Below are 72,089 nucleotides of genomic sequence, written 5' to 3'. Positions count from 1 at the left end.
TCTTTTTCTGTTTTTTTCCCAAGCCTACATATATTTGTAAACAAACTGAAAACTGCTCAGAGAATTTTTCCATCTGAATCTGTCTTTACTGTATATCTCTCTTTTTCTGACAACATGTATCTTTAATCTACTAAGCAATATGGCTAGAATTAAAGCTGTGGATTTGGTATCTGGCTGCTACCTGTTCCTTAGCTTTATGAGAGTAATGGCAGGCGCCCAATTTATTGTAACAACTATACAACTGTGTAGAATTTCTAGGTCCATGCCACCACCAAAAAGCCTGCTGCTAGTGCTCATAAATGCTACTTAAGTATTTGGTAGCAGAACTGCTTAAAAGTGCTGGGAGGCTTTTGGTGCTGAGTCAAGAAGCCTCTTCTAAAGGAGCTGTGCCACTGCTTGCCTCTGGAAAACAGAGCCCACCCAAAACAATACTGCTACCAAAAAGCCATGCTTGACTGTGTTTTTCTGTCTAGAATCATTTTGTTAAAAGTTTTCTCAAGCTTTATGTGGAATTCTTGCCAAACATTTTGGCACAATTTGTAAGCAGATGCTGCTGTCCCACCTGGTCCCACAACCTTTCAGTTTCAAATAAACATGCAGAGGCTTATATTAATTATAAACTGCTCAGCCTATTGTTCAGGCTTATTCCTAACTAGCACTTATAACTTAAATTAACCCTTAATTTTTATCTATGGCATCATGGCTTAGTACCTTTTCTCAGTAAGACATTCTCATTTTTGCTTCCTCTGTGTCTTGGTGACTGCTTCTCTGCTTTTACACTTCCCAGAATTCTCCTTGTCTGGTTGCCCTGCCTCTACTTCCTGCCTGGATACTGGCCAATTAGTGTTTTATTAAAGTAGTATGATTGACAAATCTTTACATTGTGCAAGAGCATTATTCCACAGCATCCTTCCATGCAAGAACCTTCTCTGTCCTTGTTTATTAGATACCTAACCTTCATGGCTACATATATTGTAGCACATTTAAAGAAAGCATAAAATCTTACATTGAAACATAAAAGAAAATATACTCTATTTGTCTTTAGGGGTATGTGCTACCTAACTCAGGTTGTTTTTTTTTTTCTTCTGGCTTAATCAATTTTGCTCCAAATTTCATAGGTTCTTTTTTCTTAAAAGCTGAATATTATTCCATTCTGTGAATGTACCACATTTTTGTTGTATACTCACCAGTTGATAGACAACAAGCTGTTTCTAATTTCTAGATTTTATGAGTAGAGCAACAATAAACATGGATGAGAAAGTGTCTCTGGAGTAAGTTAAAGAGTTCCTTGGGTACATTCCCAAGAGATGTAGAGTTGAATCTTGAGCTAAATCAATTCTTAGCTTTCTAAGGCATCTCAACACTGTTTTCCATAGTAGCTAGAACAGTTTGTACTCCCAAAAGTACTGACTACATATTTTCCTTTTCCCGTATCAAAAATAAAGTTTCATGAGATGTTGAGAAGAAATATTATTCTGTTCAATTTGGATGACAACACCACATCAGTCACAGGGGCAGCTAGAGTGATGGGAAAGCCTGAAAACCCCCTCTTCAAAAGCAAGTGGCTAGGTGGGGGCCTGGAGTATTGAAGGGACAGCCTTAGATCACCTCTGCTTAGTTGGCATGGTTAGAGAAGAGAGATTCACTTACTGTGGCTCCAGACTGACCACTTGGGGTGTACTTTCCTTGACAAGCAAGGCTGTTGGCCAGGGCTCGCTTGATGTATTCCTCCTGGGCAGCCTTCAGGTTTTCCTTCTTCCAGCCCCAGACCTTCAGAGCAGAGGCCTGCAGGGCTTGGCCATAAGATAAAGTCAAGGCCCATGGCTTCAGCAGTGGGCACTTGTTGATAGCATTGAGATTGATGGACACCTCTTTCTCACTCTGCCCTCCAGAGAGAAAAGTGACTCCAGTGACAGCAGGGGGCACTGTGCAATGCAGTGCTGTGACAGTTGCCATGGCAATCTCCTCATTGGAATATTTCTGGGTACAAGTATGGCCTGGGGTGACCATGTTGGGCTTCAGCAGTATGCCTTCCAGATGGACATGGTGGTCACTCAGGGTCTTGTATACAGCAGCCAGTACCTTCTCAGTTACATACTGGCAGTGCTTTAAGTCATGGTCCCCATCAGGGAGGATTTCAGGCTCCACAATAGGTACAATGCCATTCTGCTAGCAGATGCTGGCATAATGGGCCATAAAATTGGCTACTTCAGTGATGGCCAGGGCTGAAGGAGTATGCTCCCCAATCTTTAGCACACAGCATCATTTGGCAAAGTCAGCTCCATCCTTCTTATACTGAGCACAGCGTTCTGACAGTCCATCCAGCCCTTGGGTGGTAGTCTCACCATTGGTTCCTGACAGGGGTAACACGCTTTTATCTACCTTAATGCCCACAACAACACCCTTGGACTTTATAAATTAGGGGAAGGGACGTCTATCATCCGCCTTCTGGTAGAGTATTTAGTGGAAGAGGATCACCACCCCGAATGCAGGGATTCACACAGTCATCAGCAGTCAGCAGAGGCTGACTAGAAGCACCTGTTCTTTTTGGTGTTCTCAGTGCTAATGGACTGCAGCCACTTAGCAATGCTTCTAGTGGTCTCATCTGCAGCCAAGATGCCCTTGCTGGGAGCCACAATTCGGTGAGCGATGTCAGACAGCTTCTTCTTCTGCTCCGGGGTTAGTGCTGGGTATGGGCAGGGCATGGTGTCAGTGGCAGCACGTTCCTGGCACAGGTGGGTCTGCCAGGTACGGCAGTGGGTGAGCGAAAGGACCAAGGAGCGAATACAGATAGAATCACCAGAACCCAGATCTGCGTGCATTCCAAAAGAACGCAGCCTATTGAGCTGAAGGGGAAGATTTTTAAGAAATGCAATGCCTGCTTACTTAGTTTTCTGTTTACCTGACTAAAATCAACACCTGTTGATATTAAAAAATATTTAAAACATTTTAGAGAATCTCTGCCCATGCAAATGAAAGGCTTTTTTGACAAAAACTTCAAGTCTTAGAAGAGAGAAATTGAAGAATATATCAGAAGATGGAATTGTCTCCCATGTTCATGATTCAGAAGGATTAGCACAGTAAAAAATGACTATCCTACCAAGAATCTACATATTCAATGCAAGGTCCATCAAAATTCTAACATAATTCTTCACAGATCTTGAAAGGACAATTTTAGCTTCATATGGACACACACACACACACACACACACACACACACACACACACACACACCAACATAGCTAAAACAATCATGAATACTAAAAGAACTGCTTGAGTCCTCACCATTCATGATTTCAACTTATACTACAAAGCTGAAGTATTAAAAATGGTAAAAAGCAGACATATTGATTATTGGAAATCAATTGACGACACATACATAAATGTACACTTCTATTGGTATCTGATTTTTGAAAAATAGCCCAGAAATATAACACTAGAATAGTGACAGCATTTTTGAAAAATGGTGGTGGTCAACCTGGATGGTTGTATTAAGATGAATCCAAACATATCCACACTTAGCAACCCTCATAAAACTCAAGTCCAAAGGTACCAATTGCCTCACTATAAATCCAGATACAATAAATCTCACAGAAGAAAATGCGGGGGGTAGCTTTGAACTATTTGACACAGGAAATGACTTAAATGACTCTCTGAATGGTACACCATTAGCACAGGCACTAAGATTAACAATTAATAAATGGAGACTCATGAACCTGATAAGCTTCTGCATGGCAAAGAAAATTGTCACTTGGATAAAGTCGAAGCCTACAGAACGGGAAAAGATTTTTACCAACTCCACATCTAATAGTGGGATAAGATCCAAATTATATAAAGAAATCAAGAAACTAGATACAAAAGGAGCAATCCAAATAAAATCTGGGTACAGATCTAAGTAGAAAATATTCAATAGTGAAGACTCAAATACTTGAGAAACACTTAAAGAAATGTTCAACATCCTGAGTCATCAGGTGTTGTAAGGAGTTGGTTCCCAGTCACTTAGCCCTAAAACAATCACACTGATACTATATTAATTAAAGCACTGCTTGGCTTATTAGTTCTAGCTTCTTATTGGTTAACTCTTAAATATTAATTTAACACATTTCTATTAATCTGTGTATTGCCACGTGGCTGTGGCTTATCTGGTAAAGTTCCCAGTGGCATCTGTCTCTGGTAGGGCTACTTGGCTTCTCTCTGACTCTGCCTTCCTTCTCCCAGCATTCAGTTTAGTTTTTCCCACCTAGCTCTGTTCCCCTATGACTCTGCTATAGGTACAAAGCAGTTTATTTATTAACTAATGATATTCACAACATACAGAGGGGAATCCACATCAATCAGGTAAATGAAAATCAAAACTACTTTGAGATTTCAGCTTACACCTACCACAATGGGTAAGATCACCAAAACAACTGACAACTCATGTTGGTAAGAGAAGAAGTTATATATTCCTGATGGGAGTGTAAACACATACAGCTACTGTGAAAATCAGTGTGTTGGTTCCTCTGGGTGAAGGAAATTGATCTACCTCGAGATGTAGCTATATTACTCTTGGGCATATACCAAAGGATGTTGCATCCTACCACAGAGACACTCATTCAATAATGTTTCTTTCTGCTCTACTGATAATAGTCAGATACTGGAAACAACCTTGATGTCCCTTAACATAAAAGTGAATTATGAATTCATAATAGTGGCAATATTAATAATAGCCAGAACCTGGAAACAAGCTAAATGCCCCTTAACTGAAGAAGGGATGAAGAAAATGTGGCACATTTATACAATAAAGTAGTAGTCTGCCATTAAGAACAATAACATTATGAAATTTGCAGGCAAATGGATGAAACTAGAAAAAGAATCATTCTGAGTGAGGTAACCCAGATTCAGAAAGACAAACATGGTATATTGCCACTCCTAAGTGGATACTAGATGCAAAACAAAGGATAGGACCACAACACACAGCTCCAGAGAAACTAGGAAATAATGAGGATCCTTAGATGGAAACACCATAGGAAGAGAAAAGAGATAAGATCTCCTGGGTAAAGGAGAGGGCATCTGGGATAAGACCATGAGGGAATGGAATGGTAGAGTTGAGAAAGGAATGGGTTGGAGAACAAAGAAAGATTTGTCTTGATACAAAGAGCAATTATGGGGCTAAGGAGAAAACTGTTGTTAGGAAAATTCCATGGAATCCACAAGAATGACCCCAGTTAAGACCACTATCAATAGTGTAGATGGTGCCTAAATTGGCCTTGCCTTGTAATCAGATTGGTGACTATCCTGTCATCGTGGAACCTTAATCCCATAATTAATGGAAGCAGATGCAGAGTTCAACATACAAGCACAAAGCTGTGTCATAGAAGTCCAGTTGAAGAGAGAGAGGGGGTAATTATATGACCAAGGGGTGTCAAGATTGTGATGTGCAAACCCACAGAGACAGGTGATCTGTACTTACTGGAACTCACAGACTCTAGACTTACAGCTGGGTATCCAGCATGGGACAGAAAAATGCCAGCTGTACATGGGTGATAGTTTTGTAGCCTTGTCTGTTTGTGGGACCCTTGGTAGTGGGATCAAGATCTATTCTTAGTATATCAGCTGAATTTTTAAAGCCCATTACATAGGGTGGAGTGCCTTGCTCAGTCTTGATATGGGGAGGGCTTTGTCCTGTCTCAATTGAATATACTAGGCTTTGTTGAATTCTCATAAGAGGCCTTACCCTTTCTGAAGAGAGAATGGGGTGAGTTTGAGGGAAGCTGGAAGGAGGTAGAGGAGGAAAGGAAGGGGGAACCAAGTTTAGTATTTAAAATGAATTTAAAAATGAAATGAAATATGTTTAAAAAGAATGGATTAATAAAATATGTTATGTTTACAAAATGCATTATTGCTCATCTCTTTAAAAAGGTGATATCAAGAAATTTGCAGCAGATGAATGGATGAAGCTAGAAAAAATTGTACTGATGGAAGTATCTCAGATACAGAAAAAGGAATATTGCATGTATTCACTTTATATAAGAACATTATCTGTTAAGTCAATGATAACCAAACTATAATTCATAGAACCACAGAAGTTAGGTTTAGAGTAAGAGACTAGAGGGAACAGACAGATATATTGGTGAAATGGAAATCTAATAGAGAGGAGGATCAAGTGTGGAGGGGAAGGGATGATGGGGTTGTAGGGGGAAATGCAAAAAGAGACAGCTAAAATTAAGAAGCATTTGAGAGGTAGTATAGAAACCTAATACAGTAGAAAATTCCTAAAATATATTCATATATGAAGTTTGTCTAAATCAAATCAATAAATAATGAGGGAAACAGAGTCCCAAGTGTGCATCGTTTGTCACAAAATGAAACTTCTAGTAATGTTACTGGGTTACATCTAGAGTTATTGACCAAAGGGGCCAAACATGAATAACCAAACAACCCAAGCTGTTGCCAAGACAGTTAGTTGCTCTCTAGAAACTAACAACAGGGCCTGATTCATAAAGACAACACTTATCCAAGTCATTAAATATGGAAATGTCAAGTTGGTGGCTGCATGGAGTTCACCCCTACATTCCAGCATCTTTGGTAAAGGAAATTACTCTGTGTGCTTTCGAAGGAGAAATATAAACATCAAGTCACCTACAAAACCATTATCTACAATGGTATAGTACCTGCAAGATATGCTAGAACAATGGTGACATAAAGCTTTTTTAAGTACCCAAGCAATAACTGATTTGACTTAAGGTCCACTCTATGAGTTGATACTCATACCCAATACTGCTTGTGTGATTGAGAACCTGAAACAAGATAGCATAGGGATCTGGTGTAAAATTATGTAATACTGGTCTAAAAAAGAGAAAAAATATGGTAATAAACCAACTTCTAATGATATTCTGCTATACTCATAGAACAGTGCCTTGTTCAGCCGTTACCAGAGAAACTTCCTCCTACTGCAGATGGGAAAAAATATAGAGATGAATAGACAGACATTGCATAGAGAATGAGAGACTTTGCAACACTCAGCCATAAATGAAATGTCTCCAGCAAATTCCTCCCCTTATAACTCATGGAACAACATGGCAATATGTTCCTTTCTGGTAGAAAGGAGGCAGAAAGAATGTAAGTGCCAGAAAGGATAAAGAACACCAAAAAAAACAAGGACCTCTAAATCAACATAAACAAAGCTCATATGAACTCCCCAAAACTGAAGTAGCATGCACAGGGCCTCAGTGGGTCTGTACCAGGTCCTCTGCATATATATTAGGGCTTTATAACTAATATTTTTATGGGATCCCTGCATATGCTCATGAGCAAATCTCCAATTCTTCTGCCTTCTTTCGGGCTCTTTTCTTTCTGTTGGTTTGTTTTGTACAACTTTGAGGTAATAATTTTTGTTTTATCTTCTTATATTTTTAGTGAACAAATGAAAACCTAGTCATTAGGCTAAAGTTAACAGCTGAACTTCACTTATACCTGCTGGGAAATGGAAAATCCGTTTTCTACAATTTAGTGACACTGGGTAAATTAACCACTCCAGGACAGGCCTCATGATGAGAAATAGCTGACCAACATATAGGGAATTTCATGGTATTTGTATGCTTTTATTTGATTACAGTTTTCTGTTTTGTTTGTTGGTTTTTGAGTGTGGTTTTATTATATGCCTTTTGCTTGTGAGGAGGGGTCCTGTTGAATTAGGTTTGTGTATTTTTTGAGAAAAACCTTAGTTTTGGTTGGATAGGGAGGGGAAGAGGATTTTGAATGACTTAGGAGATGGGGAAAAATGGGATGAAATATATTTAAGTTTTAAAAATTGCATTAAATAATAAAAATAAAGTGAAAAATGATAGGGAAAGACATACTGTGCCACCATATGGTCCTCATTATCATATATATGAGCTCATACTACTCTACTCACACATGTATGTGCATGTATACACACATAGACACACAAAATACACACCATAAATATATACACACCCTAAATTGTATTCATTTAGGTTCTGATATCTCTTCATTTCCCTTTAGTGCCATGCTCACTTCAGATTTCTTCTTGAATATATCTTGTCTATATACTTTTATTACGCTATTATTTACAATGTAAGTAATAGTCGTAGGTCCAACATATTTTTAAATGTAACCAGCATTGTACTTTCACTAATCCCATTATGTTGAATGTCTATGTGTTAATTGATTAAAATTAAATGCTTAGTAAAAAGTACAAAAGAAAAGTTGAGTTTTATCTAATGGTCCTGCCTTTATATGTGATTTGTCTTTTTCCCTTACAGCTTTTAACATCCTTGGTTATATCTGATGGTGGCTTTCTTTCCTGGCCCCTATTTATTTGATGTTCTCTGTGCCTCTTGTACCTCAATAGCCATCACTTTCTTTAGATAAATGAAGAAATCTTTTTTCCTATGATGTAGTTAAGAGTACTTTTTGTGCCTTTTAACTGGACTTCATCTTCTTTATACCTATTATTTATAAATTTTTGTCTTTTTGTAGTGTCCCAGACTTACTGGATGCTTTACTATGAGATTTCATTTTAGATTTTCTTTTTTTTTTTCTTAATTGAACTTTCTTTTCTTCTACCTTGTTTGCAAGGCCTGTCAGTCTCAACAGTTCCTCTGTTAGGAAAGGAGCTTCAGGATCCCTTTACATGGCAATGTTATCCTCTGGTTCTTACAGGTTTTTTTCTGCCTTCTTTTCCACAGTATTGCCCAAGACTTGGCAGTCCAGGTTTTGTTACAGATTTTCCCTAATTGATACTATCGCAATTTTCATAATGATATTAACATCAATCCTATGCTTTAAAAATATGGTTCTATTTCATAAAAAGACATATGGATATCAAATTGGAAAAATAATGCAATCTCTTGGCTTCTGGTTCTAGTTCCATGTGTGATATATCATCTGTTACTAAGACCATGTCTGAATTTGGAATCTGGAGGTTTGATATTGAATCTGGGAGTAGACACAGTACACAGAAAATCTCTGGCTATTCCCAGGAAATTTCACAAGGGGCTCTTCCTAAAAGGCCAGATCACCTTTACTGAGGAACAATAAAATCCAGACATGGTGTGGAAAACTCAAAGTTAAAATGAGAAGGAAGTTGGCTTACCGAGAATGTAAAAAGAATTGGGTGATATATGGACAACAGAGATGGAGAAGACAAATTTCAAAACAGCCATGATTTTGAGAATTAGATGTGACTTTGGTGTGGACACACAGATAGGCCCTTATCCTGTTTCCAACCTTCTTTGTAATAGTGGTAGCAACAATAGACAGTCTAGTTAATGGCTTCATACAAAATGACATGTGACCTTGGACTCAAGGATCACATCTCTCCATGCCTTCCTGGAAATCTCTATATTGTATCTTTTGTTATAGGAAAATAATTTTATTTTTTCTTTCTTTTTAACTTTTTACACTTCTATATAGTCCATTTACTAGTTAATCAGTACACAGCAGTCTAGAAGCACTGGGTTTGTAAACCTAAGACTTTTTTCTTATTTTTTCCATTAACTAAAATTAAAACTTACCATATTAGCATGACATAAAGCACAGTAATAATCCCCAGAGTATATTCCAGGAATAGGAAACATCCCTGTATATTCTGAGGACACTTTGGAGCCAAAGATTGACTAGTGGCCTTAGAGCCTGCATGGAAAGTCATGAGATTTGGGGGACATCTCCATGTAAACTTCTGGAAGCAGAGAAGCAGAGCTTCCCCACTGAAGTCACTGTTCTACCTGCAGTGAGTAGAGGTAGTGAGAGCGGCTGAGTCAGAACAGCTTGGCAAAGGGAATCTGCAAGCATTATGAGAATAGATGCAGTAGAGACCAGAGTAGATGTTTCCATGGATTGCAAACCCAAATGGACAAGGCTGAGTAGGAATTGAGACCTTGTGATGCACATTTCTATCTGTGACTTGAAGGAAGAACGGGAGAAAAGGCACAGTCCACAGCATAAAGGACACAATTCCTGACCCTTACTATGGGGCAAACCTATCTCATGTTTCATTATATCTCTTCCTCATACCAGACACAAAGCCTTTCCTGCAAATATTTTCATCTATGATTGCCTCTGATCCTTCCTCAAACTTACTGCTGATACTCAGCTCATACTAACTTAGGAGAATGGAGGTTTGTTTGTGCATGGGGGACCCTTCAGGAAGAGGTGCCTGCTGAGCAAAAAGAAAGTGTGAATAAGGGAGTCTTCCATGGTGCAGAAGATGCAGCAACTGATTTCTAATGAGTGAGCAAATGGTGATTCTCCTAAGCCAAGGTTGCTTTGAATAAATGGTTCTTGAGTTTATTATCTTATCAACACAGACTGTCTCATAGTGCCCCCTGCTGGTTATAAGGCACATAGTCAACATGGCCAAGGTATCAATGAGGCTAGCTCATTTTACACTTGATCACTGTTCAAACATCCAAAGTCTTATTCTTAAATGGAGGGTATAATTCGTGTTTTCTCACATCCAGAGATTTTATTCTATGTGAAATTTTTCCGTGGTGAATCATGTAAACATTACCTATTACAACTCACCTCCTGCTACACGGTACTCTGCTCTGAGAATACGTTTATTGACAGACAGACCCATCATCAGATTGTGCAAAAGATTTACCCCATGGGAAGAAGCAGTTGCACTGCGATTGTAATGGGCCAGTGAGCAATGTGTAGGTACCAATCAATTTGACATCTCTTAAGACTTCTGAGTTGGATAAGAGCACCCTCTGGTGGCCTCATTATCCTTAGGGGTATGTTTTCATTCATTTAACAAATAACTACTAACTAATCTTACCACATCAACACTATATTTCTCAGTCTGACTTGCATTCAATAACTTTCTCTTATTTACTCATTATGATTTATAAGTATTTCTCTAGATTTTAGTAAAATAATCTTAAGTATCTGAAGGAGAATGCACATAAAGTAATACCACACTAACTCTGGATTAGGTAAAATAAGAGGTTCTTTATTTAAAGGGGAGACTCACAGTCCTCTGTATGAATGGGGAATAAGAATTGAATCCAGCATCAAGGTGTGAGAGGAGAGAGGGTGGGGAGAAGACCATGCATCATTTTGGTACCCAAGGCCATGCTCAACTTGGTCCAGTCACTCAAAGGCCATTAGATAAATAAGAGAGTTCCAAAAATCAATAAAAATCTATATACAATAAGAACAAATATCAATTATAAATATTGGAATTACAACCAGCATAAACAATATTAAGCAAGAAACATATGCTCAATGTTTCAATAATTATTCTATTCTAAGGGATCTAAGATTTGTACTAGAAATGACTAGGCTAAATCAAAACAGGAAAGTAACTACAACTATCTAGTCTTCAACTACATCAAAGACCTGAGAAGGGAGATAATATTACTTGAGTAGGCAGGAAGTGCAATCAAGCAACTTGCAAAATGTGTTGTAAATGACAGAGACAACTGACTAACTGGGCAATCACCCAAAGTTTCATTTGCAACATTAAAACAACCAACCTTGGCTAAGGCGTAAAGTAACTAATAGACCATTTTCACAGGCAAGAAAAATTTCAAAACCATCTTACCCTGTCTTCGCAAGGTTTGGCAGTTTATTTCCTGTATCCTGATTGTCCAGTCTCAGACACTGTGTATTTTGTCAGTGGTAAAGGTATGGACAGTTCCTTGGCCAAAGACCAGTTCTGCAAAAAGAAAACAAAATCCAAGTGGAGTATCTTCAGTGTTCAAAATTCTTTTCAGAATAGATCAGTGCTGCCAGGAGCAATTGTGACTCAAGTCAATAGAACCATAAATTATTTAAATGCCATATTCTTCAGTTCTTTGAAATCGTTGAATATTACCTATCTATGAAGAATTCAATCTCTGTGTATCTAAAGAACCTGATTAGTCTACCTATAAGCGTGGCAAACATGGATGACTATTGACCTATAATTCAATTATATGATTAACCTATATAGTCTAGACTAATTATATATACATTTATATATATAATTATATAATTGATCTATATTGCTAGACTAATATGTCATATTAGAATATTAAACAATCTTTAAACAACTGTGCAGAAAATAAGGACAATGACCTCAAAATGTAAAAAATGTAGAAGAATATTGATTAAATGTAGAAATGTTTAGTGCAATATGATTGTAATATCATAAAATTATATCAACATACAAAATAAATTACTCATTATTTTTATGGGTGTTAGTAATATCACACAAATCTACCTATTATCCCATTCAATTTCCTTTTTTCGTGAGATCCCTGAGCCTACAAAACTTCCACCCAACTTCCAATCCTATTTCCATTATAATCAACCCCTAATTGATGACACTAATCCTGAGGACAAACTTTACTGGAAGAAGGACTGTCATCATCTAGAATTATTTCTAGCTTTCATGAGGGCTATGTTCTTTCTATGATGCTATAAAACTGAAATGATGATTGAGTTTCAAGATTATTGTCTGGTATAATTGCAAATAGTCTCTGAGTAGTTGATAGGGTTTTTTTTAAATTCTAATTTGGAGTTCTGGCCAGAAAGTTGCAAGAAGGTTCATCGTTTCAGCAACATAAATTGGAATCATCTTGAGCAGCTGGTAGCAAAAACTGGTCTTAAAGTAGCACTATCAGGATGACGGCATCATATCAACCCAGTGGAATCATTGCTGTGGGGCTCTATCTTCTTCCTGGAAACTTCCAAGATTACTGCAAAAAAAATGTATTGTTCATTGTAGAAAACTTAAGCATTATTCATACAGATATATATTCAATGAAAGGTATGATATAAACAAAAATAGATATGGAGAAAAGTAAAATTTTTCCTAAATACTTACTTCTTTCTGTCCCATATCAGATGGCTCCTGACAAGAGACAGAATACTTGATTTTTTCTTTTAAAAACATGTTTGGATATAGAGAGCGATAGCCATTGTCCAACTCCTAAGCCAGCTTTCATTTTGAAGTGTGTCTAGTATTCTACTGGGTAGTAGAGAAAAATATATGTGCCTAGAGTTTTTACCCTGCAAATGACCTGTCCTAATTTATATTCCTTTTTGCTCAGTAACCCTTTCTGGATAGCTATCTTTTCCTCTTTAGACATCTAGATGTCCAGAGTTTCTTGACTTTTTGAAGATAACCATTTTTTTACAAAGGCAAAAACCCTGCCCCAAGCCTTGTGAGGTTTTTTTTTTCTGCCTGTATGATTGTCACCTCTGTGGATGAGCTGTTATATCTTTTTTTCAAGGAATTTTTCCTTTTCAAACTGAAATTTTTTAAGTTTATTAAAATATAAAAGTTTCCATTTTCGCCCCTCCTCCCAACACCCTCCCACTCCCCCCACTCCCTCTCCTCTTCCCTCTCCATCCCTAAGAGCAGTCAGGGTTTCCTGCCCTGTGGGTAGTTCAAGTTCCTCCCTGCTCCCTCCAGGACCAGGAGGGTGAGTATCCAATCAGACTGGATCCCCAAAAATCCAGAATATGCAGAGGAAACAAGTCCAAGAGTCATTGTCAATGGCTTTTTAGAAAGACTTCGGGCCAGCCACATTCAGAGAATCCAGCCTCCTCCAGAGAATCTGGTTGGATCAAGCGCTCCTTCAGTCCCAGTCAACTGGCCTTGGTGAACTCTCATTAGATCAGTCGCCTTGTGTCAGTGGGTGATCGCTCCCCTTGCGGTTCTGATTTCCTTTTTCATGTTCTTTCTCCTTCTGCTCCTCCTTTGGACCATGGCGGGCTCAGTCCGGTGCTCCAATGTGGGTCTCCGTCTGCATTGCCATCCATCGCCGGATGAAGGTTCCCTCTGATCTTGCCCTCCCTGCTCACGTTCTTCTTCCTTCTGCTTCTCAGTTGGACCTAGGGAGATAAGTCCAGTGTTCCAACGTGGGTCCCTGTCTCTATCTCCATCTATTGCCAGATGAAGGATCTATGGTGATAAGCAAAATATTCATCAATATGGTTATGGGCCAAGGCCAGTTCAGGTACCCTCTCCTCTGTCCAGAGAACAATCTGGTGATCTCTCCTTGGACCTGGGATCCCATTTACAGTCAAGTCTCTAGTAAACCCTAAACTGACTTCCATAGTTGAGATATATTCTTCCCCGAACCCATATCTATCCTTCCTCCCTCCCCCCGCCCCAGTTCCCGGAGCATTTCCCATTCCTCCCCTGCTCCCTTCTCTCTATCCAACTATCTCCCCTTCCAACTATCCTCCCAACCCCCCATGCACCCTTGGTTACCTGGAACTCTTGTCTATTTCCAATCTCCAGGAGGAAAACTTCCTGAATTTTCTTCAGGTTCACCTTCTTATTTAGCTTCTCTAGGATCACGAATAATAGGCTCAAAGACCTTTAATTATGGCTAGAATCCACTTATGAGTGAATACATACCTTATTCCTCTTTTTGGGTCTGGCTTACCTGACTCAGTAAAGCGTTTTCTTTTTCTTTTTTTTTATTTTTCTATTTATTTATTTATTTATTTATTTATTTATTTATTTTAATTTTTACTGGGAACCCCTCAAGAATCAAGTCTCTTGCAAACCCTAGAATGGCTCTCTTAGTTGCGATATAAACTTCCCTGCTCCCATAACCATCCTTCCTCCCTTCCCCCTCCCATTCCCCCAAGCCATCCCCAATTCTCGCCCTCTCCCCTCTCCTTAACCATCTTCCCTTACTTCCACCCCCCCACCCCCCATGCACCCGACTTTGCTTGGCAATCTTGCCTAGTTCTATTATCCAGGAGGATAACTATATACAATTTCTTCAGGTTCACCTTCTTATCTAGCTTCTCTAGGATCACAAATTATAGACCCAAAGACCTTTAACTATGGCTAGAATCCACTTATGAGTGAATACATACCATATTCCTCTTTTTGGGTCTGGGTTACCTCACTCAGTAAAGCGTTTTCTATTTCCATCCATTTGAATGCAAAATTCAAGATGTCATTGTTCTTTACCGCTGAGTAAAACTCTAATGTATATATGTTCCACACCTTCTTTAACCATTCTTCTATTGAGGGGCACCTAGGTTGTTTCCAGGTTCTGGCTATTACAAATAGTGCAGCTATGAACATAGTTGAACAAATACTTCTGTAGTATGATAGGGCATCTCTTGGGTATATTCCCAAGAGTGGAATTGTTGGGTCCTGAGGGAGGTTGACTCCCAGTTTCATGAGAAACCGCCACACTGATTTTCACAGTGGCTGCACAAGTCAAACTGAATATTTATTAATTTTGATGGTATCCATAGCTTTTCTTCTCCTGTGGAAACCAGAGCAAAACCCCTTCCTCAATGTAGAACATCTGTTTCCCGTTCTGAGGTCAACACATCCCTGAAATACACCAGTGAATTTAATTCAGAAGGTTTTTTCCCCCTATTATCCAATGTCTCACTACTACCATTGTTTCTTTCTTATTAGCATTAAGAAAATTCAACATTTATAAAACATTATTCAATCATTTCTGGGGGTATTTTCCACCCCTTTCTGTTTCTTTAACATGTCCTTTATAGGTTGATTTGATCTTTTTATAACTGACTGGCCTGTTGAACTATTTGGTATATTTGTAATATGCTTTATATCTTAGTAAGCAAAAAAAATAATTAATTTTTTTAGAGACATATCTATCTTTATTTGTACCGGTATGCCCATGATGGCCATAACTTCTAATAAATGTGTAATAAATGTGCAATTATGGAATCATTGAAAACATGAATAAGTGTCAATGGTGTGGTGTAAATATTTTAATTTTCTTAATTCTGTATATTAGATATATTCATTTGCCAGATTTAATTCCTTTGAGTATCATTTGGGTTATTCCCTACAGGTAGTGCTGTTTAGTTATAGAAAGAGCAAGCAGAACAGATTCTCGTAATTTCATTAGCTTGTTGCCATGTAATAGAAAACTATTTCGAGGTGGTGAGTGCAAAGGGACGGGAGTCCCTTTGTTCTGATAGTCGGCCTGCAGCAAGCTAAGACTGCAGGCAGGGTGACTTCTGACCAGCAAGGGGCTCTGATCCTGTGGAGGGGTAAGTGTGTTGACCACCACACAAGTCCGGTTAGGGAACACACAATATTCCCGTCATCCTTATCTCCCTGGCTACTCCAAAGGGGCAGCTTCCCCCAGCTAATCCCTCTCTCCTGCTACGCCATCCCAGCGATCTGCCTGGAACCCCTCCCCTCCCCTCTCCCTCTTTCGGGGCTTAAATTCCTCCATCTCAGCTGGGGTGGGCACCGCGGGCCGGGTCAGGCGGTGAGTGCAAAGGGAAGGAAGTCCCTTTGTTCTAATAGCCTGCCTGCCACAAGCTAAGGCTGCAGGCAAAGTGATTCCTGGATAGCAAGGGGCACTAATCCAGTAGAAGAAGACCCAGTGGAGGGAAGAGCCATTGGAGAGCATCTGAAGGAAGAGATGGGCAGGCGCCAAGGTAAGAATTCCGCCAACAATCTGAAAAACAACATAAAAACACCAGATCCCAGCGATCTTACTACAGAAGGACTTTGAACGCCCTATTCCTGAAGAAATGGAAAACAGTGTCATTATGAAAGCAATAGAGTCTCTTAAACAGGGTATGAATAACTCACTTAAAGAAATAGAAGACAAATATAACAAAAAGATGGAAGAAATGAGTAAAGAAATGGAAGACAAATATAACAAAAAGTTTGAAGAAATGAGTAAATTCGTAAATGATACCCTGGGAAACCAAGAAAAAACAATCAAACAGGTAATGGAATCAGTTCAAGAACTGAAAACTGAAATGGAGGCAGTGAAGAAAACACAAACCAGGGGCTGGCTGGATATGGAAAATCTAGGTAAACGAACAGAGACTACAGAATCAAGCATAACCAATAGAATACAAGAGATAGAAGAACGAATCTCAGATTATGAAGACACCATAGAGAAAATAAACGCCCTGACCAAAGAAAACAGCAAATCCAACAAATTCTCATCACAAAACATTCAGGAAATATGGGACATAATAAAAAAAACCAAATCTAAGAATAATAGGAGTAGAAGAAGGAGAAGAATTGCAGATCAAAGGTCCAGAAAATGTATTCAACAAAATTATAGAAGAAAACTTTCCCATCCTAAAGAGGAATATTCCTATGAAGGTGCAAGAAGCATACAGAACACCGAATAGACTGGATCAGAAAAAATATCCCCTCGCCATATAATAATCAAAACACAAAGCATTCAGATTAAAGAAAGGATATTAAGAGCTGCAAAGGAAAAAGGTCAAGTAACCTATAAAGGCAAACCTATCAGACTTACACCAGACTTCTCTATAGAAACCATGAAAGCCAGAAGGTCCTGGAAAGAGGTACTGCAGAAACTAAGAGACCATGGATGCAAGCCCAGACTACTATACCCAGCCAAGCTTTCGTTCACTATCAACGGAGAAAACAAAATATTCCAGGATAAAAACAAATTTAAACAATACGTAACTACTAATCCAGCCTTACAGAGAATATTAGTAGGAAAATTACATCCCAAGGAATCCAACATTGCCAACACTGACTACAATAATTCAGACATCTAGCGACCCTTCACTAGCACAACTCAAAGAAGGAAAACACATACGCTCTATTACCCCCCCCCCCCAAAAAATGACTGGAGTCAACAACAAATGGTCATTAATATCTCTTAATATCAACGGACTCAATTCACCTATAAAGAGGCACAGACTTAGAGATTGGATACAAAAACAGGATCCAACATTCTGCTGTTTACAAGAAACACACCTCAACCACAAAGACAGACACCTACTCAGAGTAAAGGGTTGGGAAAAGGTTTTCCAAGCAAATGGACCTAAGAAACAAGCGGGTGTGGCCATTCTAATATCTAACAAAATCGACTTCAAACTAAAATCAATCAGAAGAGATGGAGATGGACATTTCATACTCATAACAGGAACAACTCATCAGGAAGAAGTCTCAATCCTGAATATCTATGCCCCTAATATAAAGGCACCCACATATGTAAAAGAAACTCTTCTAGAACTCAAGGCAGTCATCAAACCACACACGCTAATAGTAGGAGACTTCAACACTCCTCTCTCACCAATGGACAGGTCAATCAGACAGAAACCAAACAGAGAATTAAGAGATTTATTGGAGGTATTGAATCAAATGGACTTAACAGACATCTATAGAACACTCCACCCAAATAGGAAAGAATATACCTTCTTCTCTCCACTTCATGGAACATTCTTGAAGATTGACCACATACTCGGTAACAAAGCAAACTTCCACAGATACAAAAAAGTATTAGTAACCACCTGTGTCTTGTCAGATGACCATGGATTAAAATTAGAATTCAACAACAATGCTACCCCCAGGAAGTCAACAAACTCATGGAAGTTGAACAGTCAACTACTAAATCACCCCTGGGTCAAGGACGAAATTAAGAAAGAAATTAAAGTCTTCCTTGAATTTAATGAAAACAAAGACACAACATACTCAAACCTATGGGACACTTTGAAAGCAGTGCTAAGAGGAAAGTTCATAGCAATAGGTGCCCAAATAAAGAAAACGGAGAAAGCACACATTGGAGACCTAACAGCACATTTGAAAGATCTAGAAAAAAAAAGAAGCTGATTCACCCAGGAGGAGTAGAAGACTGGAAATAATCAAACTGAGGGCTGAAATCAACAAAATAGAAACACAGAAAACAATCCAAAGAATCAATGAATCAAAAAGCTGGTTCTTGGAGAAAATCAACAAGATTGACAAACCCCTATCCAAACAAATCAAACGGCAGAGAGAGCACATGCAAATTAATAGGATCAGAAATGAAAAGGGGGATATAACCACAGACACAGAGGAAATTCAGAGAATCATTAGATCTTACTACGAAAGTTTATATGCCACAAAGTTGGAAAATGTAAAAGAAATGGACATTTTTTTAGATAAGTACCATATACCAAAGTTGAACCAAGAACAGGTGAACAATCTAAATAGACCTGTTAGTCGTGAAGAATTAGAAGCTGTTATCAGAAATCTCCCTGCCAAAAAAAGCCCAGGACCAGATGGTTTCAATGCTGAATTCTACCAGAACTTCCAGGAAGAGTTAATACCTATACTCCTTAATGTATTCCATAATATAGAAACAGAAGAGTCATTGCCAAACTCCTTTTATGAAGCTACAGTTATCTTAATACCAAAACCACACAAAGACACAACCAAGAAAGAGAATTACAGGCCAATCTCACTCATGAACATCGACGCGAAAATTCTCAATAAAATCCTGGCAAACCGAATCCAGGAACACATTAGAAAAATTATCCATTATGATCAAGTAGTCTTCATCCCAGAGACGCAGGGCTGGTTCAACATACGCAAATCTATCAATGTAATCCATCATATAAATAAACTGAAAGAAAAAAACCATATGATCATTTCATTGGATGCTGAAAAAGCATTTGACAAAATTCAACACCCATTTATGATAAAGGTGTTGGAGAGACTGGAGATACAAGGATCATACCTAAATATAATAAAAGCAATATACAGCAAGCCGACAGCTAACATCAAATTGAATGGAGAGAAACTCAAAGCCTTTTCACTAAAATCAGGAACACGACAAGGCTTTCCACTCTCTCCATACCTCTTCAATATAGTGCTTGAAGTTCTAGCAATAGCAATAAGACAACATAAGGAGATCAAGGGGATTCGAATTGGAAAGGATGAAGTTAAACTTTCATTATTTGCTGACGATATGATAGTTTACATAGGTGACCCCAAAAACTCTACCAAAGAACTCCTACAGCTGATAAACACCTTTAGTAACGTGGCAGGATACAAGATCAACTCCAAAAAATCAGTGGTCCTCCTATACACAAAGGATAAAGAAACAGAGAGGGAAATCAGAGAAACATCACCCTTCACGATAGCCACAAATAGCATAAAATATCTTGGGATTACTCTAACCAAGGAAGTGAAAGACCTATTTGACAAGAACTTTAAGTCTTTGAAGAAAGAAATTGAGGAGGATACCAGAAAATGGAAAGATCTCCCTTGTTCTTGGATTGGTAGGATCAACATAGTAAAAATGGCAATTCTACCAAAAGCAATCTATAGATTCAATGCAATCCCCATCAAAATCCCATCAAACTTCTTCACAGACCTTGAAAAAACAATAATCAAGTTTATATGGCAAAACAAAAAACCCAGGATAGCCAAAACAATCTTATACAATAAAGGAACTTCAGGAGGCATTACCATCCCTGACTTCAAACTCTATTACAGAGCTACAGTATTGAAAACAACTTGGTATTGGCATAAGAACAGAGTAATCGACCTTTGGAATCCAATAGAAGACCCGGATATTAACCCACAAAACTATGAGCACCTAATTTTTGACAAGGGAGCTAAAGGTATACAATGGAAGAAGGAAAGCATCTTTAACAAATGGTGCTGGCATAACTGGATGTCAACCTGTAGAAGGATGAAAGTAGATCCATACCTATCACCATGCACAAAACTCAGGTCCAAATGGATTAAAGACATCAACATTAATCCGTCCACTCTGAACCTGATAGAAGAGAAAGTGGGAAGTAGTCTACAAGATATAGGCACAGGAGTCCTCTTCCTAAGTAGGACCCCAGCAGCACAGACAATAAGAGAAACAATGAATAAATGGGATCTACTGAAACTGAGAAGCTTCTGTAAAGCAAAGGACACTGTCAGTAAGACAAAAAGGCTGCCTTCTGACTGGGAGAAGATCTTCACCAACCCCTCATCAGACAAAGGTCTGATCTCCAAAATATAGAAAGAACTCAAGAAACTAGGCACTAAAACTCTAATTAACCCAATTAAAAAATGGGGTACTGAACTGAACAGAGAATTCACAACAGATGAACTTCGAATGGCCAGAAGACACTTAAGGTCATGCTCAACCTCCTTAGCGATCAGGGAAATGCAAATCAAAACCACTTTGAGATATCATCTTACACCTGTCAGAATAGCTAAAGTCAAAAACACCAATGATAGCCTATGCTGGAGAGGATGGGGAATGAGGGGAACAATCATCCATTGTTGGTGGGAATGCAAACTTGTGCAGCCACTGTGGAAATCAGTGTGGCGGTTTCTCAGGAAACTGGGAGTCAGCCTCCCTCAGGACCCAGCAATTCCTCTCTTGGGAATATACCCTAGAGATTCCCTAACATACTGCAAAAGCATTTGTTCAACTATGTTCATAGCAGCACTATTTGTAATAGCCAGAACCTGGAAACAGCCTAGGTGCCCCTCAATAGAAGAATGGTTAAAAAAGGTGTGAAACATATACACATTAGAGTTTTACTCAGCGGTAAAAAACAATGACATCTTGAATTTTGCATGCAAATGGATGGAAATAGAAAATGCTTTACTGAGTGAAGTAAGCCAGACCCAAAAAGAGGAACACGGTATGTATTCACTCATAAGTGGATTCTAACCATAATTAAAGGTCTTTGAGCCTATTATTCGTGATCCTAGAGAAGCTAAATAAGAAGATGAACCTGATGAAGATTATTTAGCTATCCGCCAGAAGGTAGGAAATAGATAAGAGTCCCAGGTAACCTCGGGTACATGGGGGGGGAGGGTTGTTGGAAGGGGAGAGGGTTAGAGAGAAGGGAGTAGGGGAGGAATGGGGAAAGCTCGGTGGACCGGGATGGGGGGCAGGGAGGAAGGATGAATATGGGAGCAGGGAAGAATATATTTCAACTAAGGGAGTCATTTTAGGGTTTACAGGAGACTTAATTATATATGGAATCCCAGGTCCATGGAGAGACCCCCAGATTGTTCTCTGGACAGAGGAGAGGGTGCCTGAACCGGCCTTGGCCCATAACCATACTGATGAATATTTTGCTTATCACCATAGATCCTTCATCTGGCAATGGATGGCGATACAGATGGAGACCCACATTGGAGCAACGGACTGAATCCCCCAAGGTCCAAATGAGGAGCAGAAGTACGAAGAAAATGAAAAAGGAAATAAGGACTGCGAGGGATGCTATCACCCACTGATACAAGGGGTCGGATCTAATGAGAGTTTACCAAGGCCAGTTGGACTGGGACTGAACAAGGACGTGATCCAACCAGATACTCTGAATGTGGCCGGATTCTCTGAATGTGGCTGGCCCGGAGTCTTTCTGAACAGCCATTGACAATGACACTGGGACTTGTTTCCTCTGCATATACTGGATTTTGGGGATCCAGTCTGTTTGGATACTCACCTTCCTGGACCTGGAGGGAGGGGGGAGGAACTTGAACTTCCCACAGGGCAGGAAACCCTGACTGCCCTTAGGGAGGAAGAGGGAGGAGGAAAGGGAGTAGGGGGAGTGGGAGGGTGTTGGGAGGAGGGGTGGAAATGGAAACTTTTATAATTTAATAAAATTACTTTCTAAAAAAATAGATATAAACAATTTCTATCCAAAAACCCAGCCCAACAAAATGTTCTAGAAGGAAAACTCCAACCCAAGGTAGCTAAATGAACCCACAAAAATACAGGCAACAGACAATTTTATACCAGCAAAACCAAAAGAAAGAAAAGATATCACACTACCACCAAAAAGTAACAGAAATTAACAACCAGTGGTCATTCATAACTCTTAATATCAATGGACTCAAGTCACCAATAGAAAGACACAGGCTAAGAGAATGAATACAAAAACAGTACCCAGCCTTTTGCTGTATACAAGAAAAACACTGAACCTCAAAGACAGACATTACCCCAGAGTAAAGGGCTGGGAAAAGGTTTTCCAATCAAATGGATCTAAGAAACAAGCAGTATAACTCTCCTAATATCTAACAAATTAGACTTCAGACTAAAACCAATCAGGATAGATGGAGAAGGACACTTTATACTTACAACAGAAACAATCTATCAAGATGATGTTTCAATCCTGAACATCTTTGCCCCTAATATATAAGAGCACCCACATATGTAAAAGAAACATCACTAAAGTTTAAATCACATATGAAACCCAATACACTAATAGTAGGAGAACCCTAAGAAAAACATATGTAGATCCACCTGGAAGGTCAAAATAGACAAGATCGTGTGATAAAATTGAGAACATAGGAGTGGGGGGATTAGGGAAAGTGGAAGCGGATGAGAAGGAGAGTAGAGTATGGGTGAGGAGAAACTGAGGGAATGGGATAGTAGAGATTGAGGAAGGACAGAGATGAGAAAAAGGAAAGAGAGATCTTGATTGATGGAACCATTATGGGATTAACAAAGAATCTGACACTAGAGAAATTCCCAGAAATCTACAAGGATGACCCCAGCTAAGACCCTAAGAAGCAGAGGAGAGGGTACCAGAACAGGCCTTGCCCTGTAGTCAGACTGGTGAATGTCACCAAAGAATCTTCATTAAGCAACTGATGGAAATAGAGGCAGAGACCTACATCAGAGCACTGGACTGAGCTCCCAAAGTCCAGTTGAAGAGAAGAAGGAGTGAGAATATGAGCAAAGAGTTCAAGACCATGATGAGCATACCCACTAAAACAGTCTACCTGAGCTCATGGGAGCTCACCAACTCCAGTCAGACAGAGAAGAAACCAGCATGAGTCCAAACTAGTCCCTCTGAACATGGCTGACAGTTGCATGACTAGGGAAGACTGAAGGGCCACTCACAGCGGCACTAAGATTTGTTCCTACTGCTTGTACTGGCGTTTGGGGAACCTATTCTCTTTGGATGGATACCTAGCTTAGCCTAGATATAGTAGGGAGGGTCTTGGACCTTGCCCAAAAAATGTGTCTTACCCTCTCTGTGGATTGGAATGGGGGGGGGGGGGGGGGTAAGAGGAGGGAATGGGAAGAGATGAGGGATGGAGAATTTGGATTGGTATGTATAATAAAAAAAAGAGAGCTTGTTTTCTTTTCAAAAAATTAAAAAATAAAAGCATTCTGGATACCAATTTAATTAAATTCCTGTTTGATAATATGCTATGCAAAATATCCATCCCTGTCCAGAAGTCAACATTGTGTAAGGTGTAGAAAACAACTCACCTGAGAATAATATTTAAAGAACCTTTTATCCCACACTTTATAGAAATTGTTTGTGGCCCAATACATCATCTATTCTAGAAAATAGCACATGTTTAATCATAAAGAATAGGCTTATGTTTATAAATTGGAATACAGTCTCAGAAGTGCTTTACATCAGAGATACTACTATTCCTCCACAGCCTTGAGCAGAATGAGCAGTGTCCTAGACCACCTCTCAGACAATATTGTTGAAATACAATGGAACAATGGGGGCCAAACATTAGGAACCGTTTTAACATTGCTTGTCATTGGAGAAGAAAAATAGATAATGCCTGATAGCGTTCTGTAAGCCTTAGAAATTTTCATATTCTTAAATTTCTTTCTTATTTCATTCAGTTGTTTGTTTACCTTTTCAAGTCTTTATTATTACATCTGTTTGTATCTTTTGTAATCCTTAAACAGACTGATAAATTGCTATTTCCAGTTTATTGTCTTTATGTCTTCTAAATAGCTTTCATTAAAGAACATTACTATGTGAGTAGTAATTTTTGGAGAGGCAATGCAAAATTTTTGTATAGTTTTGGAAAGGGAACTTATCTAGAGTTAAGTGGTTGGTTGTAATTTTTGATATGCACAACCTTTGCTAAATAACCATTCAAATCTCTATTTGTTCTTACCACAATGTGGAATGTTTAGGATCAGCTGGATAGTGCTTGATTTCAGTCTTGGGTCCATACAGCAGTGATGCACTCTTGTCTTATCAGAATGGATTCTAGCTCGGCTACATGTAAGTTTCACTTCTGACCACATGGTGGAATGCTCTACACAGCTAATAACTTCTCAATATAATTTCTCACAAGCCAAGGTTGAATTGGCACAGAGTTGGAGGTGGTTGTTATCAGTAAGAATCAAAGGCATTCAGCATAGAGTCTTCCATTGAGTTTACTGAGTAGAGACAGAGGACAGCTCACTTGGAGTAAACCAAGGGCTCAGGAACAGTGCTATCTGTGGGTTGTGCAAATGGCTCAGCCCACAGATCCTTCAGTGGTGGAGACTGGGACTGTGCAGGATGGTGTAGTACTACCCAACAGATACAAAAGTGGCTCAAGATGCAGATCCTCAGATGAGGAGCTTGAGCTCATGGAGGCTCAGGAAGATAATGGTGGTACTTGAGAAAAGCATACACAACTTTTTTTGATTACCAAGCCTCAGGTGTCAAGTGAAGGGGACTAAGGATGATAGGAGGTGAAGCAGTACTATTTGAGAAGTAAGTAAATGATGTGTACACATATCTTGGGTAGTGGCTACGGGATCTATTTTTGTTACATTTGAGTCAGGATCTTCCTTTATATCCCAAGCTGGACTGAAACTCACTATAGAGCACAGGCTCATCTATTTGCCATGATGTCATGAGGAGGCCTACTGCCTTGGAACCCCAAGTAGTGAAAGTAACCCCATGAACATTGAAGGTTATTTTTTAAAGCTAATCTAAAAGTCTTGAAGAAATTAGAAATGTTTAATCGATCTCCAAATTATACTTCAATCCATTAAAACTGAAAACATAGGGTTTTAAAGGATGTTTTGATGACTGAATTGAGTCAGTCATTTGGACTTTACAAAATTTCATCACATTTATACCAGTCCAAGTTTTAAGCTACTGTATTTTTAAGTCTTTTTGGATGTGGTTCTATAAGATATGTTGTCAGTCTGAAAGGAAGATCAGTGAATCCCATGATATACATTTGCTAGTATTGCTTACATAATTAAAAATCACACAAAACAGAACAAAGTGAGCTTTGCAAGGAAATGCAGATAAAAATTTGATTGACCATAGCTGATCCAAATATAGATATCATGTCATCCATTATGTCATCCATCTTGATCTAGCTAATTTTCAGGATTTAAATGAAGACCAAAGCATTACCTGAGGGCAAGTTCACATACCATGCTCAGGAAACATAATCCCAAGAGTTATTTAGATGAAAATAAATTTAGTTATTTCAAGAATCATATGTGTATAAACAACTTTGAGCTTCTCATAAGATTTCACCCTTAGCAATGTCTACATTTCATCCTCCTCAGATTACAATGGATATCACCAAACACTGTCACACAGTTTTTGATAAAATATAAATTAATCATATTCATGTTAATTTGTAACAGGTTTTTTTTCTAATAGAAACATAAGCATCTCTTTATTTACATTTACTTTGATAAAATACTACTATCACAATGTGCCATGGCATTTAAGGAATATACAGACTTTAGAAAACATAGACTTCTATATTAAAATTCACTCTCCTGTGTATAATATTAATGCCTGCTCCTCATTCTCTTTTATTTTAGAGAAATATTTTTATTACAAATATACATGGTGTGCTTAAGACTTAATATGCTGTGTCTCTGTTGTATGTTGATTGTTGCTTGCATTTGTCTTCAGTATTAGACCTGAATACACATATAAGAATTAGTAGAAAATTAGTACCTTTCTTTTAGCAATATTGTAAGTTCAAAGTAGGTTGAACTCAATAGAAGAAACTGTCAAAGCTTTTTGTATGAGCGAGCACTGTGAGGGAAAAATATTTCTTATATGTTAGATGTTATTACTGACAAAAATATATGGCCTGGCTACAAAAATAACTGACATATTTGAAAAATAAAAAAGTCAACTGATTTCATGAATTTAACTTTATGTGGTTACCATAAAATGTACAATGATGAAAAAATAAGCTGTTGTAATGTATTACGTTATCATACCAATTTGCATGTAAAGTATGCTTTTGAAGATATGACATTGCTGTCTGACCTAGGTAAGTCTTGAACTCAATATGTTCATCATGCTGGACTTGAACTCATAGTATTCCATCTTTAATTTTTAAACCCAACTACCTAAAATACAGCTAAAAATAGAGCATAATAATCAACTAACTCACACTGCAACCTTGTTCACCCCCAATACTTTTACGAATGCTCTGGCCACTTCTCTGTTGCGGAGACTGTAAATGAGGGGGTTCAACATAGGAGTAAGGATGGTATAGAAAGCTGACACCATTTTGTCCTGATTGGGAGAACGACCAGAAGAAGGCCTCATATATATGAACATGGCTGCCCCATAGTACATTCCCACCACCACAAGGTGAGAGGAACAAGTTGCAAAAGCCTTGTGGCGACTCTCAGCAGAAGACATACGAATGACAGCCAGGATCACACGAGTGTAGGAAGCAATAATGATTGTTACAGGGAAGATAAGCATAATTACACAGCAGAAAAATATCATCTTTTCATATATCGAGGTATCACTGCATGAAAGAGTGAGCAGGGCTGGAACCTCACAAAAAAAGTGAGGTATTTCTCTGGTACCACAATATGAGAAAGACAATGCAGCTGCAACTTCTATTATGCCATCAAGTGAACCAAGAATCCATGAGGAGGCAGCCATAAGGCTACAGATTTTATGACTCATGAGAATAGGATACCTTAATGGATGGCAAATAGCCGCATGTCGATCGTAGGCCATTGATGCCAACAGAAAGCACTCGGCTCCAAGTAGAGATACATAGAAGAAAATCTGGCATCCGCAACTGGCCGTGGAGATGGACTTGTTTCCAGAGAGGAAGTTGAAGGCCATCTGGGGCACTGTAGTACAAATGAGCATGAGATCCATGAGGGAAAGTTGGCTAAGAAGGATGTACATGGGAGTGTGAAGTTGAACATCCAAGTAAATGAGAAGCACCATGATAGAATTACCCAAGAGGGCCATGAAGAAGATACCCAGGGTGAGTGAAAAGAAAAAAGTATGAAGAGGGCTATGATCAAAAATTCCCAGCAGGATGAAGTCATAGCTGAAGGTCCAATTGTTCCATTGCATTATGAGTATGTTCACTGTGGAGACAGAATAAACAATAAAGGTCACAATGTGTCATTGGAAGGTTTCATTATTTCCAGCAATTATATATATATACACACATCTTCACATATTTATGAAAAAACAGTGTCTGTGGGAATAAGTTATTTTACTTCATTATGGCAGTGATTAAAACTTACTTTTGAGTTCTCTTTTGCACTCTCTTTCTCTCATGCATACCGACATGCATACACACATGCAAATGCAAGCAGGAGAGTGCAAAGTCTTATTCTGTATTCAAGACTGACTGTCTACTCTTGTTTTTCTTTCCTTATCCCCTAAAGTGTTAGGATTGCAGATGTACATACACCACCACACCTGGCTTCATATGAATTTTAAACTTAAATTTATTAGTAAGCAGATCTATAAGATTTCATAAAAGCACATATCAAAAGTCATGAAATGCAGGTCAAATGCAAGTTTGAGGAAAAAGTCAATGTGCATGTATCTTTTCAGTCACCTCTTAACAATTATGAACATTATAGCTACTTTTTGTTTTCAATACTTTTTTGTTATTCATAAAATTTAATTACATTTTTCTTTTCAATTTTTTAAAACAAGCTGTTTATTATATTGAGTATACAGATATTTTCTTGTACATATGCCTGTATGCCACATGCATTTAATGTCTTTGGAGGCCAGAAAAGAGTTTCAGATATACTGGGACCTGAATTATAAGTAGTTGTGACTTTCTGTGTAGGTGTTGAGAATTGAACCTGAGTCCTCTCGAAGAGTGACCAATACTCATAAGCACTAAGCCATGTCTTCAGCCCCTGTATTATTTTTTTAATATTTCAATTGATTATTTCAATTTTCATAGAATGTATTTTGAGCACAATCTATCTTTCACTTACACCTGTAACCATCCTTCACAGTCTCAATTTCCTTTCCGATGTACTTTGAATTTTCTTTTCTTTTTCATGAATAGAGTCCAGTTTGTTTTGCCCAAATAATCTTAGAAATGAGGCTTGCTCTGGCATGTAGTAGACATATCATGTGTCAAAGTATTGAACAAAACTGATTGTTCAGATATTGGTGAGATTTTCTACATACATTCTTATCCTGTACTGAAGATTTTGTATGTCTTGACTTTCTACAAGTCTTGTCATAAACAGTTATAACTACTGTGAATTTATATTGCATCTGCTATGTTATTTCTAGACATGCAATTTCCTAAATATTATTTACTGCCTTCTATTCTTAAAACATTTCTCCCTTCTGTTCCATGAATCTTGGGGACACAGGTGCTATATTTGCACTCCATTTATGGTTAAACTATCGATATCTCTTATTTTGTGTATTTTGACCAGTTGAAGTCTCTGTGTTAATTGAAATAAATTGGAAAAAGACACTTCTCTGATGAGGTTTGTGATATGGTCTGATGCATGAATACTGCAAGAAGTCATTAGGAATCATTTTAATAGTGTGTTCATTTTGGAAAATGGTAGTATTGTATTCTCCCAGGGCCTATAACCTACTTGGCAAGGCTAAAAGAAATTCCTAATATTTAATAAAAATGAAAATATGTCATAGTAAATATGTGGGATATAATAATACATTACAAATAAAAAAGTTTATAGGACTAAGTAACTACATTTAAAAAAGTTTGGAGATATTTTATAGTAATGATGTGGTACCTTAAGGTCTTGCTCAAACAATAATAGACAACATCCAAAAAGAGTAGATGGGAACTGACCATTAAGTCCCCAAAAATTAATGAAATAAAATATAGGAAATAATAATACAAAGAACCACCAAATCAAAATATTGATGCTTTAAAAATATTAACAAGATTAACAAAACTCTAGGCAAATTAATTAAAATAAATAGAAAGAAAGCTCAATAAAATAAGAAAATGAAATGACAACATTATAACGCACATTGAACAAATTCAGAGAATCATAAATGTATAACATAAAAATCTATATACAGTGCACTTATGAAACAGAGCTCATAAATTCCTGACATAGGACTGACCTGAATTGTTTATCCCTGAAGACTAGCTTTATGGTACCAGAAGGGAATATGCAAACTTCCAATGGGGGGCAGCAATCACCAGTCAAACCCAAATATTATGCATATGAACCACTTCAATGACTAGCATGGACATTAGTTATTCCAGTCTTATATTGGGAAAAAATACCTTGGCAATAACCAACAGCTCTCAAATTGGACTTACGAAGGAAACCATGTCTAGTACTTGAAACTTACCTAACTACTCAGTTCTAGGGAAGTCATGATTAATGAAGGAGAATCTACAACCACTAATTTACTTAACCAGTATAATTTCTAATAATAGTATATAAACATTTGTTCTAATATCCCCAAAGAAGTATAGTGTTCACTTCTCATTAAGGAAATTGCATTATGCAACATATGCAGTCAGTGCTAAAAAGCACAGTCAATCAAAATGCAGAGGTTTAGAGCCAAGTCCCAAGAAATAAATCTGCAAAACTCTCCTGCACCTACGGCTCAGGAAACATTACAAAAGAGCATACAGAAAGCTAGTAAGAGCCAGAGAATTATGGAGTTTCCTGTGCGACTGTGTGTCCCACAAATATCCGAAGCTATACACATGAATTCTCATCAGCATGACTCCAAATGTCATCTGAAGAAGGGCAACCCCAATGGGCATGCCAAATTTGGCTGGATAATCCCACAGAGCCTCAACCTGCACAATACTCTATAGGAAACCAGGGAAAACTGGGAGCAGGGGAAGTAAGTGGTCTTCCCCAGAGAAGAGCACACCAATTTGTCCAGTGACAACCAGCTAAGCCTGATAACATACATCCAAATAATATTATACAGTCAAAGCAGTTTATAATTAGACGTATAAATTGTAAATGTGTGTATAGTACCATGCAATTATAATTAGCAGCAAAAGCACAAATTCAAAGGAGAGTGGAAATGAGTATATGGGAACGTTTGGAAGGAGAAAGGAAAGGGAGAAATGCAATTCTATTATAATCTCAAAAATAAAAATATCTATACAATGCTACACTGACAAATTTAAAAGAAATTAATTTCTAGCTTGATATGAATTACAAAAATCAAATCAAGGCGGTGAAAATCATTTGAATAGATCTCTAAAAAACAAAGAAGAAGAAATAATAATTAAATGAAAAAAGCTTGATATTAAGTAATTATATTGCAGATTTCTATCAGACCAGCAAGGAAAGACACAGAACAAGTCTTCTCTAATTATTACATAAAACAGACAAAGAAGGAACTTTTTCATATGTGTTTTATGAAGTCTGTATTATCCCAATCCAAAACCGGACAAAGATTCAACAAAATATATTTATCTATCAGATGATCTCTGTAATAAACACAGAAACAAAATTTTTCAGTAAAATAATTATAAACTGAAATTGTGAATATACCAAAAAAGACTACCCACTGTAATTAATTTGACTTTGTCCCAAAGATGCAGAGTTTGTTCGTCATATGCAAACCATTGACTATAATCACTATAGAAATAGATTGAGGAAAAGAAACCACAAGATCTTTTCACTAGCTGCAGAAAGAGGTTTGACAAAATCCAACGTTCCTTTATGATAAAACTCTAGAATAGTGTAATGATGGTGCAGTTCCTCCAACATGTATAAGAAGATAAATAAGATTGTCAATACAGAAGGTTAGGATGAAGCTCAAGAGTAAAACTGGAAGAGAAGAAAATGTAAAAAAAAGGGCAAGGAAGAGTGTTTAATTAAAAAAGTATAGAATATTGGTATAGATGTTAGAGCTATCCATTTAAATATATTACTGCATTATAAATTTTATGATAATTTAATCAATAGTATCAAAAAATCTTATAATAATCCTCCGTCTTTTCATAAAACTGATTTTTATTTTTGATTATGTAAATGTATACATGGGTTTGTCATACATGGCGAAGTATTTAAGGAATCCAGAAGATGGTGATAGGGCCACTGGAGATGGAGTTAGAGGCAGTTGTGAGCTGCTCATCATCAATGCTGGAGCTGAACTCAGCTCTGTTTTAGCTATTGAGACATCTTTCCAGCCTTTACAACTTTTGAATAATTATTGGATAGATATCTATTATAAAACTATTTTGGGGAATGGGATATTTGATATGTATTGGAAAGAGGAGAGAAAAAGCATAAAGGGAAGTAAAGGCATTGAGTAAAAACATGTCAGTAAAATAGAATACAGAAAGAGGGTGAAGAGCAACAGAAAAGAAATGTTGGACCTATAGGAAACTAAAAGCTGGGAGCACAGATACAAGATAAGGAAAAATGAGGGGAAATGAAAGGGCAAATGAGGTAAAAATTTTAAAAAAGATAGTGAAATTTCGTTGGAATAAATAAATATAAGAATCTACCCTCAATGTTCTTTGATATGTGTCATCCAAAAATATGTAAAATGCCTCCAAAATTAATATAGAAACTATTTTTAATAATATACTGTTTTCTTGAGAGATTATTTGTTCTTGATTTATAACCTACATGCTTTCTCACTTTTGTGATATTATTCAAAGAAGGACATTTTATGTTTTGGTGAAAGTCATAAATCGGCAGCAGGACTGCAAAAAATGAGGAAGTTCAACAGATCTACTGGAAGGCCTCACCATGACTTAAGTCACACTTCAGACAGCTGTAAGCAAAACATAACCTTCATTTAATACCTTCATAATTGATTTTCAAATCTTAAAGTCTTAAGAAATATAAGAAATATTATTATACTTTTACAAAGTGTATAAAACAAAATGCAAAAGAATATGAAGGCAGATCATCATGAAGAGTATCCCAACATTTGAAGGAATTTAACATAAAATAATATTTATCACATGAGTGGTAAGTAATGTGTGGGTCTCTCCATGACAGAAGGACTCCCTAACATCATGGAGGTTGGGAAATACCCTTCCCCAAGTCTTACCTTCAATTTGTCCTCAAAAAGAATTGTTCTTCACAAGGTAACTGAACACATTTAAACTTCTACAGTAAAACCCATACAACACATTACCAAGTCATCTGTGATTTATTTTTACAGTTTCTCCAGGGAATTCAATCCCTTGCTTCAATTATGACACTATATGTTTCCAGCTACTTTTATTTCTCAGTCTTCAAATAATTTAGAATTAAACTAGAAAAACTTTTGCTTTATTTAGAAAATAGAGAAGGTTACTTTATTTTATTATTGAAAACATGCCATTCTCATTTTGTCTCTGTCATTTACATATTTGATTATTCTGATTTTATGTGTCATATTTTAAACTCTCTATTAAGTCCATAAAATAAGTGAAAGGCTGTAATTTACAATTTAAGTTCTCATTTTAATTAGGTTAAAGCATTGAGTGTTTTGTCTTATTTACCTGCAAATAGAACATTATTCAAGCTCATCAAATACTTTCAAACTACTAAGTAAAGGAGAGTCACTGTGATATCAGTAGACTGAGTTTCCATACATTGGTAGGCTTTTAATATTTCTGTTTGATGACTAAATGTTTTCTACTCCAGATAATACAATTTGCTTTCATTTTGTTTATTTTTGAAATGTCTCTATTTCCTTTATTCCCTCTATTCTTCTCATATGTTCCTTTCCATTAAATTTGTGACCCCTTTTCTCATCAATTGTTATTATACAGGATTATTTTGATTATTCTAGATTTCTGCTTTTCCATATGAAGTCAAGTATTGCTCTTTCAAGGTCTGTGAAGAATTGTGTTGAGATTTTGATGGGGATTTCATTGAATCTATAGATTGCTTTTGGTATGATTACCATTCTTTATGTCAATCCTACCTATTCAAGAGCATGAGAGATCTTTCCATTTTGTAACATCTTCATTGTCTTTCTTCAGAAACTTAAAGTTCTTGTCAAATAGATCCTTCACTTGTTTAATTAATGTTACTCAAAATATTTTATGTTATTTGCGGCTATTGTGAGTGATCATGTTTCTCTGATTTCTTTCTCAGCTTCTGTATCATTTGCATATAGGAGGGCTACTGACTTTTTTGAGTTGGTCTTGTATCCTTTCAAATTACTGAAGGAATTTATCAACTGAATTCCTTAGTAGAATTCTTGGATTCACTTATGTATACTATCATGTCATCAGTGAATAGCGAAAGTTTGACATCTTCTTTTCAATTTGAATTCCCTAGATATCCTTGTGTTGTCTTATTGTACTAGCTAGAACTTCAAGAACTATGTTGAATAGATATTGAGAGAGAGGACAACCTTATCTTGTTCCGGAGTTTAGTGGAATAACTTTTAATTGCTCTACATTTAATTTCATGTTGGCTGTCAGCTTGGTGTATATTACTCTTATTCTGTTTAGATATGTTCTTTGTATCCCTGATCTCTCCAAGACATTTATCATGAAGGGGTGTTGGATTTTGTCAATGCCTTTTCAGCACCTAATGAGATGATCATATGGTTTTTTTTTCTTTTAGTTTATTTAAATAGTAGATTACATTGACAGATTTTCATATGTTGAACCATTCCTGTATCTCTGGAATGAAGCCAACTTGATCATGGTGGATATTTTTTTCATGTGTTCTTGGATTTGAATTGCCAGTATTTTATTGAGTATTTTTACATTACTATTCATGTGACAGATTGGTCTGTAATTCTCTTTCTTGGTTGAGTCTTTATGTTGTTTTGGTATCAGGGTAACTTTGGTCTCATAGGGAGAGTTTGGCAATCTTCTTTCTGATTCTATTGTGTGAACCAATTTGAAGAGTATAGCTATTAGCTCTTCTTTGAAGTTCTTGTAGAATTCTGCACTAAAACGATAAGACCTTGGGCTTTTCTTGGTTGGGAGGCTTTTGATGACAACTTCTATTTCCTTGCTGCTTATAGGTCTATTTAAACTGGTCACCTGGTCTTGATTTAATTTTGGTATTTTGTATCTATCCTGAAAATTGTCCATTTCTTTTATCTTTCATAATTCTGTGTAATAGAGGTTTTTGCAATATGACCTAATGATTTTCTGTATTTCCTCAGTGTCTCTTGTTGTACCTTCCCTTCTAATTTCTGACTTTTAATTTGGGTGTTTTCTCACTATCTTTTAATTACTTCGTATAAGGGTTTGTTTATCTTGTTGATTTTCTCAAAGAACCAACTCTTTGTCTCATTAATTCTTTGTATTTTTTTCTTTGTTTCTATTTGGTTTATTTTGACCCTCAATTTATTTCCTGATCTTTACTCTTCCTGGGTGAATCTGTTTCTTTTTATTCTGGAGCTTTCAGAGGTTCTGTTAAGTCACTAGTGTGATATTTCTCCACTTTCTTTATGTAGACACCTAGTGCTATGAACTTTCCTCTTAGCACTGCATTCATAGTTATATATATAAAGTCTTATATGTTTGGGTGGTGTGCTTTCATTTTCATTTAATTTTAGGAAGTCTTTAATTTCATTATTTCTTTCTTTCTTGACCAAGGGATGAATTAATTGAGCACTGTTCTATTTCCATGAGTTTGTAAGTTTTCTGCAATTAGTGTTGTTGTTGAATTCTAACTTTAAACCTTGGAGATCCAATAAGATACAGGAGTTTATTCCACTTTTTTGTATCTGTTGAGGTTTGCTTTGTTACTAAGAATGTGGTCAATTTTAGAGAAGGTTCTATGTCATGCTGAGAAGAAGATATATTCTTTTGTGTTTGGGTGGAATGTTCTTCTGTTAGTTCTCTTATTTCATTGTTAAATTTCTGTCTGGTTGGCCTGTCCTTTGGGGAGACTTTGATGTTGAAGTCTCCTGCTATTAGTGTGTAGGGTTTTATGTGTGGTTTAAGCTATAGTAATGTTTATTTTATATATGTAGGTGCTCTTGTATTTGAGGCATAAATCTTCAGGATTGAAACTTCATCTTGATAGATTTTTCCTGTGATGAGTATGAAGGGTCCTTCATCATCTCTTCTGATTTATTTTATATTTATGTCTATTATACAAATAGGATAGCTATATTTATTGTTCTTTAGGTAAATATGATTGGAAAATCTTTTACTCTTTTTTTTTTATTAATTTATAAAAGTTTCCACTTCCGCCCCTTCTCCCAATATCCTCCCACTCCCCCCCACTCCCTCTCCTCCTCCCTCTCCAGCCCTAAGAGCAGTCAGAGTTTCCTGCCCTGTGGGAAGTTCAAGTTCCTCCCCCCTCCCTCCAGGTCTAGGAAGGTGAGCATCCAAACAGACTAGGATCCCAAAAATCCAGTACATGCAGAGGAAACAAGTCCCAGTGCCATTATCAATGGCTTCTCAGACAGTCCCCGTGCCAGCCACATTCAAGGAATCCAGTTTGATCTTTTATTCTTTATGTCTGTCTTTGAGTTTGAGGTGTGTTTCTTGAATACAGCAGAAGGATTAATCATGCTTTCATTTCCATTGTCTTAGCCTGTGTCTTCTTAAAGATGAATTGAGTCCATTGAAATTAAAAGGTATTAATGACAGGTGATCATTAATTCCTGTTATTTTTGGTTGTAGTGTTTGTGTGTTTCCTTTCTTTGGAGTGTCCTACTGTGAGGTTATCTGTTGCCTGTGTTTTTGGGTGCTGTTAGCTTCCTTGGGTTGAAGTATTCCTACTAGTACTTTCCGTAAGACTGCATCTGTGAATAAGTATTGTTTAAATTTGTGTTTGTCATGGAACATCTTGTTTTCTCAGTCATTAGTGACTGAAAGCTTTGCTGGGTATAGTAGTCTGGACTTGCACTTCTGGTCTCTTAATGTCTGCAGCAATCTGTCCAGGAACTTCTGTCTTTCATGCTTTCCATTGAGAAATTGGGTATAATCCTTATAGGTCTGACTTTAATTTTTTAGCCCACCACATTGTTGCCTAGAGGTAGAGGAGGGCAAATATCTTGTGTGGAGGGGATGCCTTATATTAGAGTGCCTGTTTGGGCCATGTATATTGGTACAGCATGAATAATAAATATCTAGAGACAGATATTGGTGTTGAACTTGAAAACCAGAGAAGCAAAGCAACTAACCACTAGAGAGAATATTTATGTCTACAAAATCTTTAGACTGAAAAGATGAGATCATGTCTCCATTATTTCTTAGATTCTTTACTCCAGTAAGTTCCTGTTTCTTCTCCTCTATATTCCTCTTTTCATCTCCCTAGTGCTGGGATTAAAAATATGTTTTTCCAAGTGATGGGATCACCTTCATGTATTTAGAATGATTCCTATATCTGATTGTATCTTGTACCTGTATAAGTAATAAAGTGAATTCTGTATCTATCATCTGTCTTAAATTCAGTAGTTTTAATGTGTAAAATAACTTTTTGCATAGTGTAAATAGGCAACAATGATGAGAGATTCTTTAAAATCCCTTACTACCACAAAAATAGTATATAATTCTGACTTTTGGACAGAATTCTAAGAGCTTTGATCCACTTTGCTTGAGGTTTCTGATATGTACCTTGCATTTCCTAATTTATTGGCACCAGTATAGATTATAGGAGCTCCAGTTATTGGTATGTACCATACAATGTTAGGAAGGATCCAGTTAACTCTTTTTATAAATTGAACTCTCTTGCTTTTGGGATAGTTGTTGTTAATCTCTCCCAAAAATTACTACAAGTTCTTTGCCAGGGTTCACTTTCTTCCCTTAATTGGTCAATTTCTTCATTACTAAAATGTTCTATAATTTCTGCTGGGACTATTTCTGTCAATTGACAGTGTTGATTTTGCTTTCAGAATTAACTCAGAGACCTTTTCCACATCATTTTTATTTTTTCTCAGCTTATGTGGTAAAAAGATCAATTTTTAAAATGTTTATTTTTTCATTTATTTATTTTTAACATACCAATTCCAGTTTCCTGCCTCCTCTACCTCTGCTCTCCTCTTTCACTCTACCCAGCCCTCATCTATTTCTCAGAGAGGCTAAGGCCTCCCCTAGGAAGTCAACTAAGTCTATCCCATCACTTCTTAGAGGCAGTCTCATGCCTCCATGCATTGTATGAGCAAAGTATCTCCCCATAAAGAAAGGGTTCCAAATAGTAATTTCATGTATTTGAGGTAGATCCTGGTTCCACTGCCAGTGACTATATATTCTACTCAAGCCACACTGCTGTCACCTATATTCAGGAGGCCTCGTTTATTCCTATTCATATTCCCCACTTGTCCTTCCAGTGATCTTCCATCAGTTCAGGTCAGCTGTGGGTTTTCCCATCATGATCTTGACCCATTTGTTCATATTATTGCTCATCCCTCTCTTTTTCTGGAACTCAGCACAGAGATTAGTTGTGGATCTCTGCATCTTCTTAGATCCGTTTCTGGAAAAGGGTTACAGCTTCTCTGGGGTTGTGGAATGTAAGCTGGTTATCCTTTGCTTTATGTTTCATATTCACTTATGAGCGAGTACACACTATATTTGTCTTTCTGTTTCTGGATTACCTAACTCGGGATGTTTTTCTAGTTCTACCAATTTGCCTGCAAATTTAAAGATAGAATTGTTTTTGCCACCAAATAATACTCCATTGTGTAACAGCTCGGAGATACTCTCTTAAACTGACAAAAATGGCTAAGATAAAAAACACTAATGACAGTTTATGCTGGAGTGGATGTGGAGTAATTGGAACACTTCTCTGTTGCTGGTGTGAGTACAAACTTGTTCAGTCACTATGGAAATCAATTTGGTGAAGTCTCAGAAAATTGGTAATTGATATACCTCAGGACCCAGCAATGCCACTTTTGGACATATACCCAAAAGAGGCACAATCAAACCACAAAAACATTTGCTCAACTGTGCTCATAACACCATTATTTGTAAAAGCCAGAACCTAGAAACAACCTAAATGTCCCTTAATCAATGAATGGATAGAAGAATCCATTCTAAGATAATAACTTCCCTGCATGTTAAAATTTCTGTAGGGGGATGTTTAGAGGATAATATGACCAGAAAACAGTTAAAATTCAGATCTACACAATCCTCATTTTGCTTTTCCAATTCTCTTCAATTGAAGCCAAGTCTTTCAGCGTCAGCTGATAATTTTTTGGCACTGTTTAAGTCCTTTTCCCCATGTAAGGTTTTTTTTTAAAATTAATCAGTTCACTAGGTTTTATCCCAATAATGTACTTTAGATGGGAAATGTCTCCTAGTAATCTTTGGGAGTCTTTAAAAGTCTTCAATAAAAATTCTGCTAATTTGTACCTTTTGGGGTCTAATTTTTTAAACATAATTTATAGTCTTAGTAACTAATAGAATTGTTTCTTGGTACTTTTTCAGGAGCAATTTGTGATCCCCAACAAATTAAAGTTTTATTTATTTCTTCAAACATTTACTCTAAAATATCAACATTTGAACCTGATAGCAAAATGTCATTTATGTAATTGCAGACTACAGATTAGAAAATTGCTTAAGTATCATTTCCAGTGGCTGCCTTACAAAATATTGGCACAGGGTGGGGCTATTTGACATTCCCTATGAGAGAATCTTCAATTGATATCTCTTAGCAATCTGTGAAGAGAAAGGTATATGAAAGAATCAGTCTGTTAAATCAATAGCTATAAGAGGCCATTATTTAGGCAATAGAAAAGGCAAAGGAATGCCAGATTGGTGAAACCCCATCTTATTAACAGCTCTTGTCTCTGTTACCATTCTTCATTTTCCATATTTTTAACAGCAAATACAGAATAATTCCAAAGGCTGATTTATTGTTCAATATAATGAGTATTTAGTTGCTCCTGTACCAGCTATTCTAAAGCCTGCACTTTCTCTGTTGTTTAAGGCCATTGTTAAACACATAGATTTGTCTGTCAACCATTTTAAAGTCAAGGCTCTTGGTGCCTTTCAAAAATCAGCAGCTGTTTTTCCCTGTTCCTGTACAATCTGAATGGTCAGTGACTCTTCTTTATAATTTCATATAATATTATTCCCAGAAACATAAATTAATTTATAGTTTGGTTGCAAGATTAGGGGAATGTTAATGTGAGTATTCCATTGCTGTAATGAATCATGTCCCCACAAATTTGTTGCTATGTTAGCGCATATGATTTTAATATTTTATTCTGTCCTCTGACTCCACAGACTCAACCCATCTCATGCTCTGACTTACCTGAGATAAATTTCTGATCTATAATAAATGAACATTTGCATACTGAAGAGGCCAATTCGGATACCAAGATTCTGATGAAATTCTTGTTACAATAAATACTATAATTATCCATGTTTAATTTTCCATACACTTTTATACAAAAGGGGGAAGAAGGCAACAGAAGACTTCTTTAATATGTTACAATGGACAACTCGAACAATTAATTGCTTTAACAAAAGAAGGAGCAAATGTGTGCTTGCATATCCTAACTTTGTGTCAGGATGGAATGGATCTACTTGTATGAGCCATCTTACTGTCAAAAGAACCAAGTAATCGCATCATGAGTCTGGACGTGTAGCTATACTTGTCAACCATTTTGAGCAACCTCCAAACTCTAGAAGAGAGAAGATGAAAATTGACTCACATTTTTGTGCCTCCATAATTCCTCCCTTTTAATTAATTTTAATAAAGTCTGTTCTTCCGCAACAAAACAGATGATCACATCTGTCTTAGGTGAGCACTTTACCATTTCCCAGACTTACCCATCTTTGGTACATGCAATTCAATCATACATACCCATGTCTTCAGTGCCTGGGAGGAAAAGGGATTAAGCCCTGCTTTGACTGTCAATCTCTGTAAGCAAAGGATTAAGGAAAAAAAATAACTCTGGGCTCTGTGTCTCTGAGCCAAGCTTCTGTCAAGAGAGTTCATCTGTAATTAGCTAATGCTTTAAGAATATACATAGTACTATGGCTATAGTCTCTCCTAAAATTAAAAAAGTGGAGGATCACCATGGTTGGGAATACCCTTTTCAATTGACCTAGAGTACTTCTTAGCAATTTTTAACTGCATCAAATTCTAAATATTTTCAACTATGTCAAATTCAAGAACAGATAGAAAATGTCCAACTTTTCTTAACACATTATAGTGAACTGAAGCAGTTATAAACATTACCAGGTCAATACCATAATTTTAGAGTGGAAATTAACAATAAACACAAAAATTTCAAATTCTAGTTCTGTTAAATCTGTTCTAATCAAAAGACAAGAAAGGGTTTTCTGATGGATGAGAGTCCAGCTGCATTTCTGCTTTTAAATAACTGTCCCATTCTCTGAGCAGCAGCAAAATACCCTTAGGCTACCCTCCTCGTATTTGAAGAGGGGCTTGTAATGAGGTTTTTTTTTTCATAATGGGAAAACTTGAGTCTCAGTTATCAGGCCCTATATTTAACAGGAGATTGAATATCATACTGGCAAAACGAGTTTTGTGTTCCAAAGAGTAAAACAGTAAAATATTCAGTCTGCATTTCTGGTCTGGCTCCAAGGTAAACAGGATTCATTAGGTCTGTTTACCTTGCATACCAAGTCCATTAATAGGCTAGGAATCACCAATCATCACCATGATCTATTTTCCTTTCCCAGACTGCAGTAAGTTATAATAATTTTAAAACATTAGTTCTTGGCCTTCAGCAAGATGGTATGAAGAAGTCAGGATCACTGGTTCAGGAACCTCTTTCTGCTTTTCCTATGGAGTCATTAGCAGATTTGATGACATCAGAGCTGTCATTTCTTTGCTGTAATCACTGAACCAGATGTTCTGGAGGTCATCTTGCTTGATCCTACTCCTGTGAAAAACACAGATGTGCCCTCGACTCCATATTAACACAGGATCTGGTTCTTTCTATAATCCAGTGTAGGGTCTCTCCACCTTGCTTTAGCAAATGTCACCTTGGTGTCATCATGCCAAAATCTGACCATAAAAGATTGTTCATGAATATTGACTAAGATTTCTACTCCACCAGATCCCACACCCATTTAGTTCCAAATAAACACACAGAGGTCTACATTAATCATAAACTGGTTGGCCTAGTAGCTCAGGTTTCTTATTAACTCTTATAACTTATATTAGCTCATAACTCTTGTCTGTGTTAGTCACGTGGCTTGGTACCTTTTTGGCGGGGCAGTCCTATCTTGCTTCCTCTGTGTCTGGGTCGTGACTGTAGACTAACTTTTCCTCTTCCCAGAATTCTCCTGTACTTGTTGCTCCACCTATACTTCCTGCCTGGTCACCCCACCTCTATTTCCTGCCTAGCTACTGACCAATCAGTGTTTTATTAAACAGATACAAGAAACAAATCTTTACAGGGTAAAACAATTGTCCCACAGCACATGGACATTCATATTCAAGAAGTTTAGTGTAGAAAATTCATGACTCAAGGAATTATGTGGAGTGTGAGGATTTAATTCTCCTGTTTTTATTTTTGTAAGTTGTGTTTTCAAGGAGGCATGGGCACACTCCACAATTCCTTGTCCTTGATGATTATAAGGAATACCTGTCTCATGTTCAATATTCCATTGGGAACAAAATTGCTGAGTGCTTTTCTAATACATTTAGACCCATTATCTATTTTATGATGTTGGGGTTCCCAAATATATCTGAAAGCATTTTAAACAATGAATCATTGCTTTTTTAGTGTCTTCCCAGGTTTATGCAGTGGCCATCAAGAACCCTGAATATGTATCAATTGTCACATGCACATAAAACTATATGGGCTGTAGGTATATAGATTAAATACCTTATTGAAAAAATATGAAACACTACAGCAAAAACTCACAGCTCAACAATTTTAGCTGAGGCCAGTTCTGTTTGTATTGCATGTCCTTCTCAATTATCCACATATGCAGTTCCCCTATTGGAAGAATCATCTGTAAAAATTAGCATAGCATCTTTTAAGGGATCTTCTGTTCCAACTTTAGAAAAAATAAAGGAAAATAAAAAATTGCAGCAATGCATCAGATGAGAAAGGATTATTAATCTGGCCTCAAAACTGAGCAAATGCACTTGCCCAGGAATCACTATTTTGAAATATCCAATCAATCTGTTTCTTAGTATAAGGAACATTTATCATAACCAGTTCTCTGCAAAAAATATCTCCTAGATTTCATTCTGCTCTTCTGGGCTAAGTAAGCTACTGCTACAAAATAAGGATTTAATGCCTAACTGTTAAAACAGGAAGCTGTAGCTGAAATAGCAGATCATTTTGCCAAAATACGACTGTAGAATTAAGTTCTGTAGGTAATATACAAGTTTTCCAAAGCTGATCAAAATTAATAAAAATGTATTTGCTGTTTCTTAATAGCATACTCTACTTGGGTGAGTACCTGTCTGGCAGCTTCTATAAGCTGTCTACTGGAATTTGGACACTGCTTCCTTTAAGAATTCAAAATATCAAAGGATATTTTTAATAATGTTTTCACCATTGTATATTTTATTAAAAGTTTGTAAGTTATCTTTCTATTACAAGTTGTAAGTCTGCTGACTTAAAAGGCTTAACTTGCACATTTAGATTATCACAGACATTGTGAAACTGAAGCTGCATTTTCTTTAGGCTACTTTTTTGCAGCTTGCCCATAAGGTCAGACTAAGCTCATACCTGAAGCTTGGCCAGGCAAAAGAACACAAGCAGTGCTCTCCACTTGTCAATGTCCTGGCAGGGACTTGGGACCAGGAGGTGCCTGTTGTGCGCACAGTCCATGCTTTTTACATTTAGTAGTCCCATCAGAGGCTAGTGTTAGATAATGAGAAAGAAACTGAGAAAGAAATCAGAGAAACATCACCCTTCACAATAGCCACAAGTAACATAAAATATTTTGGGGTAACACTAACAAAAGAAATGAAAGATTTATTTGAAAATACATTTAAGTTTTTGAAGAAAGAAGTTGAAGAATATACCAGAAAATGGAAAAAATCTCCCATGTTCTTGGATAGATAGGATCAATATAATAAAAATGGCAATCCTACCAAAATCAATCTATAGATTCAATGTGATCCCCATCAAAATCCAAACACAATTCTTCACAGACCTTAAAAGCATAATAATCCACTTCATATGGAAAAAAATAAAACAGGATAGCCAACACATTCTTGTACAATAAAGGAATTTCCAGAGGCATCACTGTCTCTGACTTAAAGCTCTGCTATAGAGCTATATTAATGAAAACAGCTTGGTATTGGTATGAAAACAATCTGTTAGACTAATGGAATCTAACTGAAAACCCTGATATTAATCTACGCACTTGCAAACTTTTGAGTTTTGACAAAGAAGCTGAAATTATAAAATAGAAAACAGATGGCATCAAGAAGTGGTGCTGACATAACTGGATATTGACATGTAAAAGAATATTAGTACATCCATATCTGTTCCCATGCACAAAACACAAGTACATGATGATCAATGACCTCAGCATTAATCCAGTCACACTGAATCTGATGGAAAGTGAATTGGGAAGAAAACTAGAAAGCATGGGCACAGTAGAACACTTCCTAACTATAATACCAGAAGCACAGACACTGAGCAAGAATTAAGGAATGGGACTTCCTGAAATGTAAGGCTACTGTAAGGCAAAGGATACAGACTATAAAACAAAACAGCAGCCTACAGTACGAAAAAAGATCTTCACTAACCCCACATCAGTTTGAGGACTGATCTACAAAACATATAAAGAACGCGAGAGACTATATAACAAAATATCAAACAATCCTATTAAATATTGGACTAAAGACCTAAACAGAATTCTCAAGTGAAGAATCTCAAATGACTGAAAAACACTTAAGGAAATGCTCAACATCCTTAGCCATCAGGGAAAGGCAAAGTCAAGCAACTCTGAGATATTATCTTACAACAGTCAGAATGGCTAATACCAAAAACACTAATGATAGTTTATGCTTAAAAGGATGAGGAAGAAGGGGAATACTCATCCATTGCTGATGAAAGTGCAAACTTATACAGCCACTTTGGAAATCAGTATGGTTGTTTCTCAGAAAATTGGGAATCAATCAACTCAAGAACCAGCAATACGACTCTTGGGCATATACCCAAAGGATTCACACTCATGCCAAAAGTACATTTGCTAAACTGTGTTCATAGCAGCATTATTCATAATAATTAGAACCTGGAAACAACCTAGTTGCTCCACTGCCTTAGAATGGATGAATAAAATGTGGAACATTTACACAATGGAATACTACTCAGTGGTAAGAAAAAACTATGACATCATGAAATTTGCAGCCAAATAGATTGAACTAGAGAAATACCAGAATGAGGTAACCCAAATCCCAGAAAGACAGAAAATGCTATGTATTCACTCATAAATGGATATTAGACATAAAGTATAGTCCATGACACCAGAGACACTAGATAATAAGGAGAACCCTAAAAGAGACATATATGGATCCCCTGGGAAGGGAGATAGATAAGATATCCTGAGAAAATATGGATTCAGCAGAGGAGGGTGAGAAAGAAGGGTAGAAGAAGAAGGGGATGAGAGAAGGAGCGGGGTGAAATGAGGGAACAGGATGGTTGAGAGGGGGCAAGGACATAGAGGGAGAGCAAGAAGAAAACATATCATGATTGAAGAAGCCATTAAGGGGCTTTTGAAAAACCCACCACAAGGGAAATTTCCAGGGATCCTCAAGGATGATTCCAGCTAAGACCCTAAGCAATAGTGAAGAGGGTGAATAAAATGGCCTTTCCCTATAATCGGCGTGATCACTACCTTAATTGTCATCATAAAACCTTCCATCAAATAGATGGAAGGAGATGCAGAGATCCACAGCTAAGCTCTGGGTCAAGCTCCCAGAATCAAAGAGAGGGAGGAGTGATAATATGAGCAAAAAGGTCAAGACCATTTCATGGTCCTTCACTGCATGCTTCTGATTAGTATATAAAGATTTGATTTTGTGTCTTGTAACTTTGCTGCAAGCTGTTGGGTTTTTTTCTAGATTTTTTCCCTCAAGATTCTGGAATACCTTGTGCATATCATATCATCTACAAATAGGAATAATTTTATTTCTTTTATTTATCCATTTATTTTACTTCTCTTGTCTCTTCTCTTTTTGTTCTAGATGATCATTCAGGTGCTGAATGGAAAAGAGAGAGAAATAGTAACCTATTTTGTCTTTGATTTTAAGTGCTTTGAAGTTTTCTCTATTTAGCATGACTGTGGATTTCTTATATGTAGCCTTTATATTGTTGGGTTGTCTTCTCTCCCACCTTACTTAGGATTTTTTCAAGCACATACACTGAATATTGTCCTAGATTATTTCGTTCATTTATTGAGATAACCGGGAAGTTTTGTTTTTAAATCCATTAGTATGTTTATCGCTTTTGGGTTTTTTTTTTCTTTTTTAAGGAAATGCTCAATGTCCTTAGCTATCAGTGAAAGGCAAATCCAAATGACTCTGAGATATCATCTTACAACAGTCAGAATAGCTAAAAACAAAATCACCAGAGATAGCTTATGCGGGGGAGGATGCAGAGGAAGGGGAATACTCCTCTTTTACTTATGGGAGTGCAAACTTGTACAGCCACTTTGGAAATCAGTATGGCAGTTTCTCAGAAAACTGGGAATCAATCCACTCAAGACCCAGCAAAACTACTCTTGGGCATATACCCAAAGGATTCACACTCATGCCAAAAGCACATTTTCTAATCTGTGTTCATAGCAGCATTATTCATAATAACTAAAAACTGGAAACAACCCAGTTGCCCCACTGCCTTAGAATAGATGAATAAAATGTGGTACATTTACACAATGGAGTACTACTCAGTGGTAAGAAAAAACTATGACATCATGAAATTTGCAGCCAAATGGATAGAACTAGAAAAAAATCCAGAATGAGGGACCCCAAACCCCAGAAAGACAGAAAATGGTATGTATTCACTTATAAGTGGGTATTAGACACAAAGCAAAAAATAATCAGTCTATAGTCCACATCCCAGAGAAACCAGGTAACAAGGAGAACCCTAAGAGAGTCATACATGGATTCCCCTGGGAAGGGGACATAGACAAGATCTCCTCAAAATATATGGAGTGGGGAGAGGGGTTAATGAAGGAGGGAGGAAAGGGAAAAGAAAGAGTGAAGAAGGGGGGGGGAATTGAAGGAACATGATTGTTGAGAAGGGGAAGGACAGCGAGGTAGAGCAAGGAAAGACATGTCTTGATTGAGTAAGCCATTATGTGGCTAATGAAAAACCCACCACTAGGAAAATTCCCAGGAATCCTCAAGGATGACCCCAGTTAAAATACTAATGGAGAGGGCCTGAACTGTTCCTTCCCTGTAATCAGACTGATGACTACCTTAATTGTCATCATAAAACCTTCCTCCAGCAATTGATAGAAGCACATGCAGAGATCCACAGTTAAACACTCGGCTGAGATCCCAGAGTCAAAGAGAGGGAGAAGCAGTAGTATGACCAAAGGAGTCAAAACCTCGATGGGGATTCACACAGAAACAGCTGACGTGAGCTAGTTGGGCTCAGTGACTTTGGACTGACAGCAGGGGAACCTATATAGAACAAAATTAGGCCCTCTGCATGCAGGCCACCATTATGTGGCTTGGACAGTCTGTGGGGCAACTGCCAGTGGGAACCAGGATTTATTCTTAGTGCATAAACTGGTGTTTGAAGGATACATTGCTCAGCCTAGATATAGGGGGTGGCCTTGGTCATGCTTCAAAGTGACGTGGCAGACTTTGTTGACTCCCTATGGGAAGCCTTATCATCTCTGAGGAGTAAATTGGGGATGGGGTGTAGGGAAGGTAGGGAGAGCAGGAGTAGGGGAGGATGTGGGAACAGGGATGGTATGTAAAATTAGAAAAGTTTGTTTTAAAAATGGATATATTTCTGATATTCTAAAGATAAATAAAAAATAAAAATATTTCATAGTATTGTATAAATTACCACTTAAAATCCTATAGAGATTGTTTATTTTTAATGCTCTTATAGTTTTCTTATGTGAAAATGAGTATACAAACAGAAGCTGGTGATAAACTTTCCCCATTGTTATTATTCTCATAAGTTAAAGGCAAAGTAACTTCAATTATAGGACAGTAGGTTTTGAAAGTATTGGAAAGAAAGTATTTTGACAAACTGTTAGGAATGATTAGAACTCAAGGATAAAATCACAAGGAAATGGCATTGAGATTGAAGGCCTACTAGACACTAAAGCTCATGTATCTGTAATATGTATCTGTAAATTTTCAAAAATTCTTAAAATCCTAATTGACCTTTTATAGTTATTAATTTAGAAGAATATTTCTGTACTTTAAAAGAAGACAGAAAACAAAATCGCTTTTGCAGTGCCTACTTATAAGAATGTCTAGAATGTAAAGAAATATCAGTGAAAATGTTGTCATCAAAAAATGTTAAACAACCCAATTTTATGTCAATATTTTATAAACAAACTACTGAAAGTGGTACATAAACAATTTCTTCAGTCTATTATTTATCATTATGTGGATGATATTTTATTGATTGGTTCTGTTATAGACACCCTTGAAAGAATCTGTAATGTGATACAGAAAAATTTTACCCTGTTGGGTAATATAAATTTTTCTTGGAAAAAATATAAAAAGAGGAGATTCTGCTAACTATTTAGGTTTTAAATTGAATAAACAGAAAATTAAGCAACAAAAGGTACAAATTGAAAGAGATCAGTTGCACACTCTTTGTGATTTTCAAAAATGCTTGAGTGATATTAACTGGTTGTAGCCTATAATTGGATTTTTTACCCCAGAATTGAGTAACTTATTTCAAATTAATTTTAGAAGGTGACTCAGATTTAAGCAGTTCAAGACAATTAGCAGCTGATGCTGAAGGGGAATTAGCTCAAGAAGAACAAAAGCAAAAATGGCTATGTGGATAGATTAGATCTCACAAAGAGGCGTATTTTAGTAATTTCAGATGCCAGTTATTTCCCTACTAGACTCAACAGAAAGAGAGAGGATAATATTTTAGGATGAATTTTCCTAACTCACCAGCAGAATAAAAAATTAAAGAGCTGTATAGAGAAAGTTTCTGTACTAATTATAAAGGGGAGAATAATACTTCCTCAGTTGTCAAGTATGCATTCATCTGGGATTTTGGAACCATATACCAATCTCGAAATTATGTAATAGTGGGAGATTAAGGAAGTTTGGCAAAGAGCTTGTAGTAATTTCTTAGGAGAAATTAACAACCAATATCCAAAAAGTAAGTAGATTCAGTTTATAAAAAAGAATTGAATGGATTCTTCCCAATGTAGTGGAAAATACACCTATTTCTAGGTCTCTTACATTTTATAATGAAGCAAAATAAATGAGGAATGTCTGATTGTAAAGCAGGAAACATCAATATTATGTTCAAAGTCAATATCACTCAGTTTAAATAATGAAATTGTATGCCATTCTGATAGTTTTATTAGACTTTAATGAATCTCTTATTATAATTACAGATTCTCAATATGGAAAAAGATTGCATTGCTTATAGAAACTGTTGAACTTATTCCAGATAATTCATAATTGACATTACTATTCGTGCAACTATAACATGCAATCTAAGAAAGAAACTTCTCCCTCTATATTACCCACATACAATCCCATACTTAATAGCCTGGACCTTTAGCAAAAGGAAATTAATTATTGATAGAAAATATATTGGGAGCCTCAGAATTTCATATGAAACATCATTTTAATAATAGGGGATTAAAGAAAAAATTCCATTACTTGGTAACAAGATAAGAAAACTGTAAACACTATCCTGCTTGTAGTTTTTATAATCAAGTTCTTTTAACTGCAGGAGCCAATCCTAAATGTACATGAAGGAAGAAAATTTGGCAAATGGGTGTATTTCAATTATCAAAATTTGGAAAATTAAATTATGTTCATCATGCAATTGATACATGCCACATTACCTACCTTTTACTTTATTAATATGGATCTCATAGACTCAATGTCTTTTGGTCTTGTATATATTTTTAGGTATTTATTGATCCTTTATATCACTTTTTGTCTCTGCTATATTAATTTTGCTCTAATTTTTATTATTTTCTCCATTACTCAGTGTGGGATTAGTTTTCTTTCTTTTCAAATTCTTAAAAAGCATCCTTAAATTGTTTATTTATAATAGTCCTGTTTATTTAATGTAATGTCTTAGTGTTATACAGTCTCCTCTTATGATTGCTTTTACTGTATTCTAGATTTTTTTTCATTTTTATTTAATTTCAGTCTCTTTAATTTTTTTCTTGATTTTTTTCATTGACTAATTCATCATTCAGTAGCATGAGTTTAATCTCTATTAGTTTTCATATTTGCTAGAGGTGACTTTGCTGTTGATTTTAAGTTTTATTGCAATGTGATCAAGTAGAATAGAGAGAGTTATTTAAATTTTTCTGCATTTTTTTGATACTTGTGTCCTCTATGTTGTCTAATTTAGAGAAACTTCCTTGACCTGCTGAATAGAATGTATACCACTGGTGTTTTGGTAAAGTGTACTTTAAATATCTGTTATTGTCGGTATTTGATGCCATTTTATTTCAATGTTTCTCAATGTTGTTATTGTTGTTTCTGTTTAGACAATCTGTTTATTGGAGAAAATTGTACACTAAAATCACCAATGATGACTGAATTTGTGGTGATCTGACTTTAAATCTATTAGCATACTTTTTATGTACCTGTGTCTGCTAGAAGTAGATATATGTTAAGATTATAAGGTATTCTTTGTTAACTGTTCCCTCATTCTTTATCTCAACTTATTAATTTTGTTAGGAACTCATTTTTCACATGAGACAATGACAATGCCTGCTTGGTTTTTGGTTCCATTTGCTTTAAATACTTTCCCCCATCCTTTCATTCGAAGGTTGTCCTTACCTTTGAAGCTGAGTTTCTTGGAGACAATAGAAAGATGGAGTTTGATTTGTAATTCATCAACTCATCTATCTTTCGATTAGAGATTTGATATTATTGTAGTGAGGCCACTTGTTTGTTTCCCAGCTGCTCGGCAGCTCAGACCCAAAATAATCCAAGAGAAATTATAATATTTAAATCCCTGCTTGACCCATTAGCTGTAGTTTTCCATTGGCTAGCCCTTACATCCTAATTTAACCAATCACCATTAATGTGTGCATCACCACGAGGTCATAGCCTACTGGCAAAGTTTCAGCATGTCTGCCTCTGGCGACAGCTCCATGGCTTCTTTCTTACTCCACCCTCTTTCTTCCAGCCTTCAGCCTAGCTTTCCTAGCCTAGTTCTTTTCAGCCCTGCCATAGGCTCAAAGCAGTTCTTTATTAATCAGTGGTAATCATCGCACACAGAGGGAAATCCCACATCATGAGGCCATTAATATTTAAAGTTATTAAGACTCGAGAGATGCACATAGACTAAAAGCACTGACTCCTCTCCCAGAGGATCCAGATTCAATTCTGAGAATGCATGAGACAAATAACAATCCTCTGTGATTTCAGACCATCTGTAACTTCAGACCCTCTACTCAGCACTGCAGTCAATATATGTATGTGGTGAACAGATAGATGTACATGTGGACAAAATACCCATGCAAGCAAAATGAAAAATAAGTAATGATCAAAAAAACATTGTTAAGTTATTACTGTAAGGTACGTGTGTCATGTGTGTGTGTGTGTGTCTGTCTATGTGTTCTTCTATTTGGGTTCTCCATGGTATTTGTGTTTTAGTAATTACAGAGTCTTTTTCTTTCTGTAGTCTTTTAGCCACATTTATTTCTGTCTTTAATCTTAAGTATTGGTTTTATTATTAAATGTAAGGTTGATTTGGTAGAAAAATATTCTGTAAGCCTGTTTATATTGTAGAAAATTTTTCTTTCTCCTTTAACTATGGCAGATAGATTTTTTGGATCTTGTAGTCTGGTTTGGCATCTGCTGTCTTTTAGAAGTGGGAGTACATTTCTCAAGATTCTAACAGATTTTGATTTTTTTTTCTCTTAAGAAGTCATCTGTTACTCTAGTGTGCTTTTCTTTATTATGACTAGTGGGTTTTCTTTTGTAGCTTCAACACTCTCCCTTTGTTTGGCATTGTGTTTTAACTGTAATATGCCAAGGAGTATTTCTTTTTAGGTCTAGTTAGGTATACTGTGAGCTTCTTAAATCCATATGTACTGAAAGGGTTTCTATAAAGTTGGAAGCATTTCAGGATAAGATAAAAACCAGCTACAAGGGTATCTCCCACAAACCTATAAGTACTTTCTACCTCCATTCCCCCACAACCAATCTTGATACCAATAGGAGGTCTACCCATTTTCGAATTAAAACAAAGAAGTGAATTGGGGAGAGAAGGGAGAGGAAACAGAATGGGAGGAGAAGAAGGATAGGAAACTGCAGTTGGAATGTAAAATAAATAAATATAATTAACTGAAAGGGGATACATAAGAATCTCTTTAATTACAGTTATTTTTATAATAATACCATTGCAATGTGCCATAACACTTAAGAAAAATGCAGACCTTAGAAAACATAGCGTTTGCTATTAAAATTTACTTTCCTGTGTATAAAATTAATGCCTGCACAAGAAAAAATGAGACAGCTCCTCATTCTCCAATATTCTGCAGAAAAAATGTTCATTTCAAATATACATAGTGTGCTTAAGAATTGATAGGCTATTATGTATCTCCTCTGTCTGTTGACTGTTGGTTGCATTTATTTCTATTTTTAGAAATGAATATACATACATTAATTATATATAGTAATTATATATTCAAAAGTTGTGAATATACATACATTAATTATATATAGTAATTATATATTCAAAAGTTGTATATGAACAAGCATTGTGAAAGAAAATGTCTCTTGTTTATTAAATGTTATTTTTGACAATAATGCAATGAATTGACTACAAAAATAAAAACATATTTAAAAAACAAGAATACCAACTTTTATCACAGCTTTAATTTTATGTGGTTGCTATAAATCTACAATGATAAAAATATTACATATTGGAGTATACTCTTTCATCATATGTATTTACAAATAAAGTGTGCTTTTTGAGATACGCTGTTGCTATCTAAGCTAGGCAAATCTTGAACTAAATATAGTTCTCTAGCTGCACTGGAGATCTTGGCACTCTTCCGTCTTCTGTCAGTATGCCCAACTACTTAAAGCAAGGCTAACAAGAGAGTATAATCATCAGCTAACTCACACTTCAGACTTTTCCATCCCTAGTACTTTTAAGAATGCTCTTGCCACTTCTCTGTTGCGGAGACTATAAATGAGGGGATTCAACATAGGAGTAAGGATGGTATAGAAAGCTGACACCATTTTGTCCTGACTGGGAGAACGACCAGAAGAAGGCCTCATATATATGAACATGGCTGCCCCATAGTACATTCCCACCACCACAAGGTGAGAGGAACAGGTTGCAAAAGCCTTGTGGCGACTCTCAGCAGAAGACATACGAATGACAGCCAGGATCACACGAGTGTAGGAAGCAATAATGATTGTTACAGGGAAGATAAGCATAATTACACAGCAGAAAAATATCATCTTTTCAAATGTCAAGGTATCACTACATGAAAGAGTGAGCAGGGCTGGAACATCACAGAAAAAGTGAGGTATTTCTCTGGCACCACAATACGAAAAGGACAATGCTGCTGCAGCTTCTATTATGCCATCAAGGGAACCAAGAATCCATGAGGAGGCAGCCATGAGACCACAGATTTTATGACTCATGAGAATAGGATACCTTAATGGATGACAAATAGCCACATAACGGTCATAGGCCATTGACGCCAACAGAAAGCACTCGGCTCCAAGTAGAGATACATAGAAGAATATCTGGCATCCGCAGCCAGCCATGGAAATCGACTTGTTCCCAGAGAGGAAGTTGAAGGCCATCTGGGGCACTGTGGTACAAATGAGCATAAGATCCATGAGGGAAAGTTGGCTGAGAAGGATGTACATGGGGGTGTGAAGTTGGGCATCTAGGTAGATAAGAAGCACCATGGTAGAATTACCCATGAAGGCCAGGAAGAAGATACCCAAGATAAGGGAAAAGAAAAAAGTATGAAGAGGACTGTGATCAAAAATACCCAACAGGATGAAATCCGAGTTGAAGGTCCAATTGTTCCATTGCATCATAAGTATGTTCACTGTGGAGACAGAATATATAATAAAGGTAGTAATATGTCAACGACATGACCAATATTTCTTCCAAGCTAAAAATCACAAAGAGTTATGCAAGCATAAGAAAATTGTTTCTTTGGGGATCAGCTATTTTATTTCATGATATAGAAGATTAAAACTTATTTTTGAGTGCTCTCTCTCTCTCTCTCTCTCTCTCTCTCTCTCTCTCTCTCTCACGCGCGCACACACACACACACACACACACACACACACACATGTGCAATCACACAGAGACATGTGGGCACACACATTTTATTCTAATTCAAGTCTGATTTTAACCCATGTTTATCTTGACTTAACCTCTAAAGTTTTGGGATTGCACATTTACACATTTGCCTGGCATCATATAACTTTTGACTCAATTTACTTAGCAAGGAGACAGAGAAGATTCCATCAAAACAAACATCAGAAGCCTTGCCGTCAAGTTTCAGGAAGAAGTCCAAACACACATGTAGTGTCAATCATCCTTTCACAATTACTAACATTATGAAAAGGATTCTGAGTACAGAAAATTACATTTTTCATTGAGGTTGCCATGCCATATTCTGACAAAAAGTTCTAATTATCAAAATGTAAAATATTACTCGATTTAAATTACCAAATTCAATTAATTTATTAACTTACTAAAATGAATCCTGGTCAGTTCAATAACAGATAAACAAAAACATTCAGATACCAATTTTAGAACTATATCAATTCAAATGTGTTAACATAGGGGGTAACCTTGAAAGTATGTTCAAACCAATGTTATTCATCATTTTATCATTTGTAAAGTGTCTCTATATATAAAGAGTCTAATGCAGCAATTATTGACCATAACTACATATTTTAAATTTTGACTGCATAATACTTTAGCTGTGTGAACTTCAGTAATTATTTACTTCAAGCATAATTTTTCACTCACTAAAATTGAATACTTGTAATACTGTAAGGATACAGAACACTAAACAAAATAACATTTTAACGTATTTTCAACATTACCTACATGTATGAACATTTTAAATTAAATATGGCTTGAGAAAATATTGACTATCCTTACTTTACCTCTAGAGGCATAGAATCTATTTTAAAATGTCAGTGCTCCACAGACTTATTTTGGAACTTTCAGAATTCACACTTCAGACTGTTTTCAGTGATACACTATGTTAGACCACAGCTATATAATCCTTTTAAATTTCTTTATTAAGTTTTATGATTGTGTAAGCAGTACAAAGTAAAATATCTCCATGAAAAAAGCTTTTTCTCTAATTTCTTTTGAAATATTTTTAAGAGCATAATTTTGCAGATTTGTGGGTCAAGCTAACTGGTTGAGGGTGAGATTAAAATTTCAAAACTCTAGCTTAAATCTCCAAAAACAATAAAAATGAAAAAACTAATATCTTTTAAAATTTTCTTAATATATTTGTTTTCTCATTTTGTAGTTCTTTGTAGCATCAAGACATTAGTTTTCCCCATTTTTCTCTCTTACTACCATATGAACGAATTTTTGTCTACATTTTACCATTTTTTATCATCTACTTGTTCATTATTAGTGAACAATTGGCAGATTAGTGAGTTTAGCACCATTCCTTTTGATTGAGACTTCATTGTGTCCTGAATTTCTAATCAACTCAAAATAATCTATAAAGACTTTTATATTTAATTACTTGTCAATCAACTTAATCACTATTGTATATTAAAAAACTATAATCCATTATACTTATTTTGAATTTCAAAACATTTTGTTGTTCCTAAAAATTGTTACATTTTTCTTATATTCAATTCATACTATTTGAAAAAATAACTTATTTATATTTTATGTATATGCTTATTTTCTTGCATGTATGTCTGGATACCACAAGCATCTAATGTTCTTGGAGCCCAGAAATGTGCCTCCTCCAATCCCCTGTGACTTGAGTTACAGATAATTGTGAGCTGCCATCTGGGTCCTGGGAGAAGAGCAGTCAAGCTCTTAAACACTAAGACATCTCTCCAGTCCCTGTTTTTTTTTTTATTTTTAACATTTCAATTAATTCTTTAAGATTCTCAGAAAATGCATTTTGAGCAAATTCTAACCCATACCTACTCCAACAACGACCTTCTCTAACATTCCTTTTCCCACCCTACTCTGTATTTTCTTCTCTTTTTCGTTCACTGAGTACAATTTGTTTTGTCCAATTAATTCTAGGACTGGGACTTGCTCTGACATATGGTAGATGTACCGAAGGCCACATTATTAAAGAAAACTGATCCCTCATGTAGTGGTGAGATTTTCTGTGAACATCCCCCACTCTATTCTAAAATATTTGAAAATTTTAGAATTTTTAAATTTTTATTTTTATTTTATTTTATTTTTATTTTAAATTTTTAAAATATTTTGCAAATCTTGACCTTGAACAAGTCTTGTGTAAGCTGTCACAACTACTATGAGTTTACATGTGCAACTGTTCTCTTGTTTCTATAAAACATAGTTTTCTGATATCATAAATCCCTTGCAATTTTTTAAACCTTCCTACCTCCTTTTCTTTGAATATTACTGAGCCTTTGGGAAAAAAAGATGTCATGTCTGCATTCTATTTATGGCTAAGCTCTCAAATATCTCTTATTCAATGTGACCAACTGAAAGTCTCCAAGTTAACTGTCACCTACTATAAAACACTTTTCTGATGATGTTTAGAATATGTATTGATGTATCAGTATTGTGAGAAGTCATTAAGAGTCATTTTAGTAACATTTTCATTTAGAAAAATGACAGTGTTAGATATTCCCATGAAGCCTCTAACCTATCAAGGAAAGGGAAAAAATCCTAGAATTGAATGAAAATTCGAACACACCATAGCAAATATATGGAATACAATGATGACACTATAAAAAGAAAAGTTTACAGGACTAAGTAACTACATAAAAACAAAAACTGGCAAGATTTAATATTAAAAATTAATTATGTGTCAAAATGCTTTGCTAAAAAAATGATGGAAAAATCCAAACTTGTATAAATTCTAACAACAACCATAGGTATTGGTCCTAATATACCCAGACAAGTTTTAAGGGAATAGAACATAAAAGTCAGGGATAAAATTAATGAAATAGAATTTAGAAAACAGTACAAAAAAATCAGTGAAATAAATGAGTCTTTGAAAATATTGACAAGATTGATAAACCACTAGCCAAAGCAATCAAAAGAAACAGAAAAATTACCCAAAGTAAAAAATCATTATAACATAATTGAGAAAATTCAGAGAATCATAAAGATATAGCTTAAAAATACATACACTGCATACTTTAGGAAGAGAGCCCAGTAACTCCTGAGCTGGACTGAACTCTCCCTCTCTGAGGTCTAGCTTTTATAGTACCAGAAGGGATTGTGTAAGTTTACAAAGAAGGGCTGAAATCAGCAATCCTAACCAGCTGTAATGCCTATGAATCACATCAATGTCTAGCATGAGACAATAATCCTCTAGGTGTAATAGTGGCACACATTCCTTGGCAGTAACCACCAACTCTATAAATGGACACAAGGCCTGTTCAACAAAGGAAACAATGACTGGTACTGAAAATGTAGCTAACTACTCAGTGCTAGGGAAGTCGTGGTTATAAGAGGAGAACCTAAACCAGTATAAATTCTAACAACAACCATAAGTATTGGTCCTAATATACCCAGACAAGTTTAGTCTTCACACTTCAGTAAGTAGAGTACTTTTTCCAACAAATGGGACCGCTACAGAAAACCACAACAAATCAAAACAGAGTTGTAGAGCCTGATCCCAGGAAATAAATTCCCAAAACTCTCCTGCACCTAAGGCTCAGGGAACATTGCAAAAGAGGAGGCCGAAAGATAGTAAAAGCCAGAGAATTGGGGAGTTTCCCATGACAAGTTTTCTCTACCAATATCGGAGGCTATAACCATAAACTCTTATGAGCATGACTGCCAAATGTCAGGTAAACAAGGGCAACCACATTGGGCTTGCCAATTGGATCAGAAAAGCCCGCAAAGCCACAACCCTACACTTGACATGTAGGAAAAAAATTAAGTAAATCTGGGAGCAGGGAGGTGGTCACCTCAGGGAAGAGTATACCAATTTGTCCACGGTCAACCAGTCAGGTCTAAAAACATACATAAAAATAATTTTATACATACTGAGAAACTTATACTTTGGAATATATATGTAGTACCATGTAATAACAAATAGTGAAAAAAAGGGGCATGAATTTAGCAAAAAGTGATAAGGTATATATGGGAGTGTTTGAAGGGAGAAAAAGGATGGGAGAAATATAATTATATTATAACCTCAAAAATAAAAATGTCTACACACCACTAAAACCTGGCAAGTCTAAATTTATATGTACATATAAATTTATAAATATAAATATATAAATACACAAATTAACAAAGCTCAATCACAGTGAAATAAACTATTTAAATAGAACAACCAAAGAGACAGAATTTGTTAGTATTCAGGTACTCCTGGCATAGCATGACACCCTGTGCCCTGCAACAGGCCTGCCAGCATAGTAGATGTTACCCAGTCCCTATAAAAGACAAGCTTCACCCACTCTCTTCTCTTCTTCCTTTCTGCCATTCTCTCTTTCTCTATTCCTCTCTATCCTCCCTCTCTCTCTCTCTCTCTCACTCTCTCTCTCTCTCTCTCCCTCCCTCACTCCCTCCCTCTCTCTCTCTCTCTGTGTGTATTGTGTGTGTTTGTATATGTCTTTCCCATTTTCCCTTCCCTTCCCATTCTCTTTATCTCTAACTCCATACTCAAGCTCTGTCTCCATGGTGTATTCTCTTTCCCACTAATCTGGTTACATCGTCTGATCTCTGTTTTACATAAATACTGTGTGAATACCAACTTATAGATTTTTGATTAAAAAAAAGTTCAACTAGGCATCTCCATTCTTTTCTTTTCAGTGAAGTGCATTGTTTTACAGTCCTTTACTTCCATAATTAATATCTCCTTCCAGTTACAATTCATAAATTTGCATGCACAGATATACACTCATATGTAAACAGACTCGTAAAATCAAGCACACATGCACATGTTCTACACATATTTTTGTTTTCTTCTTTATTGCATAGAAAGTAAGCTCTGAAATATACTGACTCAGAGATGATATGTGGCCTTGATCTTGGTTCTAAAAGAACACCGTTTAAGAAACATTTTTGACTTCAGACAAAATGCAGTTATATACTTACTCTACCATCAACTCTTGTTTCAAAAGCCAAGCTATATGCCATTGATAATTTCCTTTTGTTTTGATGTGGGAAGCACAAAGGTTGCTGTACTCACAGATAAGCACTAAGGGAACCAATAATGTAAAACACACAGGGTTTTTTTTTTAAGGGAATAGGTGTATTTTGTTTTCTACCCAGGAGGCTAGGGGCATACATGCTGTAATAGCCTTACAATCTTTGTAGTATCTGTGTGACCAGATCACACATGATTCTCCCTGAGACCTTTGTCTTCAGATTTTCTTCTCCGTTAATCTATAGATTAACCTATCTTTATGAAAAATGTCCTATATACTTTAAAAGAGTTTAGATGCTCTCAAATCTTAAGCTTCATTGAGTGTGAGGGCTTGAATTAACTGTCACCAGGATATTTTTCACCAAATTGTGTTGTGTTTAAATATCTAAAACTATTCAGGGTCAGACTCTCAGAACTTGAGCCAACACTGGCTATGAGTCTTACTGGAAAAAAAAAAAAACGCTGCATTCTTCTGTCCCTCAGATCATCATTGTGTAAGTGTTCAAAGAAGCACTGAGATTTTAAATACCTATTATAGGTTTCTCTACAAGATGATATAAGTCTTTTTTAAAACTCACTTGTATATGGCCTACTTTTCACTTTTAAACTTGCCATCCATTAAATTCTAGTACCTTTTAAATAAGTAATAAATATAAATAAATAATAAATGAATAAATATTAAGAACTAATATTTTTGATATCTGTTTTTCTTAATGTTTACTTTTGAATGATAATGTACATGCTTCTTCCTTATGTGATCTTATTCAAAGATGGTCATTTTATGCAGTGATGAGAGTCATAAGGCCATAGCAGAACTAAAGGAGTAAATTCATCATTTACATTGACATTACAATGACTCAAATCGCACTTCATACAAATGTGAGCAAGTTATAACATTCATTTATCACCTTCATAATAATTGCTATGTTTTAACTAAGAAATATAAGAAACATTATTCTCTTTTGAAAATAGTATGAAGGGATGAGTAGCAGATCAGCATGAGGACCCTATCTGAATGAGTTTAACATATAAAATCTATTGCATGATAGTTTAGTAATGTGGGAGTGTATACATCATAGCAGGATTCCCTAATATCTTTAAGGTTGGAACATATTCTTCTCTTAGTCTTACCTTCCATTTGTCCTCAACAAGAATTAATGTTCCAAAATAACTAAAAATATTTAAACTTCCTGAGTTTTAAACTTCCAAGACCCATATAACATATTTTGCCAAGCTACCTGTGATTTAGTTTTACAGTTTCTCCAGGGAATTAAATCCCTTGACTTCAATTATAACACAATATGTTGTCAGCCACTTTCTACCTAGGGCTTCATATAATTTGTCTTCAAACTTGAAAAAATTAAGCACTATTAAGTCAAAACAAAAAGTTGCTTCATTTTAATATTAAATATCATACAATTTGCACATTGTTTCCTTTACCTCTTGGTCATTTATATATTAAGGACTCCATTTGGGCTATTACAACTTTATATGTCATATTTTTCAAACTCTTTAACGTCCACAATAATAAGAGCAGCTATTTGAGTTCTTATTTTGATTAGGCAAAATTCTTGAATGTTTTGTCTTATTTATCTGTAAACAGAAATTTATTCAAGTTCATCAGTCGCTTTCTTTTCTTTTTCTCTTTTTTTTATTTTTTTTTCTTTTTTCTTTTAGGTTATTTTCAAGACAGGATTTCTCTGTAGCTTTGGAGCCTGTCCCGGAACAAGCTCTTGTAGACCAGGCTGGCCTCAAGCTCAGAGACCTGCCTGCCACTGTCTCCTGAGTGCTGGAATTAAAGGCATGTGCCACCACTACCTGGCCCATCAATCACATTCTAACTACTAAATTGAGTCACTGTGATACCATTAGTCTGACTTTCTGTATATTGGTAGGCTTTTAATATTTCTATGTGATGTTAATGTTTTTCTACTCTTGTTAATATCATTTGCTTCCATTTTTGTTTATTTTTGATATTTATTCCTTCCTTTTCCTCCCTCCCTCCTTTTCAAATGTCCTTTCAAATTCTCCTTTAAATTCATGGCCACTTTTTCATCAATTGTTATTGCATGCGTATATGTATTTGTATATACATATGTATTCATAAATATATATGTTGAGTCCATGTAACGTTATTTGTATGTCTGTTTTTAGGGCTGACTATTCAACATTGGACAACCAATTGGTTTGATCTTTCATGTGAAGGATCACCTATCTGATGTCCAGCTTTACTCAGTATCCTGTAGTTCTTTCTATGGGATTGAGGCCTCATAGGCTTTTTTCTGTTCATCTTGGTGTGTTCCCAGGTGTGATCCTTGCTCAACTCACATCTTGGATTTCCATTTCTTCTTCTTTAAACTCTCTGTTTGCATAGGATGCAGTCTGAATTTTGAAATCTCAGTATTGTTCAGTTGTTTTTTTTTATCATGTCTTACTAAGAAGGATCTACAAAATCAACAGCACAAACAGAAAGCAGATATAAAGATACATAGGCACATTTTGGTAAAATGTTTGATGAATATAACATGACAAAAGAGATGAGCTATGATGTTCAAAGCATTTTCATAAATATAATATCTTCTTAGCAATATTTGTTTTTTGGTTATTTCAGCAGTCCTAAAAATTGTGAGATTCTCCCATTATATAAGATTGTTTTGTGAGTGAATGTGTGTGTGTGTGTGTGTGTGTGTGTGTGTGTGTGTGTGTGTGTGTGTGTGTGTTTGTGCTGGTGGTTTCCTTTGTTGACTAGAAAGTTATTAATTCTATATAGTCTCATTCATTGATTTTTGATACTGTTTCCTATATTATTGGAGTTTTCTTCAGAAAACTCTTGCCAAAACTCTTAACTTGCTTTCCTCTAGGAATTTCATTGTTTCTTGTTTTAAATTAAGGCATCTGAGCCATTTTTCGATTGAATTTTGTGCACAAAGAGTGCTACACATCTGATTTCATTATCTTGTAGATGGAAATCCAGTTTTACCGGTACCATTTGTTGAATAGACTCTTTTCCCAGTGTACTATTTTGATTACATGGTTACATCTGTGAAGGTTTATTTATGAGTCTTCTGTTTTACTCCATTAGTGTACATTCTTGCTTATATGCAGTGAAATTCTCCCTTTGGTACTATTACTCACAGAATTATTTTATATGAAATATGATTATCTTTCTAGGAGTATTCTGCTTAGGGTTGCTTTGTCTCTACTCAGTCTTCAATATTTCCATATGGATTTGTAAAATTCTTTTTTCTAGTTATGTAAAAAATGACATTTGAATTTTAAAGTAAATGACATCAAATCTGTAGATTACTTTTGTAATAAAGGTTTTTTCAAAATATTAATTTTTTCCATCTGAGTGTATGGAAAGGTTCTCCATTTTCTTATAGTTTTATTGATGTGTTTCAGTGTCTTAAAATTTTCATTTCAGAAGTATTATAAATTTGGTGAAATTTATAGTCCTAAATTCCTTCAGTTTGTTTTTTACATGGAATGCTTTCATTTGTCCTTCATTTATAAAAGATGACTTTGGCTAGGTATAATACTATTCTTTGTTAGTTTGGATCTTTTAAAGTTTGGATTGCATTTTTAGGAGAGATATGAAGACAGTGGACAGCTGTGTCTTGTTCCTGATTTTAGCAAAATCGCTTTGAATTTCTCTCCATTTAATTTTATGTTGGATGTCGGCTTGCAGTATATTGCTTTTATTATATTTAGATATGTTCCTTATATACCTGATCTCTCCAAGACCTTTATCATGAAGGAGTGTGGCATTTTGTCAAATGCTATTCAGTATCTAAGGAAATGATCATAGTTTTTTCTTTCAGTTTATCTATATGATGGATTATATTAATAGGTTTTTTTATATGCCAACCTACCCTGCATCTCTAGGATAAAGTCAACTTCATCTTGGTGGATGATTGTTTTATGTGTTCTTGAATTCGGTTTGCAGTATTTTATTGAGTACTTGGCATCCATGTTCATAAATGAGATTTGCTTATAATTCTGTTTCTTAGTTGAGTCTTTGTGTGGTTTGCATATCAGGGTAACTGTAGCCTCATACAAAGAGTTTGGCAATGTTCCTTCTGTTTCTATTATGTTGAACACTTTGAGGAGTATCTGTATTAGCTCTGTGGGAAGTTCTGGTAGAATTCTGCACTAAAACCATCAAGCCCTGGTCTTTTATTGGTTTGGGGGTTTTTGATGAAATCTTCTATTTCCTTGCAGTTTATATGCCAATTTAAATTGTAAACCAGGTCTTGATTTAATTTTGGTATATGGTATCTATCTAGAACATTGTCCATTTCTTTTACATTTTCCAATTTTGTCGAGTACAGATTTTTGTAGTAGGGTCTAATGATTCTCTGAATTTCCTCAGAATCTGTTGTTATGTCCCCTTTTTGTTCCTGATTTTTTACTTTGGGTATTTGCTCTCTTTACCATTGATTAGTTTGAATAGTCAATTGTCTATCTTGTTAATTTTTCAAAAAACAGCTCTTTGTTTCATTGATTCTTGGTATTGTTTTCTGTATTTCTATTTTGTTGATTTTAGCCCTCAATTTGATTATTTCATGTCCTCTACTACTCCTGCGTGAGTCTGCTTCTTTTTGTTCTAGAGATTTCAGGTATGCTGTTATGTTACCAATATGAGCTTTCTACATTTCCTTTATGTGGGCACTTAGTGTTATGAACTTTCCTTTCAGCACTGTTTTAATAGTGTCCCATAGGTTTGGGTATGCTGTGCCTTCACTGTCATTTAATGCTTAGAAGTCTTTAATTCTTCCTTTATTTTTTTCCTTGAGGAAGGGGTGATTCAATATTTCACTACTAAATTTCAATGAATGTGTAGGCTTTCTGAAAGTAGTGTTGTTAAATTCTAACTTTTATCCATGGTGATCCAATAAGACACAGGGGGCTACTCCAAATGTTTCGTATCTGTGAAGGTTTTCTTTGTTACATACCACATGAGTATGTGGTCAATTTTAAGAATTTTCCATAAGGTGCAGAGAAGAAATTGCATTATTTTGTATTTGGGTGGAATGTTCTATAGATATCTGTTAAGTATATTTGATTCATGACCCCTGTTAGTTCTTTTATTTCTCTGTTAAGTTTCTGTCTTGTTGATGTGCCCATTGGCAAGAGTGGAGTGTTGAAGTCTCCTAATTTTAGTGTGTGAGGTATGATTGTGATTAAGTTTTAGTAATGTTTCTTTAACTGTAGAAATTAGCTATGTGTTTGTTTCCTGGCCGCCCAGTAGCTCACATCCAAAATAATCACACAGAAACTATATTATTTAAAATACTGTTTGGCCCATAGGCTCTAGCTTCTTATTGGCTAACTCATATATCTTAATTTAACCCATTTCTAGTAATCTGTGTATAACGACGTGTTTGTGGCATACTGGGTAAAGTTTTGTTGTTTGTTTCTGGTGGGGCTACATGGCTTCTCTCTGACTCTGACTCTTTTCTCCCAGTATTCAGTTTAGTTTTCCCCCACCTACCTAAGTTCTGCCCTCTCAACAGGCCAAGGCAAGTTTCTTTATTCACCAATGGTATTCAGAGTTTACAGAGGGCAATCCCACATTGTTTAACATATGTGGATGCTCTTATATTAGGGGAATAGATGTTCAGGATTAAGTCTATATCTTTATAGATTTTCCTTTTATATTATAAAGTGTCCTTCTCCATCTCTTCTGATTGATTTTAGTTTGAAATCTATTTTGTTTGTTACTAGAATAGCTACACCTGCTTGTTTCTTAGGTCTATTTTACTGGAAAACCTTTCCCCAACCGTTTACTCTAAGGTAGTGTTTGTCTGTGAGGATGAAGTGCTATATAGCAGAAGACTGGATCCTGTTCTTACATCCATTTTTTAGCCTGTATCTTTTTACAGGTGAATTGATTCAATTGATATTAAGAGATATTAATAACTAGTGGCTGTTAATTCCTATTACTTTTTGATAGTAGTGTTTGTGTGTTGCCATTCTTTGAGCTTTGTTGGTGGGGGTTAGCTGTTATCTGTATTTTGTGGATACAGTTAGCTTTCTTGGCTTGGGATTTTCCTTTTAGTACTTTCTGTAGTACTGTGTTTGTGGATGTGTATAGTTTAAATCTAATTTTGTCATGGAATATCTTGTTTTCTCCATCGATCATGATTGAAAGATTTGCTGAGTATAGTAGTCTGGGCTTCCATCCATAGTGTCTTAGTGTCTGCAGCACATTTTCCCAGGACCTTCTGGCTTTCATTATTTCCATTGAGAAGTCGGGTATAATTCTTATAGGTCTACCTTTCTTTATTGTATATGTTTTTCATTTTGATTATTATATGGCAATGGGACTTCATTACTTTTTCCAGTCTATTTGGTGTTCTGTAAGCTTCTTGTTCCTTCATAGGGATATCCTTCTTAAGATGGGAAAGCTTTTTCAATGATTTTGTTGAATATATTTTCTGTACGCTTGAACTGGAGTTCCTTTACCTCTTCTATCCCTGCTATTATTAGGTTTGGTCTATTCATGGTTTCCTAGATTTCCTGGATGTTTTTTGTTGGGAACTGTGAACCCCCAGATCCTGAACAACTTGTTTTCCCCTGCTCTAAGTACCTACAGGTGCTCTGAGCATGAGACCCTCAGCAGTTCCTGATGGCAGGTGGATGGTTTCTGGTGCATTTGGCTGAGGTGTGGTGGCTATCCCTATCTAAGCTGCCCTTGGAAACAATAAAGGGGGAATTCTTGGAGCATTTTGGAATCAAGGATGACCTGTGTCTCTTTCTGTCTGTCTGTCTCTGTGAGTCTTTGTGTGTTTCAATCTCTAGCCCCTTGCCTGGCTCACGAACTGTATGGCAGCACATAGAACGCAGACAGGTGTGGTGTGCACAGTTGTTGCGAAGAATTTGTTGGATTTAATGTTTTCTTTGACCAAGTTTCTCTATAGTATCTTCAACATTTGAGATTCTTTTTTTTAATCCTTTGCACTCTGTTGGTCATTCTTTCCTTATTGTGTCCATTTGTTTACCCAGATTTTCCATATCCAGAATTCACTTGGTTTGCATTTTCTTTATTACCTCTATTTCAGACTTCATGTGTTGAACTGTTTGCTTCACCTGTTTGATTGTTTTGTCTTGGTTTTCTTGGGTTTGAGAGATTTACTAATTCCTTCCAAATTTTTGTTTGTCTTTTCTTACATTTCTTTAAGGGAGTTTTTCCATTTTCTCTTTAAAGCATCGCACCTTCATAATATTACACTTAAAGTTGTTTTCTTCTGCTTCTTCTGGTTTAGGATGATCATGTGTTCCTGTCATGTGACCACTGAGTTCTGGTGTTACCATGTTGCTTTTTAGATTGTTTGATGAATTCCTGCATTGGCACCTACCCATCTCTTTCTTCAAATTTGGCCGTCATTGTCTTTGTGTCTTGGTCTTATCCTTGCAGTGGCTGAGTCTTTGGAAATTGTTCTTGGTCTGCTCTGTACTGTCAATGTCTGTGTCTCAGGGATCCTCTGAGGTCTCTCTAAGCCTGCTCTCTTGGTCTTCCCTCCTGGTTCACTCTCTTGGTCCTCTCTCTTGGTACCCTCAGTATTGTAACAAACTCTTATGCTAGAGAACAGAGCATGTAAATAGCCCTGTGTGGACTTATCAAATAACTCATCATGATAAAGTAAATTGTAAATTACAGTAGCTGACACAGACACTTATACAAGAAAAGTCTTTGGTGAGAAGGGTGAGAGGAACCCTCCAAAACAATAAAAATCTCAAAAGATATATTTAGTAATTGCCTGGGTAGAACAAGTGTTGTTCAGTATTATATTAGAGTCAGCTGTACAGTGTCAAAAATACTGGAGGAAAAAAGATTAGAATTAGGAAGGTCTATAGTGGATACAGATAAAAGTACATGTGAAAAGAACACATGAACATTGTTGACTTCTTTTACACACTGCCCATTGTTTTGAAACTAAATGATTAAGGAAACAAAGTGACTCCTATTTTTAATGTTCACTATTTTGTGTCTTTGGTTTTGGCTATTTTGGTATAATTTGAACGTCATATGAAGAGCAAGTTATTCTGAAAAATATATAGGATAAGGATGGATCTAAAAACGTGTCATTTCTTTACAATGCTGTAATAAAGACACATCTATGAAAAATCAAGACCTGTAACATCATTATTCAGTGGTGTGGAGTCATGTCATGAAGTCAACTTACTAATGGTTTGCTGAGTTGATTGTACCATACATTTCCAGCTATAGGAGACTTGGTATTCCTTCCTAAAAAGAAAATGTAGGGATGCTTAGTTTATCATGGTATTATTTTGTTCATAGAGTATTGGATACATTACTGTATCAAGCTAGGATAAGTAACCTATTGGAAAGGTGTTGTGAAATGTATGCAGGATTGCAGAAGTGAAGGACTATGGCAAAATTTGATTCTCCCAGAAACTAGTGTATAAAAATTTCCTAAAAAACCCCGATAAAAGCAAAACAAAAAGAAATGGTTTAAAAGCAGGAGCCTATAATAAAGCTATTATCTAGAACATAAAATATCTACAAATTCTGTTCTTGCTATGGTGTTGTATTTTGAAAAGAAATAGTACACAGGTATAAACTACCATGGTTTCATGTTTTTAACATCTCTCATTAGCTCTGTAACAGTCAGATACTTATATCAGTCAGTTCTCAGCTATTAATATCTACGCTACTGCAAAACTACTATATTTTTGACTACTTTCATGGAATTCAATGTATCTACACTATTTCAAATTCTCATATTCACTGATCTATGTCAAGAACAGGGTCTCCACGTGCAATATACATTAGCAACCCAATTGCCATTAATAATGGCATCCCTACTTAAGTGCTTTATATTATGATTCTCAGAAACAAGGTCAGAAAAAAGGCCAAGGAAGTAGGATTTTACTATGAAGAACTATTTTAGGGTAAATAAATAGCAGATGGGTGGAAGCAAGGCAATGCTCTGGTTAAACCACTTGTAGATGATTAGTGATATTATTTTATGTTTATGTTTATCGCTGATGTTAAAGGACCTCCTGGGCAAGAGAAAGTGGAAATTGTTATCCAAGAACTTAAGTCAGCAGTGTGTTCTCAGTACATATGTATAACTATTATCTGCCATGCCAGCACAGTTTGGATGTCGAGACTGGTGGGGGGTGCCTGGATTGAGACACAGAGGCTTCTTTTCAGTTGGAAGAACAGCAACCTTTATTTTGCCCTGAGCTAAAGCCTTTCATACCTTTTTTACACAGCTTGTCCGAGACCTGCTGAGCAGCCAGAGTTCAAGATCAGGGCATCATGTACTGGGAATGGTTCTGCGGAAAACCACTAGCCAGAAAGAACACAAACATCCTTGTCAGTTACAGAGTACAAGGAAGTTTCACTGTCAGTCAGGGGTAGTGAAGGCAGCCATATCACAATTATCTGTGCCAAAAATTTTTGACTGAATACAATAAAGGAGGCCAAAGAGGGGAAAAAGAAAAGTGGTGTAGGTATGAGATAAGACATTTGTGGGTATGAAAATCTAGCCTTTTGAATACATAGGTGACCTTGACAAATAAGTAAAAACAGATAAGTCATTATAAGATGAATGGAAATCATTTAAATAGTTTTGGAAAGAATATTAAAGTACCACAAAGGTAAATTTTTTAAATCGTTTAAGGGGACTGGAGAGATTGCTCATTAGTTTTAAAAAAGAAAAAGGAAAAAAGACTTTCTGCTACAACAGAACATTTGGGTTCAGTTACTAACATTCACATGACAGCATACCACTTCCTGTAAGTAGAGTTATAAGGGATCCATATCCCTCTTATGGACTCCACAGACATTACATGTGTGTTGCTCACAGACTGACAAATAGGCACATACATTTACATACATAAAAAGATAATTATTATCAGAAAGAAGAGGTTGGTTGAATGAATCATTAATAAAAATAAGAATGGTTATCATGGTATATTTACAAATATAGACAGTTTTATTTCCTTAATTCAAATAAATTACTCTAATTGGAGTTTCCCAATAATTCTTTAGCTTCTTGTTAATTTTTTAATAGCATAACTTATTAGATTTTATTATGGAACTGTTTCTTCTTTCTTCCCCTTTTCTGTCTTCCTATATTTTCTTATATCCTTCTACACCCAGGAGTCTCATTTTCACCTCCTTTTGCTTCCCTCAGAGCAAGCATTGTTCCTTTCACGTGTTTTCTTATCTAGTTTCAAGCCAGTATTTTCTCATGTGTGTACATTTTTTTCCTTATTTATTTATTTAAAGAATTTCCACTTTCTCCCCTCCTCCCAATACCTTCCCGCTCCCCCCACTCCCTCTTCTCCTCCCTCACCATTCCCAAGAGCAGTCAGGGTTTCCTGCCATGTGGGAAATCCAAGTTCCTGCCCCCCTTCCCTCCAGGTCCAGGAAGGTGAGCATCCAAACAGACCAGGATCCCAAAAAGCCAGTCCGTGCAGACGAAACAAGACCCAGTGCCATTGTCAATGGCTTCTCAGTCAGCCCGCATGTCAGCCACATTCAGAGAATCCGGTTTGATCACATGCTCATTCAGTCCCAGTCCAGCTGGCCTTGGTGAGCTCTCATTCGATCAGTCCCCTTGTATCAGTGGGTGAACGCACCCTTCGCGGTCCTGACTTCCTTTTTCATGTTCTCTTTCCTTCTGCTCTTCATTTGGACCTTGGGGGCTCAGTCCAGTGCTCCAATGTGGGTCTACGTCTCTATCTCCATCTGTTGTCGGATGAAGGTTCCCTCTGGTTCTGCTTTCCTTGCTCACGATCTCCCTTCCTCTGCTTCTCATTTGGACCTACGTAGTTAAATCCAGTGTTCCAATATGTGTCTCTGTCTCTATCTTCAGCCTTCGCCATACGAAGGTTCTGTGGTGACATGCAAAATATTCATCAGTGTGGTTATGGGCCAAGGCCAGTTCAGGCACCCTCTCCTCTACTGCCCAGGGAACAATCTGGGGACCTCTCCTTGGGCCTGGGAACCCCTCCAGAATCAAGTCTCTTGCAAACCCTAAAATGGCTCCCTTAGTTGAGATATAAACTTTCCTGCTCCCATAACCATCCTTCCTCCCTCCCCCGCTCCCATTCCCCCAAGCCATCCCCAATCCTCCCCCTCTCCCTTCTCCCTAACCATCTCCCCTTACTTCCACCCCTCCAACCCCGTGCACCCAAGTTTGCCTGGCAATCTTGTCTACTTCTAATATCCAGGAGGATATCTATATGATTTTCTTCAGGTTCACCTTCTTATTTAGCTTCTCTAGGATCACGAATTATAGACTCAAAGACCTTTAACTATGGCTAGAATCCACTTATGAATGAGTACATACCATATTCCTCTTTTTGGGTCTGGGTTACCTCACTCAGTAAAGCGTTTCCCAAAAGACACTTAAGGTCATGCTCAATCTCCTTAGCGATCAGGGAAATGCAAATCAAAACCACTTTGAGATATCATCTTGCACCTGTCAGAATAGCCAAACTCAAAAACACCAATGATAGCCTATGCTGGAGAGGATGTGGAATGAGGGGAACACTCATCCATTGTTGGTGGGAATGCAAACTTGTGCAGCCACTGTGGAAATCAGTGTGGTGGTTTCTCAGGAAGCTGGGAGTCAACCTCCCTGAGGACCCAGCAATTCCACTCTTGGGAATATACCCAAGAGATGCCCTATCATACTACAAAAGTATTTGTTCAACTATGTTCATAGCTGCACTATTTGTAATAGCCAGAACCTGGAAACAACCTAGGTGCCCCTCAATAGAAGAATGGTTAAAAAAGGTGTGGAACATATACACATTAGAGTTTTACTCACCGGTAAAAAACAATGACATCTTGAATTTTATATACAAATGTGTGTACATTATTTATGCAAACATTCAAAATTAGGATCTGTTTAAAAGATAACATGTTATTTTTTGTGTTTCTGAGAATACGCTGCCTCACTCAATATTGAAAAGTTTTATTTATATTCCATATTCCTCCAATACTTATAATTTAATTTTCTTTACTGCTGAATAAATTTAACTCTGTGTGTGTGTGTGTGTGTGTGTGTGTGTGTGTGTGTGTGTAGCAAGTTTTCATTATCTATTCAGCTGTTGATATACATCTAGGATGGTTTCCATTTTTTTGTTGTGAAAAAATGCAGCTGTAAACATAGACATACAAGTTATCTCTGTAGGAGTGGTCAGAATTCTTTAGATCATGTGGTACTTCTAGCCTTAATTTTTGGAGATACCTCCACACTGATCATGACTGTGCGAGGTTACATTCCCACCAGCAGTGGAGAATTTTCTTCTTTTCCCCATTCTCACTAGCATTTTTTACCAGAAATTTCTTCACCTTAGCTATTTTGACTAGGATGAGAAGGAAAGTCAAGACAGTTTTAGTTCACATTTTTATGCCAAAAATGTTTATCACTTTTTAAAAAGTAATATGTATTGGTCATCTGTTTTTCCTCTATCATCCAGTCCTAAAACCTGGCAGTTCTAGCTTTTAGTGTTTAACTTTTGAAATTCTTTATATATTCAAGATATCACCCCTGTCTAAAGTATAGTTGGAATTTTTTCCCATTCTGTAGGCTGCACTCTAATTCTGATAGGTTATTTATCATATAGAATATCTACTAATTTCATATATTTTTATTATTAATAGTTGAGAATATTTTCATGCTTACTTAAATTGTATTCAAGCCATTGCCTATACCTACAACTTGATTTTTATTTGCCACATTTTCTTCTAGTAGTTTTAGCAGTTCGGATTTTATTTTTTTTTATTTTTTTTTTAGTAAATTTTATTAAATTATAAAAGTTTCCATTTCCGCCCCCCCTCCCAACACCCTCCCACTCCCCCCACTCCCCCCCTCCTTCCCCTCCGTCCCCCAGGGCAGTCAGGGTTTCCTGCCCTGTGGGAAGCTCCAGCTCCCTCCCCCTCCCTCCAGGTCCAGGAAGGCGAGCGAGACACTTAAGGTCATGCTCAACCTCCCTAGCGATCAGGGAAATGCAAATCAAAACCACTTTGAGATACCATCTTACACCTGTCAGAATAGCTAAAGTC

The 72,089-nt window shown here is 36.4% G+C and overlaps 2 protein-coding genes and 1 pseudogene across 2 annotated transcripts; all 3 read right to left on the bottom strand.

Annotated features, from left to right (window-relative positions):
* Positions 1 to 1,614: 1,614 nt before the first annotated feature.
* LOC125407547 (fructose-bisphosphate aldolase A pseudogene) lies at positions 1,615 to 2,705 on the bottom strand (annotated as a pseudogene).
* A 24,166-nt stretch (positions 2,706 to 26,871) lies between these two features.
* LOC125407548 (olfactory receptor 2M3-like) lies at positions 26,872 to 27,810 on the bottom strand. The gene has a single exon (XM_048445172.3). The coding sequence runs from the start codon at positions 27,808 to 27,810 to the stop codon at positions 26,872 to 26,874; it is 939 nt and encodes a 312-aa protein (XP_048301129.3).
* A 25,010-nt stretch (positions 27,811 to 52,820) lies between these two features.
* LOC125407524 (olfactory receptor 2M3-like) lies at positions 52,821 to 53,762 on the bottom strand. Its single transcript, XM_048445132.3, has one exon. The coding sequence runs from the start codon at positions 53,760 to 53,762 to the stop codon at positions 52,821 to 52,823; it is 942 nt and encodes a 313-aa protein (XP_048301089.3).
* Between the last annotated feature and the right edge of the window lie 18,327 nt (positions 53,763 to 72,089).

Source organism: Myodes glareolus, chromosome 2 (assembly GCF_982192425.1).
Source record: "Myodes glareolus chromosome 2, mMyoGla1.1, whole genome shotgun sequence".
NCBI classification, from domain to species: domain Eukaryota; kingdom Metazoa; phylum Chordata; class Mammalia; order Rodentia; family Cricetidae; genus Myodes; species Myodes glareolus.
Note: the sequence above shows the minus strand (reverse complement) of the source record. Positions and strands in the feature narration are given on the sequence as shown.

Bases quoted from the DNA above. Each gene is read 5' to 3' on its own strand.
- LOC125407548 (XM_048445172.3), bottom strand. From the start codon at position 27,810: ATGCAATGGAACAATTGGACCTTCAGCTATGACTTCATCCTGCTGGGA.
- LOC125407524 (XM_048445132.3), bottom strand. From the start codon at position 53,762: ATGATGCAATGGAACAATTGGACCTTCAACTCGGATTTCATCCTGTTG.